Source organism: Ruditapes philippinarum, unplaced genomic scaffold, assembly GCF_026571515.1.
Source record: "Ruditapes philippinarum isolate M1 unplaced genomic scaffold, ASM2657151v2 ctg1412_1_1_1_1, whole genome shotgun sequence".
NCBI classification, from domain to species: domain Eukaryota; kingdom Metazoa; phylum Mollusca; class Bivalvia; order Venerida; family Veneridae; genus Ruditapes; species Ruditapes philippinarum.
This window is the reverse complement of record NW_026858329.1, coordinates 55,283-127,371: the sequence shown is the minus strand read 5'-3', so window position 1 is coordinate 127,371 and position 72,089 is coordinate 55,283. Positions and strand designations below refer to the sequence as shown.

The 72,089-nt window shown below is 31.7% G+C and overlaps 4 protein-coding genes and 1 long non-coding RNA gene across 5 annotated transcripts; 3 read left to right on the top strand and 2 right to left on the bottom strand.

Annotated features, from left to right (window-relative positions):
- Window positions 1-5,243: 5,243 nt before the first annotated feature.
- Window positions 5,244-12,307, bottom strand: LOC132752844 (uncharacterized). Its single transcript, XR_009628864.1, has 3 exons — window positions 12,185-12,307; window positions 11,878-11,951; window positions 5,244-5,844 (listed from the first exon to the last, which is right to left on the bottom strand). It is a non-coding gene; the product is annotated as an uncharacterized LOC132752844 (long non-coding RNA).
- A 15,913-nt stretch (window positions 12,308-28,220) lies between these two features.
- On the top strand, window positions 28,221-37,786 carry LOC132752838 (nephrin-like). The gene is made up of 5 exons (XM_060743226.1): window positions 28,221-28,318; window positions 30,588-30,923; window positions 34,866-35,195; window positions 37,069-37,356; window positions 37,644-37,786. Exons 1-5 carry the CDS (start codon window positions 28,246-28,248, stop codon window positions 37,784-37,786), a joined length of 1,170 nt encoding a protein of 389 aa, XP_060599209.1. The 5' UTR covers window positions 28,221-28,245.
- A 430-nt stretch (window positions 37,787-38,216) lies between these two features.
- Window positions 38,217-39,495, top strand: LOC132752843 (cell adhesion molecule 3-like). The gene is made up of 3 exons (XM_060743230.1): window positions 38,217-38,518; window positions 38,976-39,281; window positions 39,431-39,495. The coding sequence occupies exons 1-3, from the start codon at window positions 38,293-38,295 to the stop codon at window positions 39,487-39,489; spliced, it is 591 nt and encodes a 196-aa protein (XP_060599213.1). The 5' UTR covers window positions 38,217-38,292; the 3' UTR covers window positions 39,490-39,495.
- Window positions 39,496-40,229: 734 nt separating this feature from the next.
- On the top strand, window positions 40,230-45,111 carry LOC132752842 (nephrin-like). The gene is made up of 4 exons (XM_060743229.1): window positions 40,230-40,526; window positions 43,781-44,083; window positions 44,317-44,613; window positions 44,981-45,111. Exons 1-4 carry the CDS (start codon window positions 40,514-40,516, stop codon window positions 45,109-45,111), a joined length of 744 nt encoding a protein of 247 aa, XP_060599212.1. The 5' UTR covers window positions 40,230-40,513.
- A 14,166-nt stretch (window positions 45,112-59,277) lies between these two features.
- LOC132752837 (uncharacterized) lies at window positions 59,278-59,778 on the bottom strand. The gene has a single exon (XM_060743225.1). The coding sequence runs from the start codon at window positions 59,776-59,778 to the stop codon at window positions 59,278-59,280; it is 501 nt and encodes a 166-aa protein (XP_060599208.1).
- Between the last annotated feature and the right edge of the window lie 12,311 nt (window positions 59,779-72,089).

Genomic DNA, 72,089 nt, shown 5'->3' with positions numbered 1-72,089 from the left:
AATTGTTTTAAAATATTTTTAAATTTTCCCAATATATTTTTGAAAAAACTTTTACATTAAATTTTTAAAATTAAAAAAAGGAAAAAATGCCCTACAAAATGTAAATTCTAAAAAACCCTATCCCGGAAATTTTTTTTCTATAAACCCAAAAAAGGCCCCGAAGCGTGCTTTATTCAAACAACAATGAAACTCGCCGTTTTTTATTATCCCCCCTGTGTATTTTCACATTGTGGGCCCTTTTTTGTTTGAAAAATAGGAAAATAAAAATACTTTTTTTTAAAAATTTTTGTTTTTTGGAAAAACTTCTAGAATTTTTGGAAAAAAATTTTGGTCAAACAAAGGAAAATTTTAAAAATTTTTCGAACACCAAATATTTTTAATTCAGGTCGTTAACCCCTGTAAAGTTTAAAGTTTTTTAAGGGGACGTCCCCAATGTGGGGCCGCCAAAAAAGCACGTGCAAAAAATTTAAAAATAAAGGGAAAGCTATTATAAATGTTCGTAAACGATTTTAATTTAAATATATTTATTTTCATTTTTTAAATTTTAATTTTTGGGTTTTTGGGGCTTGAAAAATTAAGACGGGGAAATTTAAAAGATAAAACAAAAAGGGGTTTTATCAGCGGTTTTCCCCAAAATTTTTTTATTTAAATGTTTTTCAACCCCGGTTTAGTTTTAAACCCCGACAGTTTTTTTAAAAACCGGGAAAAAAGGGCCCCCCTTTAAAAGAATTTTTTTAAATTTGAAAACCCTTTAGTGCGAAAAAAAAATTTATACCCCAAAACTTAAAAGGCCCAATTTTATAAATTAAAAAATTAAAATTTTTTCTTGACGTTTTAAGAAGGGAAAATAGATATTAATTTTTCCCGGGCATTTAATTGTATAAAAAAAGGGCACGTTTTTTTTCTTTCAAATGTTTTGGGACATTAATAATGAGGCACTTCCCGGACCCTTTAAGTGATTATAATTAAATTAACGCTTTTAAACTCAAAAAGCATTATTCACAACAATGCACTCAGTTTGAAAAACCCCTTTTTTCCCTTTAATTTTTAAAGGGGATAAAATAGAAAACCCCGGATGCGGTTCGACTATTGTCAAGAACTTAATAATTGAATCAGAAAGATTCAATATTCTATAAAGTGCATCCAACTGATGCTTCTATTATTGGCTATGTTAATGAGTATAAAATATATTGACAATAGATCAATGAAATAATAAACTTATTTGAGCGGAGTTAGATAAACAGTGGGCATATTGTTCAGGGTAAAATAAATTAAAATTTTTTTATATGATTTTTTGTTAAAATAAATTTATTTTGCATGGAAACGGTCAAAGTATATACACTAATGTTATTATTCTGAATGGAATTGAATAAAAGTCGTTTATAATGTTACCGGGCGAAAATAATCAGAGTCGTCGTATACTATACTGAGCAGAATTGGTCAAAATTGTATATAATTTTTGGGTTCGGAAATAAACAGATTTAAAATATGATACCTTCGAAATTAATCATTGTTATATACACGTCTGGGTGAAATCTATCAAATTTATATGCAATTGAAAGTACTCGGGTAAAAATAAAACAAAACAAATAACATCAACAACAACAGCAGCAACAACAACATAACACTATTATTAAAATGATATTAATGGAATATTTATCTTGGTTTTATGTTATACATGTCCCAATACCTTTCAAAAACATATGTTCTCCAATATCGTGAATGAAGTTTATATCCCTTTAAAGACATACTTGACGGTTTATCTGTTGACTTTATACATTTCATTTTATCCTGGACAGAATAAAATGACGATTCACGATTTCCCACATTCTTTTGATTTTATAAGGAAGGAAAATCAATAAAACAGCATAACCAATAGAAAATATAAAACATCAACAGCCAAAGCAATAAAACAGTACAAAATAAGAGGCAATTGATTGCTTGTCTGTTTTTCGACACAGGGGTGACAAGTGTTGAATTTTAGTAGGATTGACACTGAAAGAAATGCTAGATGAACAGTTGTAAGTTTTGTTCCGATAACCTGTTGTCTGATTGTTTATTGGGGTAGAATTACGGTTTGTCCTTTACCTGAAACGAAATAATGCTTCTATCACTTCATTATGACGTGATTCTGTACAGATATGTAATTAATTTGTTCTAAAAGCTGGGTTTCCTTTACCATTTATCAATTATTTCGATAACTTTGAATAATGTAATCTTATCACCACACAAATGCTTATAACGGGTGTACATGTAAAACCAAAAATAAACAGTTACCACCCTGCTAATTTTAACCCTTATGGTCAATTTTCAATAAAGACTATACATCTGCATAATTCAAATGTAAATATTCTGAAAAAAACCGAAACATACTGATAGAATTCTTTCACCATATATACTTGAAAAACGTTAGCCTTTTAGAAAAATAAAGAAAGGAAAATAAAAAGATTTTATAGACACTCATCCAACTTTAAACCATGGCAATCCAGCAACTGATTCAATTATTACATTCAGGGATCTCAAGCTCTCTGAAAATGATCACCAAGGGTCATGATCTTTTAATTCGTAAAGTTTCATAACAATTTGTAGGAGGTGCAACCATAAAACAAAAGGAACAATACATATTTTTACAAAATCTGCTGTACTCATTAGAGTATTTAAACAAATAGTTTAACTTTAAAACTTGGTTCGTGCAACTACAGAATAAGGTTAATAATGAGACTGGAACAAGGGCATACCTGTAGTTTGCGCTTCACCAGAAACCAATTATTCAATGCCATTGCACTTAGATTGAGTATATTGCTTTACTTGAAGTTGTCTTTAACTCCAACTCTCACTTGCGTTATTTTTGAAGTACTAACACATAATTTATGTCATTTTTACGGTGGCAAAAAGGTGTGTGTTTAATTTATCTCGTGCGCAATAGGTACTAATGTGGTGCACACGAGCTACTAAGTCGTGGGCACAACGAGATAATTTATTTTTCTTCTCACCGAGTGAAACTATGAGGTGGCGAAAGAGATAAAAAATTTATGCTATGAATTTTTTTAAGTCTTAATTTAATTCCTTGTTTAAAAACTAATACAATACAACATTGTTTTTTTTTTTTTTGCAACTAGTCACAAAATTAGACATTATTTTTTGACTGAGTTATAGCCCTTTTTTTCTCCCTAAAAAATAGGTTCCCATCCTGTGATAGGGTTATTCAGTACGTACCTTCTAACGGCCCCTGAAAAAATATGCAGCTGGGAAGTATCTAAATAACTCGTTCGCTCAAACATTATGTATCCGTGGCGCACGACTAAATTATTATGGTTGTGGCGAACGACTTAGTAACCCATGTGCACGACAGAGTATACTTATTTCACACTCAACTTAATTATGTCGTGTGTACGACTTAGTAACTCGTGCGCGTGAGATAAATAAAAACACAGACACATGTCACCTCTGTGCCACCGTTAGCATTGTTCATTAATATGTGTTAGATTAAAATTTACTAAGTTGTTTTGCAGTTATTTTTTGTATCTGTTTGATTTCGAAACAGTTTGAATAAAAATAGAGTTTCGTACATGAACTGTTTTGGGTATAATAAAAAATGTATGCTATTTTAGAATGACCTATTGTTTTTTTGCCGTCAGTTTCTGTTCTTCAATGAGTTTGCAATATATCTTGCTGATGATAATTTTAATCAAGTATCTTTTTGCGTCATTTAAAAAAAGAAGCGACATCTGTATATAATGTGTCACAGAATCCATAATCTTGCATCAAAAAATTCCTATATTGTTTACGAAGGCTCATCACGTCGGTGGGGGCTTTTATTATTGGTCGAAAACTGTTTTTTGTTTGTTTATTCTAACTTTTTGTTACGGAGTACAACACTTGTAAGTATGATTCTATGTAATTGATTATTAAGTTGAAAGAGAATTTATTCTCGCGATTAAAAATAAATGGATTAAGTTGTCTGTATTTGACATTTGACATTAACTGTAAGGATTCACTTAAAGGTTGAGCTTCTTTAGGATGTTCTCAATAGGAATGTAAAAGCTGTGTAACACCCTATAATAAATTTATGAATATCTCAATTTAATGTAAGGAGCTCTTCTCAAAAATACTCATCAATTATTCTTTTTAAGATTCAATACGAATCTTTATGGAATTTAGATACCTGAGCTAGGCATGAGATATGTGATGCTATGTTTGTTCTATCTTCACCATACTAACCATTCATACCTTTTAAATTTGTTTTACTGTTTTACTGAATAACATATAATCATTAACATAGGATTATAAGGGGAAAATGTAAAATATATAATTTCATTGGTTATATTGATATTCAACTTAAGATTCAATGTAAAACAGCAATCAGTTGGAATGTTCATATTTCCATAGGTTATGCTTAACTTATATTCAATATACAGTTATTGTCAAATATCTGTTAATAAGGAAATTGTTAAATGCATGGCTCCAGCACTGAATAAAAAGTTTGACTTTTGCTAAACCAGATGTTAAATTAAATGAAAATTACTGAAATACCTACTTAGGCATCTATAAAAAATGAGAAAATCATGCATATGTATGGATTTAACAAACATGTTATGTTACTGGTAAATAACCTTACAGGAAAAGCATATTTGACTGATTACTAATTGCAAGTGTACTCAAGATATAAGTCATTATTAATGTCATTGAATTTAATTTTGATTATGTTTGTAGTGATTGATAGAAGTTGGGCTAGCATGGGCTAACAGTACGAATGCTAAAGACACCTGCTCAGTCTTTTTCTTTGACAATAATGAAAGTTTTGCATTAAAATCTATATTTTGCAATATGTTTATTTATAAGGAAAATCAATGAACCCCTTGGACGGGGCCAATTTTGACCATGGTGCTAAATCTTAACAAATTTAGTGGGTATACTCTAGATAATGATTCTTTTCAAAACCTTATTTGCGACTAGAAAGTGATCATTTCTTTACCAATACCATGCTATAATATAATGCAATAAAAATTTCAAGGTCAGCCATTAAACACGTGTTTAAACTTATTTTAGTTTAAGTACAACCTCAATCAAGTTGGATATTTATGTAATAGAAATTTAAATTTTTGCTTAAACAATATATTTGAGTTTAGTTTTGTTGAAATTTCAATCACCCCTACACTTTCAAAGGTCATATGGAGACTTTAAAGCTTAACTGGTGGAGGAGGACCTCATGTACCTCATCGTGTATTAGATACGATAAAGTCACTTCAGAAATATAGCAAAGATTAGAAATAGCCCTTTAAATAAATAGACAATCATGCTATTTTATTATTTGATCAAATAATAATAATATGTGTATGTTCCTGACACATTACATGCATTATGGTGAGAAAATATACACACATTTAGGAGCTTTAACTGTTAGCAAAACGCTTTTTTATTCAGCCTACATGTATCCTTTAAAGGTGTTCCTAGGTTATACACAATTTCCTTTTACGAATAAATGCAAGAAATTTATTTATTTTTTATCCATTAATAAAAGAAGAATACCTGTTGTCACATTGAAAGAAATTGTTTTTCTCACATTTCCATCGTCGCAAGCAAATAAAAGTTCAGCATGAGAAGAATCCACAGAATCTATAGTGAGTTTGAAAACCTCTGCAGTTTCATCAAAAGTGAAATCAAATGTATATGGTTTGTTTAAAGAAGAACCACAGTTCCCTAAAAAACAGCCAGCGTAGAGTTCATTGTCCACGTACCAAGTCATCTCATTATTATAGGGAGTAATTATGCAAACGAGCGTAACGTAAGAGCCTTTGAAATAAGTCGTCTCTACATCAAATGTGTGTAGCAAAACACTTGCCTCTGAAAAAAAAAATAGTGCATAAATGAAATATAAATGCAGTTTATCTGTTAAAAGTGACGCGATATGGTTTCAAGATATCATTCCAAGAAAGATAGGTTTTTACTCTGTTGTTTTAGTTTGTTTTAAAATATATCACAATTCAATGAAATATGCAACTGGGTGATATACTACTTACTAAACTAGTTTTCCACATAATAATCAGGCTAAATTAAGCTATTATCTGGTGGCAGTAATATGCCATCTTAAACATTCTAAACCCTTTCTGTTGCATATTTTTTAATGAATCTCATAAGTATGCATAAAATTGAAACAGATTCTCAAGCAGTACTCGTATATTAGAAAAAAATAATTATGTTAAATAAAATACAATATGAACATCATTTATTGGTATTCTGTCAACACTGAATCATAAAACAATACTATACTTGACAAAAAGTTGATCATATTCAGTGACTTAAAATTGACATCTCACTTTAAAGATTGTTTACTATTTTTGAGTAAGATGGAAGTATACATTTTACCTAACGGTTCTGTAAATAAGCTCACTTGAATTAATCACTTGAAGGTACACAATTTCACTTACAATTTAAATATCGGTTTAAAGTTTACTTTAACATTTTTTTACAAACGGAATAAAAATCGTTTAAAGAAGGCAAATTATATTGCGCACTTTTTATTTATTATGACCATTTCCTTCGAAGGCGCAATAAGTGATAGGTTTCATATAAACACTCACACTTAATATACACTTGGACACTTTGCTTTCAAATTGCGGCAGCTATTCATCAGATCACTAAAACGGACCAATCTGTGACACAGCAAGATAAACCTCAATGTCCGACACATATTGACGCTAAAGGATCGGTCAAATAATGACCATGAATCTGGAAAAAGATGCCAATGCCTGGATGCCTGGATGTCGAATTAAAAAAAATATTTGTCTGAAACAATAATGCAAAAAAAGTTTTGGTTGGAAAAATTATCGTCATACATGTATGTTATTCTTTTATTGTTCAAAATCATGGCCCAATTGGTATAAGGTGACCTAGATTTTAAGACCTAGTGACTTACTTTCTTGTTTTTGGAGCTACAGAAATTTGGATAACACACACAATGTGACATACCATGGCATTTCGATACCAGCTGACCTGTATTTTTTACTAGTGACCTTTTTGTATTTTGAATATGACTGTGTACAATTTCAGATGCAGAATAAACTTTAAGATCAGTTTACCCAGAATTTTACATAGTGACTTACTTTTCGTAATTATATGATTCAAGCTATCTATCTATCTATCTATCTCTGGATACTGCCAACCCCTCTTACGAGTGTTAAAGGCAGGAATTTAGTGCACGTCGGATTGTTAGTAAAAGGTGAAGAGAAAAGCTAAAAAGAAAAGTCCAAACATTGACATGCTTGGAAGGTGAGACTGAGAATGTATTCTAGTCATGGTTAAAATGTTAATAGCGAAACAAGATGATAAGAGATAAAATAGTTTAAAAACACTGGGAGTAAGACTAGTACTGCAAAACCCACCACTGCCTGTTTGAACTGACTCAGGTTGGGCAGGGTGGCAATGTTTCTAGGAAGTTTATTCCATAGTATAATGCTATGAGGGAAGAAAGAGTACTTATGGTAGTCGGAGGATACCTGTATTTGACGTAGGGATAAGGGATGCATATGTCTGGTTAATCTATGTGGGGTTTGAACATAAGTTGGGAGATTAATTGCAACTAGGTTATGGTATATCTTATAAAACATTATCAGTCTACAGTCCGGTCTGCGATGTTCAAGGGATTGCCAGCCCAGTTCTTCCTGCATGGCTGTGACACTAGAGTGAGGGGAGTAATCCCTTTTAACCCATCTTATTGCACGTCTCTGGATCATCTCAACTTTGTCAATATTGGTTTTAGTATAAGGAGACCAAATAGATGAGGCATATTCAACCTGTGGGCGGACCAGGGACTTGTATGCTAGTTCTTTTACTTTCTCATTTTTAGTGATGACATTTCTTTTAATAAAGCCAAGGGATCTGTTTGCATTGGAAGTTATTCGAGATATATGTGTATTAAATTTAAGGTCAGCAGATAGATCTAGTCCGAGATATTTAGCATTTGTAACAGACTCTAGGATTTGGCCATGGAGCATATATTTGTGTTTAATTTTGGTCTTATTTTTGGTGATATGGATGACTTGGCATTTTGAAGGGTTAAACTCCATGTCCCACTGCTTCTCCCACAGAACCATATTGTCTAGATCATGTTGGAGAGTTGGGGGGTCTGAGGAGGAATTGATGGTTAGGTATACAGCAGTGTCGTCTGCAAATAATCTGACTTGGGATTTGAGGACAGAAGATGGTAACTTGTTGATATATAGAAGGAAACAGAGGGGCCCTAGGACCGAGCCTTGGGGCACTCCAGAGGTAACTGGGACTTCAGATGAGCAGTCACTATCCACAACTACTGTCTGTCTACGGCCAATAAGGAATGACTGTATCCAGTTTAGAATTTGAGGACAAACACCATGTTCTTGCAGGGTATCTAAGAGTTTAAGATGGTTTACTTTATCGAAAGCTTTGGAGAAGTCAAGAAGTATGAAATCTGTTTGTTTGCCATTTGAAAGGTTGTTCACAAGGTAATCAGTAAGTTCAATGAGTTGTGTCTCACATGATCGTCTTTCTCTGAATCCATGCTGAAGATCAAAGAGTATGTTGTGGATGGTAAAGTGAGAGGATAGTTGAGAGGCAACTATATGTTCGAGTGTTTTACAGAGGATGCATGTAAGGGAAATTGGGCGATAGTTTGCTGGATCACTTGTATCACCTTTTTTGTAGACAGGGCATACGTTTGCACGGGTCCAGTCATTGGGAATATTACCGGTGGTCAGGGATTTTTGGAAAAGAACTGCAACGATGTCAGCAATCTCTTCTCTCAGCTCCTTCAGGACAATTGGTCTAATGTTGTCAGGGCCGGCAGCTTTGTTGGCATTGAGGTTGGCGAGGAGCTTTAGTACACCTGCCCTACCGATGATGATGTCATTCATTTGTGGGTACTGACAATACTTTCTGGGATCCATGAGTCTCAGTTTTTGTATACATTGATCTTTAAGTGTGAGTGGTATAATTGGTGAGAAAACTGATTGAAATTGTTTGTTAAGAATGTTTGCTTTTTCAGTATTATTAATTTTGAGAGAACCTGACTTTTGATCTTTTAATGGAGACACACTTTGTGAATCTTGTTTAGAGTTTTTTATAAGTGAGTATAGTTTTTTGGTACAAACTTTACTTTGTGTATTAGTTTCATCATCATCATCTGCAAGGTTCAGGATGTTTTCTAAGTAAGATTCATATGATTGTTTAATTCTAGCTTTTATTTGCGATTTCAAATTTTTAAATTTTAGCCATTGATCATGATCAGATTTTTTTTTATTTGTTTTTGGTTTTTTAATATTTTTATAGAGCTGATCTCTTTTATGAATTAATTTTTTAATGGATTTTTGTTATCCAGGGCAAAGATGGTTTAGCTGTAATTCTTTTAGTGGGTATGAATTTTTGATATGCCATCCTCAAGTGTGTGTTTGAACTGCGACCAAAGTTCTTCAACAGACAAAGATTCAGCTTTTTGAAGTATTTCAGATGTTGAGGTTTTAATGAAGGTTTTCAACTCAGTCCAATTTGCCTTTTTATACAAGGTGCAAGTACGAGGTTTTTGTTTGAGGAGGGTAGGCCTAGAAGATATTTCTGTGGATATGATGTCATGATCTGATATGCCAGGTATGACCTTGACATTGTTAACAAGAGTGTGGTTTGAAATGAGCAATAGATCAAGAATATTGTCATTTCGTGTACTTTCATTGACCATTTGTACGAGGTTATGATCATCAATGATGTTCAGGAATTTATCATACACAGGACTTGTGTTTAAGCCTTCTTTAAGATATGGTGTATGTTCAGAGTCCCAATTTAATTTTGGGAGGTTAAAATCGCCAAGGATTAACTTTGTACCTTTTAAGTTACGCACAAGTTCAAGGGATTTTTCAAATTCTAAAATACTATTCATATCAAGTTCGTGTGGTTTGTAATAAGATGCCAGAAAGAGTGACTTACTACCTTTGATTTCTATTTTTATCCATATTATTTCACAATCGGTGTTCAGTTTTGGTTGTTCACTTGGTAGGAGGTTGTTTTTAACAAGGATAAGCACTCCACCGCCCTTACCTTTGAGTCTGTCACGGCGAAAAACTGTGTAGCCGAGTTCAGGTGGGAAAATTTCACTGTTATAGTGTTCTTTATTTAGCCATGACTCTGTGGCTGTAACAATATCTGGGTTTTGATCTATTAATAAATTTTGAAATTCATGTTTTTTGTTGACTATTGACTGGCAGTTTATGCATAGAATTTTCAGTTTGGATACATAATCAATTTGTTTTTGTTTTGGATTTTTGGGATTTATAGAGCTAGGTGTATCTGTATTTTCATCTACTAGAGGTGAGAAGCTTCAACCAAAATGTTTGAACTCAATAATAAAGTTGATTGTCATTAAAATTTGATATTAGTTGACCTTAATTTTGTACCTATGACCTACTTTTCTTCTTTATCTACAATCTTATTTTTTATCCTATGCACAGTTTCAGAGGCAGCTTTGAAATTTGATACATTATACCGTGTGCCTGCTTTTTATTTATCATTATCACCGTTAATTATCTTTTTCAATAGTAACAGCATACCCATAAGACATTACCTGTTTAGCAGTTTGAAAAAATAAAAATGAGTTTAAAACTATTTCTACCAAAAGCATTAGCAACAAATTTAAATTAAAATTTAAATTTTAAAAAAATCGGGGTGTAATTTGTGTTTATAATTTCTAGAATTAAAATTTACTCCTTTTAACACCTTTTTTTACCATAACATCATAACTTACTTAATGTGCCCAGATAATTTATCTAAATTTTGTTTATGGTATAGTAATCATGTCTTAAATAAACATGCCTAAAAGCTAAAAGTTGAAAGTGTCATACGTTACAGGTGTGTTTAATTTTACGTGTCTTTCATTTTACTACTTCGTTGCTATGGCAAAATAACATGTTTAATATTGATGCACAAAATATCAAATCTTGCTTTCTTAAATATTTTTTTTAATTAAGATACATTCCAAAGTGCAATACAGCTACATGTTGACTATTCATAGTTTCAATTATTATAATATACCAGTTCACAAAATACTGAAACTTAATTTTCGTTTATCCCACCCACTTTAAGAATTATATCCGAATCTCCGTTCTTCACAATTACGATAAAAATAAGGGTACAGTTAGTAAAATGTTGTTAAAGTCTTTGTAATATATTATAAAAATATTCATGTTATCCGCTATGCCTGGACTGATAGTCAAAAATGTCAGCCCCATTTCGATTTTTGATTTTTTAAAGTGCTTTTTTGCAAAATTTATCTACAAAATCCAGACCATATGTATACATAATTGAAAAGGTCCCATCTTAAATTGTCCAAATGGGATGTAAAGTTCTAACATCAGTTATACTAATATAAATAATTTTATCAGATAAAATACTTATCAGCCATTTTTTCAATAATTTGGCGGCCATCTTGGTAGCCATCTTGGATTTCCCATAACTTATTATGATTTTACATGTATACCAAACATTTTTGAAGACTTCAAATATTTCGATTTACATTAAAATAACATTTATCCCTGAACCTTTTTTGCACAAAAAGGTCCCGAGGGACTGTACTAGAAAAGCTAGGAGAACCTAGGCGTCACCAGCCTGGTTAAGTGAAGAATGCATCGGGTATATATAGTTGTTCAGAATCAGCGTCAAATGTCTAGTAGATTACTCAGCACTCATCTCAAAATATTTAAAATGCAACAAAATTTTAAAAATAATAAAAGAAATATACAACAATAACTTCCAGTCTTATCATGTAGAATAATCGATGTTGCTCAACTAGATTATATCATATTTTTCTTAAACTGGATTGTTAGTGATTTCATTAATATTGACTTCTAATATGATTACCTGTGACTGAAAAGAACACTCCAAATATACAACTTTTGAGAAGGAACCATCGTATCACATACATCACGAAATATCTGAAGAACAAGAAAAATAAGATTGGAACAAAAAATGAAACTTTCTTTTGTTGAAACGTTTTCAGATTCGTTTTGCATTCAGGTTAAGAAATGTTTATCTTAAAGAATTTCTACCAGCTATATACATCCATAACCAAACTTTTTACATACTATTGAGTAAAATTAAACAAATACAAGTACATAACAGATAGGCCGTACAGAATTAAAGAAAAAATCTTAAACAGTTTACTTACTGTTCTATAACTAGATTATAATAGATATGTGCTTAAAAGTTTATTTTCATATAGTATCCAGTCATAACTTAATACAGTATCCAGTCATAACTTAATACAGACTGTGCACAAACACGATTGATAATCAATACACATTTTAAGTTAACTACCAAACTACCACCATACACCGTAATCTACCATATTTTACATACGCGTGATATAAGCGTGTTTCGACGCCCCCCCCCCCTTTTGAGGCCTCAAACAGTGAAGAAATGCCCTATTTAGGCCCCAAACACTGTTTTTCGTTGGAGAAATATTGTTAAACAAGAAAAATATTACAAACATTAGTATGTAATATAGGTACGATTGCATACCACTTTTTGTGAAGACTGTTTATGTTTGCTGCATTAAAGGTGTAATGTAAAATGAACAAACATGTCATGAGATATTTTATATCTTTAAACATTTTCATGGAATGTAATTAATGTATCATCATATTAAAGTTGCATGCCTTCAGATGAGAAAAATGATTTCAAGGAAATCATATATGAAAAGGAAATGCAAAAATGAGCGGTCAATTGACTGCTTTGAAGCATAATCACAGAATAAAACAAGTACAAATGTTGCTGCAATGCAGCAATTGAGAAGCTCCGCGCAAAAAAATGTGCACATTACAGATACCTTACCAAATTATTCCTACGTACAGGTCATGTTATATTCAGATTAAGTACTATTGTAGATTTTTTCCGAATGTTATGTAAACTATGTTTTGCATAATTATACTTATCTTATGCACTGTCCATAATTAAAAAGAGGGGAAAAATATTTAATATAAAAAATGCTTTCACTGATGCCTACCTGGTAAGGAAAGTAATTCCATTGAATACAAACAAGACTTACAAGACTTGTAAATGTTATGTGACATGACTGTACTGTGTTCTGTTTCAGTAACAGAAGATAGATGATAGAAATATCAAAGTCTGTAATAATTGTAACAAATATACAAATAGTAACAAAAGGGACTAATATTATAATATAGTAATATTACATGCATATTTGTTCATGTCAAATTTTAAAAAAAATGGTTTCTTTCAATACTGAAAGTAGAACACACTCTGGAATGAAAAAATGGGATGAATTTCCATGGTGATACAGTATTTATCAATATAATAGAAGACTGTTACCTGAATTTTAGGTAGGTATGAGGAAATTCACTGATATCATATTCGTGCGAGACAAAGATATGAAAGCTATTTGACATTGGTAATGTATAAAAAAATTATTGTTAATTAATTTTTAGGGAGATCAATATATATTTTTGTTGAATTGCTTAAAAACCATTCATAAAAAACATTACACTTCATGTTCAGACAGCAGATCAAAGTTTCTGTTGTTGTCATGATATCTATCTATAGCCTATGCTTAAGGTGATTCCGCTTTGTCAGCCATGTTTGTTTTAACTAAAGTATGTCCAAAGTGAAAGTAGGCCAAACTTCATATAACAACAAAGCTCTTATTGTAAAATGATGAACAATTTGAAAATACACTTCCAGGTTTATATTTTAAGGACAAATATAAACAAAAATAAAAATGATAACAATAAGAAAATTTACCTTGAATGTGCTACATTTCTGAAGACCAAAAACATTCTGTTGCAAAGTTTTATGCACATTTCATGAATGGCAAAATCCTTTTAAAAGTCTGTTTTAGTGCCAACAAAAGCTATTTTTTTGCAGCAAATACAAAAATCTTTCAAAACTTAACTCCAAATAAATCAGTATGTCATGTCCTTCTAAGCACATGGCCTCCATTATTTTTTGTAAAAAAAGTAGTGCAAGAAAACAATCGTCATTTATAGCCTTATGAACTACAATTAAAATGAAAACACGATCAAACTTTAAAATCTAACCTTTTTATGTGTAACAGTGAAGTGTGTCTGTTTGTCATGTACACAAGAAATAGGTAAATGATGTTTATTTTCATGGTACTACTTTTTTACACATGTCAAGGAGGCCATGTTTTTTCAAAGTCAGATAAACTACTTTTTATGTTTTTAAAGTTTTTTGTATTTTCTGCAAAAAATAGCATTTGTTTGCACTAAAATAGACTTTAAAATGGATTTTGCCATTCATGAAATGTGCATAAAGATTTGCAACAGAATGTTTTTGGTCTTCAGAAATGTAGCCCATTCAAGGTAAATTTCTTATTATTATCATTTTTATTTAAAATAGTCTTTAAATCATAGAATTGGAAGTGTACTTGCAAATGGCTCATCATATAACAATGTGAGCTTTATTGTCCTACTTTCACTTTGCACAGACTTTATGAAAACAAACTTGGCTGACAATGCGGAATCACCTTAATGAGGGTCCATCCGCTAGTAAAGCTATAAAATGCAGCTTTCGCCGTCGAGTACGGACCCTCGAACATGTCACCAGTCATACCATTATCACAAAGTGGTATGCTGTACCAGTGACGTTAATGAAATGTAACATTATATACTGAAGTTTAATTATTTCAAAACAACCAATATATCAACATGTTATTATTAAACATTTAATTTCATAAATATAAATTAAAAATGATTATCAAAAGCAAAATTGTTAAAATCTTTTGTCTGAAATCTTCTTTATATTGACAAATTCAATCACTAATAGTAAACTTGATATGCTGTGTGTAAATGTATTTCAAAAGGTTACAAATTATAATTGCATGTACTACTAAAAAGGGAAATAACCAATTTACAAGAAAAGCATTGATGCAAAGCATCAAAGGGCGTCCAAGCAAGAAATGCAGAAAGTGAAGATGAACTAGTAGACATATGATGTCAAGATATTCTTATAAACTTTTCAATGGTTAATTGGTTTTTACCAGAATGAACGGACGAAAGACATTGTTCATTATGAACTTTGATTGGCAAGCTAGACTGATTAGAATATTACTTGTTATTTCTTTATGATCGTGATTATTAATAGCAACGGATATTTGTGTGTATTTGCGTTTATTTATACTCGCCACCGGTTGCCCATATGGGCGAGTCCCCCAGAAGAGTATTAGTCATTTTAGATTTTTGGAGGATAGTGCAATTACAGATACAGAAAGATGCCCCAATTCCAGAAGCTTCTCCTGGTTCTTTCGTGTGCCAAGTGTTTAAGCACCCATACACGGGACCTCGATTTAAAGTCTCATCCGAAAGACTGATTAGTAATTTTAGTTGGCCAGCCCGGGAATCGAACCCACAATGTCGAGATTACAAGTCTCGCGCTCTAACCGATTGAGCTATGCGGGCTGGCTATAGCAACGGATATACATGTATACAATCATTTATAATCCATATGTGTAACGCATGATCAACACCACACTTGTGGAATTGTCCCTTATTAGCTCGACTTTTCTATGAAAAGGGGAGCTATCCTACTCGCCCCGGCGTCGGCGTCGGCGTCGGCGTCGGCGTTGGCGTCACACCTTGGTTAAGTTTTTCGTACCACCCCACTTTATTTCAGAAGTATTACAAGTATGGCTTTGAAACTTACCATACTTGTTCACCATCATAACCTCCATCTACAGACAAGAGTACATAACTCTGTCAAGGTTTTTGACAGAATTATGGCCCTTTTTTGACTTAGAAAGTGTATTGAGCTTGGTTAAGTTTTTTGTACCACCTCACTTTATTTCAAAACCATTGGAGGTATTGCTTTGAAACTGACCATACTTGTTTACCATCACGACCTTCATCAACAGACAAGAGGACATAACTCTGTCAAGGTTTTTGACAGAATTATGCCCCTTTTTGACTTAGAAAATACATTGAATATGGGTAAAATCCACTTATTGCCTTAACCCTTTGAGATATTGCTTTGAAACTTTTAATGCTATTTCACATCATTACCCCCATCTGTACGCAAGAGAAGGTAACTCTGTCAAGGATTTGTTTTAAAAAATTAAGGCCTTTTATCGACTTAGAATCTTGGTTAAGTTTTTAGTACCAGTCCACTTTTTGACTGAACTGTTTGAGATATTAATTTGAAAGTTGGAATACTTGTTTACAATCATGATTCCCAAAACATGTCCAGGAGAAGGTAATTCTGTCAAAGATTTTATTTGAATTATGGCCCTTAACTGTCAATGTTTTGTATTATAGGCAAGCACTAAAAAACTTAAAAAATCTAAAAAAATTCATTCCTATCCACTTGTTCACTTTACCATAAATTATGTCATATAAACATTGCTGTAATATTCAAGGGTATCAAACAACTAGTTCACTTTAAAAATACAGAGATTCTTGTATTGCCTTTTACTGCAAAAACTTTTTTTATTGGCAAGCAATAAAAAAGTCGAGCGCGCTGTCTTACGGACAGCTCTTGTTATGTAATCGCTATTAGCGAAGACCCCCTCTTAAGGTATCTGTTCACACTTAGTAAAAATATGACACTGGTTATATTACCATGTCATGTTGAGCATTATTGTTTATTATACAATAATTGTAATATCTATTTTAATAACAAAAATACAGATTTTATTAATATTGTTTTCCTCTCTTTTTGTGTTTTTATGTGCTATTTTAATACTGAGTTTTTTACGTTTACTACTCTTTTTTTTTAATTAAAATTGTAAAATAAATTTTAAGAATTCAATTGTCATATTGACCGACGATTATAAGTCAAAACTTAACTGGAAAAAGTCAGTAAATTATGGTTAATCTTTCAATATATAATATTGTTTATTCTTAAACCATGTACATGTACATTTGTATTTTTCTTTATCATTTTTTAAATTATCAATCAATTAAATAATTAATAAAATCTAATTTGTAACTTTGAATAATTCCTCGGCAACTTTACTAAACACGAATAACAAATTAAATAAAATGTTTCAAAGTTGATAGTGCCATATTAAAACCATAAAAATATACCTTTTTCACAATTATTGTACATATTTATTGTTTTTATCTCATATAGATAAAATGAAACATGCTATTGTTGTTGTTGGTTTTGTTCCGAATTGTATGTTTATGTATAATAATAATCAATAAATTTGAGAGTTGATCTATGTTTATCAATTATTGTAACCAAACTAAGTGACAAACATTCATTTTGGAAAAAAGCTGTTTTATCTGTAAAATATTTGTTCTGTTCTGTAACGATATCAAACATCTACTCCAAAACCGGGAGAGACCGGACAATAAACGTGTGATACTATTCGCCGGTCACTAGTATCCCGGTCAAAATAGACCGGGAGAGACCGGCATTACCGATAGGAGTACATCCCTCTATAAATAGATTTTCGGAATATTTAGGTCATCAACTCATCATTCTATTTTAACATACCATGATAACCCACTGTGTACTACAAAATGATAAATAAAAAAAAACGAAGAGACGGAAAAGATTATTGCATTTGAAAATGTTTGCATTGCGAAATCCTCCAGTTCGCTATTCATTGTACATATCGCGACATTTCATTTTTAATTAATAATAATCAAGCACCCTCATACCGATCGGAATGATCGGCTTTTATTATGACCGACTAAAAGGCTCGAGAAGTTGCTGTCGCCCTTTCACAAAATCTGATTTCATTCCATAAAGGGGCGCCGCGCTTCGGCGCGGACGCCAATAAACCTAAGATTTATAGCTATTTATAGGTTTCGAATTTATGTAACAGCAGAACTGCTTTCCGGTTCTCATTCATTAATATGACATGCTGCGAATCACCGACGGGGAAACCAATATAGAAATCGAAAGGAGTTCTTGAATGCAGATTTACTTTTAGCTGTTAATCGAAAGGATTTATTGCTCAAATCCGGGCCCATGGACAAAAAAATAGTAAACACAAATAGCTCCGCGCCTGTGGGCGCGGATCAATTACAGGAAATTGAAAACCTTTTTAATACACTAAAGGTAGAATTTCATTATTAGTCATAGTCACAGATTTGAGATATGATTATTAATTCATATAAACATCATTATTGGTTATATATTGATAAAAAAAACTCCGAAAGACACAGTTTGTAAATAATTATTTCAATAAAATGAGAAAGGTATTTTCCATCCTATGCGACGCGCCGAGGTTAGCTATATTTATAATTCCCGCGCCAAGTCGCGGTGGTGCTTGGGATAATCAACGGCAGCCATTTTACGGCTGCATCATACGAAAATGCATGGCCCTCCTCGGACAGTTTATCCTGCCGAAAAGATATGAACAAATACTTGCAATTCAAAGTTTGTTTGCTACATTTACTCTTTGCCTGATTGTAATAATATTGATGTGTTTTCATTGGCTTAAACCACCACGTTATCAATACACATAAAGGTGTGAACTAATTTCGTGTTCATTAAAATTAACCCGTTAATCGGCATATAACAATCTTATTTACAAATGCATTGATAACACAACAATCCCAGAAGCATTTAAGATAATAACAATCATTGGAAAAAAATAAATGCATATAAATTGTAAATTTGTGTATGACAACTCCCCCCTTAACAAAACATAATAGACTCAACCAAAACAAGCGTCTGCTTTTTACCTAACTATGTAGTTGCTTGACCATGATCAGCAATCGCGAACCAAATCTAAGAGCTAAAGCTATTGTAAAAATAATACTATGACCACAGCAGATTTCGTACAGAAAAGTGACCACTTTTTTGGCGCGGTGCCCCATCAAAATGATACATCAGGGGGTTGCCAGAAGGGGGATGTGCCCCCTTGTGTTTGGGGGTTGAAGGGGGCGGTAGTCCCCCTCATCTCCAAGAAAATTTTGGACATTTCGCAGGCTATAAATGGCCTTAGGTCGATGTTAAGGTGGCATGTAACCAATGCTGAAAAGCCTTTTCCTCTATCTCATTGCATTGAGAAGTTGCAGCACTTTGAAATCAGTTTTGATGGAAAAAACAATGCAAAATAGTGATTTTTCGCAATTTTGAGACGTCCCCCCGTTGCCATGGGAACTGGAAATTTACAATTGAGCATATTGTTACAGAGGCTATGGTCTAGTCAACATTTGTGCCAAGTTTCATCTGTATTGAAGCATTTTCATAGTTTTTTAGCAGTTGGAACTTGTAACAGGAGGCTTTTCAATGAAAACGGCCATTTTTCACAATATGCTCATGGGGTAAAAGGTTTAAAGGTGATGTATCAACAATTGTCAACTTCGGCATATTTAAGTTCAATAAATTAAAACATTCACACGACTTTTTACAAGACATATAACCTACGAAGATATACATTTGTATTTTCTAACAAAGGACTTACCCATGAGATTATTGCACTCATGGTCCGTAGTACGCTAATAAAATTCAACTAGGTTAATTGTTTTTGTTCCAAGGAATCTCAATATTTTGGATACATGTTTTCTTTATATGTCTACATTTTGAGAAAGGTATTATTTGTTTGAGAAGTCTACGCATTTAGTTTCGATTACACTTATTTGGGATCATCTTTTGTTTTTGACCAATTGTGTGATTAAGTGACTAGCTAAGAAGGTCTTACATAAAAATCTAAGGTACTTGTAAATATTTCTATTAGCAAAAACTGGAACTTACAAGTATTGAACCAGCAATATTGAGATCAAAATTATCTTTATTTTTATTCCATGAGAATACAATGTGAATTTGTGTGCACAATTATATCACTCTACCTAACGGAAAACTGATGAAATTGTAAATAAAATATAATGGTGATTGTGGACCAAAATCACAAAGTGATACCGCGTATGGCCACCTTGAGCATGGTGTTTTGATATTTACCTGTTAAATGTTGGGTTTTTTTTCCACTACAGTATTGAGGCCTGTGGTAGTTCATTGATGTTCGGAGGTGAAATAGGGTGACATCTAACATGCTTGCCAATTATTAAACGGATGTTAAAGGGATTCTGCTATTTGGGAAAGATAAGTTTTATCGTTGAAAAATTGCTGATTGGTATTTTTAAACATGTTTAAAGTTCTCGATCGGTAAAAATATTTTACAAGTAACCGACAACAACATATAACACGAGATATGCTAGCTCTTAATCATCGATATCGCCGATCGGACAAAGATAACTAAATATGTGTCAACGGTCATATCTTACGGAAAGCGTTTAACCACTGATGATTAGCTATCTAACACCGATTAATCAACGTTACGCCCCATTACGCAACGCAATAACCCGTATAAGACCGTGCTAATCCCTGTCTCTCCGTAGTACTATATACCATCATGGCTTTCCTTGACAATGCCGTATAAATTCGTATTGAAACCGCAGCTTATACGTATGGTAACCATACAAATACGCAGTTCACCGTATCAAACTGTGGAAATCCTTGTCAAGTTGGGGCCTACGAATTAGTTTGGTTTTCATACGGACCAGTACGTATCAGTACGGTTAAATACAGACTTGTAGGGATATGCTACGTTGTTTTTATCGTAGCAAATTTTTGTGCATATATAAACACCACATATATATGATCTTCACACTATCATCATCATTTATTATTATTATTATTATTATTATTATTATTATTATTAATATTATTATTATTATTATTATTATTATAAAGAAGATATGAAACAGAACATAAAGAAATTGGAGAACAAAATTCAAAAATGCAAAATGATATATTGTATTGATATAATACGCAGAACTCTTTCTTACATATCAACCAGTAACAAAACTGATGTTTTGACATTTGAAAAAATTTGACATCGTCTACCAATTTGACCTTTTTTATAATAAGTAACCTGAGCATTCGAGTACCAAAAATGTTACAATCAGTGTTTTATTATTACTTTTAGCAATTGAGATACATGAAATAAGTAGATTTTTATTACATTATCAATAAGTTCATGACTTCGATCTTTGATGTTACAATTAGTACCACAGATAATTACGATTTAATAAATAAACATGACATAATGTTGACCTTACAAAAGATAGAGAAACTTTTAACAGACACACAAAATTAAAACAAAACTGCTTTCTTAAATACACACTTTAGTGGATTCCGGTGTTTTATTTAGATGATTACGGTGGTATTTGCTGATAAACTCGGTGCACATAATGTTGGGTGTAACAGTATACCTCACTGTTTATTGGATTTATTTAGACACAGGTACTGTTCATTTTTAGAGTTAATTGCAAAAATATATATGCTATGGTGAAAACAAGTATTTAAAGTAACCATGATACAATCTTACGTAAATAGGTAGTTTTTATAAAATAAATTCTTCTTTTGAAATTCAGTTCATGTTATACTTGAATTCCATTTAAGGTAATACCATAGGAACTCTGGAACAGGACCGCATATTGCGGCGCATAAATCAGAATCCGTACCAGCTTTACATATTGTTTGTCCGACCGTTGAATATCTTTTTATATTATAAAAGCGGATGGTCTTTAATTATCTTATCTTAATTTAATATAATCTGCTAATTTAAAAATCAGTCAAGTTTACGGTATATTGAAAAAAGAAAAGGAGTGACATCCGCCATTTCCCGCAACGTTCGGCGTAAGTTATCCCCCTTGATATGCTTGATTTTTGTTTTAATTTTTCTAGTAATGAATACGAGATGAGTGCCTAAAATATTTATCTATGGATCATGTTTTAATATTCCTTTTTTCAGTTAGGCCAAATCAGTTGGACCATATTACTAAAGTGTCTGTTTTCTCCATTTAAACAAATCAATACACGAATACGCCCGTTATAATGCCGCCTATACATATCAACACGTGTAAACAATAAACCGTTAACGTTATATACGGACGATATCTGATAGTTGACAAAAATAACGGGAACAAAATTCTGAAAAAATAGTAATCAATTGTAGCCAAAGGGGAAAAACTCATGCCGAAAACGTTGCGGCAAATGGCGGATGTCACTCCTTGTCTTTTTTTTTATAATACCGTAAAATTTGACCAGTTTTAAAAGTTACAGATTGGGTTCAAGTGATGATATATTGTTTGAGGCCATATGCTCGGATAATACTTAAAGATATTTAGCTGTAGCAGAAACGTTCTTAAAAACCGTTACACGATCGAAAATATGCGCCGCAATCTGCGGTCCCGTTCTCGAGTTCCTATGGGTAATACGTTGTGTTCTTATATAAACATGCCTATAGGCAGTCATTGATATATTTTTACGCCTGACTTATTTTTGTAGACATTGTTGTTGATAAAAGAATGCCAACGTTATTAATATAATCACAATATTATTGGAATTATATATAAAAGGAACTTACTTATGTTACTTAGATTAAAAAAATATTTTCGCAATTAAATGACCTTTGGGCCGACTAGTAACATACTGAAAACTGTTAACAGGTTAAGGTGATTCCGCTTTGTCAGCCATGTCAAAATTTGGAAGTAAAATTTCGAGACTTTCTGGTACAGAAATTGAAGATCGCAAAATCAATAGTAGATCCTATCAAATTAGAACGCATACATCGTATGGGGGCTCCCAGTGCCGACACGAACCGACGGGGGCGAAATATAGTTGTGAAATTTGCGTTTTTTTCTGACAGAGAGTTGGTTCGTCGACAAAAGCATTTATTAAGAGGGTCAGACTACTATTTGTATGAACAATTTCCGCCAGAAATAGCAGCTCGTCGCCGGAAGTTAGTGTCTAGACTCCATGACGCAATTAAGGCAAACAAAAAATCTTGGTTGGTATATGATACCTTGTACATTGAAGGTAATCCTTTTAAATGCGACTAGGAACTGTCAGATGGTGGAATAAGTGTTCTGGTGTGGAATTGTAATGGCCTAACAGACAGTAAATTAACAGACTCTGATTTTGTTTCTCTTTTATGTAATAATGATTTGATCATTTTGAGTGAATCATGGACAAATAGTGACTCCATTATTGACATTGATAATTATACTACATACAATTTTTTCCGTAAATTTAAAGATAAGAAAGCTAAGCGAAATAGTGGTGGAATTACTATCTATGTAAAAAATACTTGTAATGAAGGCGTATCTGTCGTAAAAACCATTTCGATACGATTATTTGGTTAAAGTTAAATGCTGCTTTTTTCAATGTTGATGCAGGTATATATTTATGCGGTCTATATTTATGGTCAGACGAATCTCCTGCCTCTCGGGTTATAAATGTAAATCTGTTTGAATTACTTATTCAAGATTTTTATCAATTTGACCAGTTAGGACGCGCTTTTTTGGCGGGGGATTGGAATTGTAGAGTAGGAGTTAGGCCCGATTATATAATGTGTGACTCGACGGTAAATTTCACCGATGATATTAGTTATATACCTGACGAGACCCTTCCCAGAACCTCATGTGATAACATATGTAATAGCCGTGGATTACAATTGTTAGACCTGTGTAAAGCGACAGGTTTACGAATTGCTAACGGGCGATATGTAAACACAGACGCGTACACATTTTTTAACCGTAATGCATGTAGCGTTATCGACTTTCTTTTGTTAAAAAATACAGACTTTCATACTATAAATTCGTTTGAAATTTTGCCATTTAACGCTTTCAGTGACCACGCACCTTTAGCATTTAGTATAAACGGAAACAAGCCGCAATACTTACAAAACAATAAAACGCAATCAGAAAATCATACGTATTATAAATGGGATGATGAAAAAAGGGAATCATTTAGAAATGGTATAATTGGAAAGCTTAATGTATTTAATGATACTATTTTTAATGATTCTTTGGATATAGACTCTGCAATTTTTCAATTTTCAACAGCAATAATAGAAACGGCAGACCCATTATTTAAGAAGGAGTTTCGAGAAAATGTTCACAACAAATTGTCTAAATCACGTGATAATTGTACTCAATGGTTTGACTCAGAATGCTTACATCTTAAAAATGAGTATAAATCGGCGCTAAGGGTTTTCAATAATTGTTAATCTGATATTAATAGGAATTTACTTTGTGACGTAAAAAATCGTTTTAAATGTACTATCCGTAAAAAGAAACGGGCTTATAAAATTAAGAAATCACGAGAATTAATTGAATTAAAAAACAAGAAGCCTCGTGACTTCTGGAAACATTTCAAGACTAAGTGTAACAATGAAAATGGTAATATTCCGGCGGATGAATTTAAGACGTATTTTTCGAATATATATAGTGATATTAGCACAACGGTAATTGACGACGTGGAACGTTTTATCGAAAGCCACGATTTTAATATCAATAACCCTACATTTCATGAATTAAACGTTCCAATATCTTTACAAGAAGTTACTAACGCAGTTAAGGGTCTTAAGCGGAACAAATCTCCTTGTCCTAGTGATCAGTTAATAAACGAGTATTTTATAGAAACAATTGATATTATAGGTAGCCATATCACAGATTTATTTAACAAAGTTTTTAATTCGGGACATTTCCCTGAGTCTTGGTCACAAGGATTTATAGTACCCATTCATAAAAAGGGGGACAAAAACTTGACAAATAATTATCGCGGGATTACCTTGATAAGTAATTTAGGTAAACTTTTTACCAGTATACTTACATCTCGAGTAGAAAATTGGTTCGAGAAAAACAACTTTATTTCGGACGCCCAATTTGGTTTTAGAAAGGGTAGAAGTACTGTAGACGCAGCATTTGTATTACATAGTATTATAGAACATGTTTTATCACAAAATTTAAGACTGCCCTGCGCATTTATTGACCTTCAAAAAGCCTTTGATTCTGTATATCGTAATGCATTATGGTTTAAACTTTTTAACATGGGTCTTGATGGCAAAATATTACAAATGTTTAAGGCTATGTACGCAATTGTTAAATCGTGCGTTAAGAGTTGTAATAAGTGTTCTGAATTTTTCGAAATATCCATTGGTCTCAGGCAGGGCCTCAATAATTCTCCGGCATTGTTTGCTCTCTTCTTAGAAGATCTAGAACTTTTTTTACAAGACACAAATACATCAGGTTTATCATTTTATGACGTTTGTGTAATTATATTAATGTTTGCCGATGATATGGTTTTAATTGGCAACTCTACGCAAGACTTACAGAATAGTTTGAATAAATTATACGAGTACTGTAGTTACTGGGGTCTCAAAGTTAATATAGATAAAACTAAAGTTGTAGTATTTCGTAAAAGGGGTCCGGTTAAACAGGAAGAACGATGGTATATTAACAATCAACCTTTAGATATAGTGAATGACTTTAATTATTTGGGCATTGTATTTAATTATACTGGTTCATTTGTTTTACATAACCAATACGTTATTGGTAAAGCATTGAAAGCGAAACACGTACTGTTAGGTAACATTAATAGATTCGATCTAAGTCCAACGTTATCATTGAAACTATTTGATGCATTCGTTGGTTCTATTTTAAATTATGCCTGTCCGATATGGGGATTTTCAAAAACGAAGGAAATAGAGCGTATACATTTAAGTTTTTGCAAAGCAATTTTAGGAGTTAAACAAAGCACTAGTAATGCAGCAGTTTATGGGGAATTAGCACGGTACCCTTTGTATATAACAAGATATTTTCAAATTATAAAATTTTGGCTACATCTTTTAAATACGGATAACATAATAATTAGATACGTATATAACGAATCGTTGAAGAAATGTTTAAACGGTAACATGAGCAATTGGGCTAGTAAGTTAAACTGTTACTTGCACAATACGGGTTTTCTGATGTCTGGGATTTTCAAGATAGCGTATTAATTGCTCATTTTCTCCCTGTATTCAAACAGCGGCTTATAGACTGTTACGTACAACAATGGCGAGCGGGTCTGCGTGATAACAACATTTTAAATAATTCATATGTTTACATTAAGGATGAGTTCGTCATTAAAGATTACTTAAATAAAATTCAAACGAAAAATTTACGTCAATCATTGACACGAATTCGTGTGTCAGCTCACACGTTACGTATAGAAACCGGCAGACATGGTAGAAATCGTATTGAAAGAACACAACGAACTTGTCTTATATGTGGAACATCCGACATTGAGGATGAGTACCATTTTATTCTTAAATGTAACGCTTATCGAACTTTGCGTCTACAGTATATCAACCCTTATTTTTATAGGCGTCCTAGCATGTACAAATTTACACAGCTACTTAATTCGAAAAATAATGTCACTTTAAAAAACCTTTCTAAATACATTTACCTTGCTGGTCGAACTCGTATCGGACTTATAAATACATTGCTATAAGAATTTTTTTTCCCATTCTCCAAGCATGTGTCTTAAATAGTACAGGTTAATCAATAGTGATATAAAGAACTACAATAAATTAAGCTATTTAGTATTTTCAGTTAATTTAAGTAATAAAGTCAAATATACTTTGGATCTTTGTTAGGAGCGTTGATAAATTCAAATATTTGTTAAAAGTACATTAATGATTGTTAAAATTATTTGTACAGCGTATGCATAATGCATTCTATACATTTGCACACTTTGTTATTTTCTATGTTGAATTAGCTGACATATGCTCCTTATCATTGTGACATTGTTAATTTCATAATATTTTATATGTACTTGAAACAACGAGGTACTCTATTTGTACAAGTTGGAAATAAACTTTTCTTCTTCTTCTTCTTCTTCATGTTTGTTTTCACTAAAGTCTGTCCAAAGTGAAAGTAGGCCAAAATTCATATAAAAACAAAGCTCACATTGTTATATATATGATGAGCCATTTGCAAGTAAACTTCATGTTTTGGATGCAAAAAAAACTTAATTATGAGCTCATTAGTAAAAGTATATTCAGAATATCAGAAGTATGCATTATTAACGCTATGTAACTGTTACGCACTTCCTTTGTGCATTATCTTGTAATGAGTCTGCCATACATTAAATTATCATTTTAAACATTGACGGTTCTTCTGCAGTTATATGTGTATAATGGATTTTTTTATAACGGACACTTTGATATAGTGAAATCATTAAATGTTTGGATAAATTACAAAGATATATCAAAGAAACTAGGCGCAGAAACATAAAGGAACATAAAGAAAAAATAATAGAGAAGAACTGAAATCAGAGTTATAGGACTTGTACAAAGTGCCAGCCTTTATAAATATGTAAGATAAACTGCCTTTAGATTGTGTTAATTTGTTTTTCAATTTATTTATTGTAAAAGCAAATTATAAGTAAAAACCGAAATAAAGAGAAAATAATATTACAACTTAATGCACTGCCTTACTGTCTTTAATCACTATTCATAGTTTCTTTAAACTTCCCTTCATTATCTTAAAGTGATTGTCCGAAAAAAAACACAATACGGACAGACAAATTTCTGCCTGACGACCCTGCTGTTTATTCACATAGGAAATCATGAAATATAACATTCACTGCAAAGTCTTAATGTGTTTGTAATAAACAGGTTACATAAGCTTAATAAAAAACATTATATGCAGAGTCTAATCGAGGATTTGCAAAAGAAGGAATCTCTTAAATAAGTGTAAGACATTTCACATTATTTATAATTATTAAATTTATTAAGTTTTTTTTCCATAAAAATGTTTTGTTTACATGCACAATCTGTAAACTATATAATCAGCTGCAGTTTTCGTTTATATGAAGTTTTGTTACAGTTTATGAATGTTTGAACGTCCTTCTTTCTGTCTGTCTTTCATTATGTAGTAGATGTGTTCCCTTTTATATGCTATGATTATCCAAAGTTTTGTACAAAAGAGAAACTTGTGAAATGAAATCATCAAAAGTTGAAGCAAAAACTTGTGGTTGACGACCTCGTTTTGAGCTACCTGTACTTGAATTTAAAATTTTCATTAGTCTCAGGGCAGATTATTCTTTACCAATAAAACAATACATTTTCTGTCTGTATTTTATGAATCCGTTTTTCCATTGAAGATTTTGTGCAAAATTCAAGAATAAATGATTAGAAATTTGTTTAATTATTCTTATGGTAATTGATAACAGACATATGCAAACACAGCTAAGCAGTGGCATTCTTCTATAGTTATTATTTGCCAGATGTCTATTCTTTGGTGATATAAACCGTGATTGATGATTGATAAATGATTAACAAATTTGGAAGCACTTCTTGCAAGCTTAAAATCAAATGAAAGAGTATTATGCCTAGATGTATCCATGTAAAACTGTATATAAATACAGAATGCATTTGTTTCAGGCAACAACACATCTCCATGAATGATATGCTTTATTTTGAAAATGCAGAAATTGAAATTCCATTTAAATATCCTTGCTCTCTGTTTCATTAAGGGTAAGTACAATATGTCATTCATTGTCTTTTTATACGTACAATTAGTAATTAACATTTTTTTTTCGTTAGCATCCATTTTTAAAAGACCTGCATTGAACAAATCTCTCAGGAATAATATGTAATATCGTTATTTGTTATCATCTTTGAATTCGTAATTCACAAATTTCCTAAGCAAAATGTGTTTTGCTATAATAGTGAAATTGCAATTGGATTTTTTGCATGCTAGGCTAATAATATCTGTCATATATGTTTCTGTTTCTGTCAGCAACAAGGCTTGCCGAGTTACCGCCCATTGGGACGGATGTTCCGATCCGAACCGCAAATATATGTCGATATTTTTTCTTGCATATTCTGCCATATTATTTCATATTTGAAATGGTCTACCTCAATATGATATATGTTCATGGAAATTAAAGTCATTTCATCCATAACTTTTTTCTTACAATTGCTTATGAACTTACAACTTAAATAACAACGGCGTAATGACGTCATCCGAAGCACACAACAAAGTCATTTTAACGCGGTTCATTCATAAAGTGCGCTAAAATGACTTTGCTGTTTGGGACGAGACCCATTTGGCACCCCCTTGCCAGATAAAATTGTCGGCTTGTGTAAAACTCACGGAAACGCCAGTCTGCTATGAAAGAAAAGTGTGTGAATCTTTATGTCTGTCATAACAACGACCGTTATTTAAAGCTGTATGGTTTTCTTTAAACCCATTTCGAAATACATGTATTTATTTTATGCTTTCCAGTGTTTTACTGTAATATATCAGATGATTATATTCTGATAAACCACTAGTGAAATTTATAAAATATAATTTTCACTGTAGCCGAACTATATCTGAATGCGGATGAACAGAAAATCATAACTAAATAGAATAAAAGGCAGAAAAAAATGCCGGCATGCGTAAATTTTGCTTTTTAGGAAAAGAAAGTCCATGTCACCATACATTATGTTAACAATGTAACAAAATTAGAGAAATTTAACAGAACTATTTTTCAAAATTGATGATGTGACGTCATGATGTGATGACGTCAAAAAGGAGAATGCGCGACGTTACGCGCCAAAATCAGTAAAAAATACTTAAAATCACTTTAAAAGCATGAAATAAAAAGAAAATTTATTTGTTTTACATATAAGATTGAAATATATTTCATTCGTGAACACCAGCTATTACATTTTCACTCGTGGCTACGCCACTCGTGAAAATATTGCATCTGGTGTTCACTCAGTGAAATTATATTTCAATCTTACATGCAAAACAAACAAATATCCTCTCTTTATCACATAAACGGCGGCGCAGGAGTGTAATAAAGCCATTTATTACATGCTTTTCGGTGGTTTATAGAAATATATCAGTGATATAAAACTGGTAATTTCACTGTTTGAAACAGTGAAATTACCACTTTGATAATTTCACTGTTATGAATTTAAGCCCCTTACCTTGTTTCAGTGAAATACCAGCGTGCACAGTACTGGGAACCAACTTGATGACGCGACGTCGTAAATGACGTCACGTTGTATTATCATTTGGCGCGCTTTTCATTCATTATTAGGTTTAATGTCTTTTTAAAACGTTTTTTTTTTGCATATAATAAAAAGAAAATGTGTTTAGTTTAGTGTAATATCGAAATATATTTCACCTTGTGAACACCAAAAGTTCATATTTCACTCGTGGCTGCGCCACTCGTGAAATATACCCTTTGGTGCTCACTTGGTGAAATATATTCCGATCTTACACTGAACTAAACAAATATCCTCTATTTAATAAAAACGATATTACACTACTGTAATAACACTTTGACGTGACGTCATTTGCGCTATATATAAACATAGCGTTTAAGCGCGCCAATGTTAGCGTTACACTATAGACGCGTCGTTGAAAAATTACTTATTTTAACAGTTTACTGTTCTTATTTTATATATGTGATAAAAAGAATATTATATTCGTGTAGATTCAATACTAAATTTATTGAACTCGTTGAATAAATTTAGTATTAAACAACACTCATTCAATATCCTCTATATATTCATTTTCTGTCATGAAAAAATTTGTTTGATACGTTACAGTAAAAATAATGCTTTTTGTACACAAATGTATAAAATAAAGCATTTTTTTTTAAATAAAGCAGTCAAAATATCAGGATCTTTTTGTTTGTTATAAAAATGCAGTAGGCATGAAGTTATTCTACGAATATAAAGAATAAGAAGAATTAAATATAAGCAGACGGAAACTTAACTGATTATATTTCATTTATTATTAAAGGTGTATCATGTCAAAGCATAGTTCTAACTCCGACCAAAGCTTACGCCTATATAAACGAGTCCCTCACGTTAACCTGCACCTATGTTGGTTACACCAATGTCGCAGGGACGAAGTGGAATATAAATAACCAGTATACACCAACAACAATAAGACATCAAGATAATACTTGTAGTGGTGGTGGAATATTCGCTTATGACAACATTTACAGAGTTGGTTGTCCATCTGATACATCTTTTACCGTAACTATATTGCGTGTACAACAAGAAGATCTGAACATAACATATGAATGTTTGGACCGTAACAGAAAAAGTAATACGGTTAAAATATTATTAAAAGGTAAGATATCTACTTAAACGTTTTTACAATAATAAATTTAGCTATATGATTTACGATATTGATTTTAATAACTTGCACCGTCACAATAAGCGTATTTTTATGAACGTCTACTTCATTTCTATTGTGTGAAGTGTTCATTTGGCCCTAAGCAGGTGGCGCATGTGCGGGAAAAACCGTACAGACTCGTACTTCACTGCATATAAACTGCTATTGGAAAGAGAACAAAATATGACGTTTCTGTGTTATCTAGATAATTCCATACGTGAGCTTGACTCCAAAAAACATGGCTTTACTATATTGTTGACCGTAGACGTTTTTCAAAATAAGCGCTATTTGGAAATTTGTTCCTTTATACAAAAAGTGCAATTTCCCATATCCAAATATCTTTCCGAATGTTTTTTTTTATAGTTTTTACATGCGTTAAAAAACTGCTTATTAAATTAATGTAGAAGTTTCGCGAAATAAGGGCAGTTTTATACAATAAAGTGCAATTTCTCATATCCAAATATCTTTTCGGATACTTTGTAATAGTTTTTTTTGCATGCGTTAAAACTACTAATAAAATAAATCGTCAATATTACGGAGGGCCAGTTTTTGTTTAAAACAGATTGTAGATCTTTTTTTATATTATAGCAGCATTCATTGTAGCACGAATCAAATTCAGCAGTTTGCATATTTGTAAGTATTTTTGCAAATGATTAGACACAAAAATAAGATAATTAAGGCTTTCAATATTACATTTACCTTACAGTGAACACTCCAGTGTCCGCTATAACTTCCGTTTGCTAACGGATTATACACGACAAAACGCGGAGTTAGACTGAAATATAAATACAAAAACAGATAAGCTAAGATCGAGCAGTGAAAACTTTTTTTTTTATTTTTATGGGCGAGTCTTACATGAAACATATTTTCAAGGTATGTTTTCTTTATGGCAAAGCCTATATTTTTTCAAACAATGCGATTTTTCATTTCGATTTCTTGAAAATTTCTTTTTTTTGTCGTCTATTATCAACAATTTCGAAGATTTGCATCTAATATTCCAGCAAACCCTCTTGACTCTTAAAAGAATAACTATCTAGGTAACAGTCAATGAGGGGATATTTGAAAAGAACACCTTCGATAAGGAAATATTGACACTGAAATGGTCACCATTGAGGTTTGCTCACTGTACGGTTGCTTGCAAAAATTTGAAGGAAAAAAAATCCAAGTCGTCTGGTTGCTTGCGAGGTCACTCCGGTTGCTTGAAATATTGTTTGCATTTCTGATAAATAGACGACTTGTTTGAAAGACAATTTCAAACAATTATCATTAATAATAATAATAATAATAATAATAATAATAATAATGATAATAATAATAATAATAATAATATAATTATTATTATTATTAAAATTATTATTGATATTACTATTATTTTTATTATTATTATTAAGTAGATAGTGTGCCCAATTAAAGATATTTTTCAGCAACACTTGAAGCTGTTTTGTAATATTTGATATTCTGGTCAGCGTGTGTCATATATTTTAAGGAACCTGTAAAAAATGTACATGTTTAAATTATAGCAACAAATTTTTCTCATAAGCATTCGGAAAAGATCCTCTGAATCAGTGTAAAACAGTTTGCAACATTTAGTAATTGTAAACATGTAAGTTTATTCAGAATGGATGGTAGGGTCTTCTAGCAGGACTATGTAAAGCAGGGGCTTGATGTTCTTGAGTTGACCTTAACTACTCAAAGTACTTATTTAACATTGAATTATTCTTACTATGTTAGTCTAAAATAAAATGCTTTATTTAATATACTTTTAATCGGTTTTGCTACATGTACATTCTTATTTTTAACTCGTTGTTTTCGTTTATTTGAGCCTTCTTTCGTAGTATTGAATTTCAGTGTTGAAGAAAGTACCTCATATTTTAATGATGTCATGTTGATAAATGATGTATGTGTGCAGTTTGATTTTATATGTAACCAAGTCATTAATGTGATTTAGAGGGGCATTATTTCATCGTATATACAGTATATATGTCATCCACTGTTACGTTAATTGTATACATTGATGAGACATAACTCAATCAATAATTTTCTTTACAAAATAGTTTACTGAAATTGTGATAACATTTAATTAAAAAGAATGTACCGATTCGTTCTGTTACATTTACAACTCCGCAGAAGTTATTATAGTTACTATTACTATTCTCAGCCATAGTTACTATTAAACTCACTCATACATGTTTAATAAAAAAAAGCACACAAAAAAACTGTTCTCAATATTCAACATTTTTGTTGGTACATATAATACAAGTATTTTTAAGTTCTGACAGTATCTTAAATGTATACTGTGTTTCACTTTCTAGCACATGGTTTACTGAATTTTCCCAGAATAAATCAAAATGTTTGTAACAGAAAGTTTAATGCTTAAAATCCTTAACCCTGAATCTTGAATGCTCAATACTGACTCTAGAATCCCCTTAGAAAATCTTGCACCGATTTTTATAAGAAATACCTTATCTCTCCATATTTGGTGGCTGACAGAGATAAGCATTTTATGTTTGTGACGACAAGTGTTGTTAAAATTACCATAACATAATCAAACAGACTGATTCCTCACATGTACAAATGTATATGATGGTAACCGACGATTGAGTTACATGAACTTAACCTTAATAATTGCAGGCATTGTGTCCCAAATTTATGAAGGTAACCGCTTACATGTTACCGTACTACAATCTAACAGACTGATACACAATCTATGTCCAACAGAAATATTAATATAAATAATGACAACAAATTAGGTCTGTATTCTCACACAAATTAATTGTTAAATCAAACCTTCAAAAGGTGCATTGCTAAAACTGCAACAGTTCAAAACAAATTTTATCGTCAGTTCTGACCATTTAACTACTGGACTCATGCACCAGCGACGTTTTACAAAGCATGTTATGAAAACCTTGTCAACAAAACGAACAAACAAACAAACAAACAAAAATAGACCATCACTCAAGTTATGCAAATAAGACATTCCATAAGCAAATGTGAACAATTGTTCAATGTAAATCATTTCGTCTATTAGATCTACAATGTTGGTGTTATTGCCCATTTCCAAAACATTGACAAGTAATCCGCCGTTTATATGTAAATTTAGATGGTTACTTCATTAGCAATAGCTAAAACAAATAAAATATCAAGTAAATATAGATAAGCTGACTCTCAAGCAACCGTACACAGTTTAAATTTATTATCCAAAGCAACCGTACAATGAGTTAGCAAGCAACACAACACCAATGATCACTCATATGTCACCGTTTCCTAAACCTCTGTATGCACACCTGTCATTGCTGAATTTTCTTAAGTTCACATGATTATTCTTCAAAGTGTCCGGAGGATTTGCTCATATATTATAAGTAAAGCTTGAAGTCGGTGTCAACAATAGTGACATCTTTTTTTAGGAATCGGTGTCAGAAATCGTATTTTGTCGGAAAATCTAGGTTTAACCGTAGGGCTTAGAACAGGAATGATCTCTTTTATATAACTCCTATTGAGAAGATTAACAATTCTTTCATGGTTGGTCTTTATTTTGTCTATTACCAATTTTCAGTTCAAAATTAGCGATTTTTCTCGTTTTTGTCGCTCGCAAGCGGAAGTTTAAGCGGACAAGGAGTGTACACTGTGTTACTAGATAAATGAATCCGATAAATGTAAAGTACTTGGCACAGACTAAAAGTTTTGCTATTTATCTTTTTTTTCGTTAATGAACTTTATGCTGTAGACAGCAGATAAACGGATGTTTGTTCTTACGCATAAAATTGTTTCTATTGATTTCTTAAATTTGTTTTTTCCAATCTCTGAAGGATCTCTAAAATAGTTTCTTTGTTAATATCTGCAAAAAAATATGCAGATGTAAAGTTAGTTAATTACATTTTTCATATTGATATATTTCAGTTTCTGTTGCAAATGTTGCACTTTCCGGACCAAGTTCTAGTTTTATGAAAGAGCATTCCCGACAAACAATCAAGTGTACGACATCACCTAGTCGACCACAACCAAGAGTAAGTTGGTATCTCTATGAATCTGATTACAGCGTTAAACATAAGATAACTGTAAATTCGTCAATACAGATACACAATAGTGAAGATGAACTGGTAGCTGTCGAAAGCACCTTACAATTTTACCCAAATAGATCGATAAACAACTGGATGCTTAATTGTGAAGCGTTGACAGACGGCGAAACCAGTGCAATTCATAGCAAAATACTGGCTTTAAATGTTGCTTGTAAGTCTTTGTTTTAAAGAATCGGTAAATATGTTTATTAATGAAGTAATCAAAATATGGATATTTTTTCTAAAGGATAGCATAAACAGTTGCTTAGAAACAGTCTTCATTACAAGCTGTTTTTTAGTTCTGGCTCCCAAAACTTTATAAGCCGCTTTTTTACATTTTGTTTTTAATCTGATGCGGCATTAAAGTTTTGGATTAGACCCGTTACGAAACATTACCAGAATAACATAAGTTGATTTAACCTTATTTTTCACTTGCAAATACACTTTACCCAATCAATTCTTGTGCATTTTACGATAAAATAATTATTTTAATATCGTTCTATACCAATTAAAGTATCAAAATATTAATACCGTTATTAAAATTGCCTATTTAACCGGCTACAGTCGGCCATGACATTTAGGTGCCACGCGAGATCTTGTATGACGACATTCGCCGGAACCGATTAGAATAGAGTCGTGTACTATATTTAGAACATCTTTGTTGACATGATTTCGATATTTTTTATTCAAGATAATGTTTTTATTTATTTTCATTTATTTTTTAGTACATAAATAAGATTTTATTGAATACAAAAGTCAGTAAATCACCTGTTTCAAAATCTTTAAAAAACGTAATTTACAAAAATATTGGAAGCACATGGGTTCGTAAAGGTCAATCTCGTAATCACGTGGTCAAACATTTTGGCAATATGGCGGCCAAGTGCCGAAATTTTTACCTGTCGGAAACTATTTGGTAATTTATGTTCGTTATAAGATTTTAATTTGTCCACCCTTGGCTTAATATATAGTTTTATCAAGGTATGCTTCACTTTACTTCATGGCATGTTCGATGAATGAATACGAGCGTGTCAGACTCCTGGCACGATTATTGGTGGACTTTCCCTACGGGGTTGTCTTCATCGTTCACGTCATATCATAGTATATAAACGGGTACGCTGAAGACCTTAAGCTAGCTGGTTTTTTAAATGTTTTGTTTGTAATGGTTAGAACATTCCATTTATTTTCTACATTACTAATTTCCTATATTTCGACATTTGCCCTTTTCATTATAATGAATTTTGATTAAAATATAACGCTCACATATGCTTATAAGTAAAATCGAAAATTTAAGTTAATATTCTGATAAATTTATAGAAAGTACAATCGATAACTGTGAAGTCGGGAATAAAGCGTACATAACTGGAAATTAATTCATATTTTCTGGATATTGATTGGTCCTCAGTCTGAAAATTATGAACTCCTTCAAGTACAAACGATCAAAAACTAAGAATGTGCTTACATTTAGCAATCAAGACCAAAACATTTTTCTTTTCTATTGTTATAGACAAATTGAATCTTCTAAAGTTATGAAAGATTATTGCATTAGCACTTTCCAAGTTTTTCGACCATAAACATTCTCTATACATGCAACCACTCAACTTTGTTTAAAGAAAAATATCCATTTCCAGGCTCAACGACTGTGCACAGTATGTAAAACGTAAAACATTAGTGATATGAGTATGTTCTTAGCATGACATACATATTATTTGTTTAGGGAGGTTGTTGTTTTTTTTTAATTGTAAGAACTGATTTAGCGCAGAAAGATACCTAAGCTTGTTCCGAAACTTTAAGATGTTGCCATTGTATTTTATTTAGACAAACGTTTATTCAAATTGTTTGTTCAATCAAGTTGAAACAGCGATACAACTAAAAAAGGAATGTATGAAAATGCCTGTAGTATAAACGTTTGCTAAAATGTGCAGTAGAGAAGTAGTGAAGTATTTGCTAAGTAAAGTTAAAAGACATGACATTAATGACGCTTTTATAGCTATTGTGTATTTTGATTATTTGATATTTTATTGAAAAAAATTATGAAATATTTCAAGATCCTCCACAGAAACCTGTTATCATTGGATTCACAGACGGTGAAAAGTATTCACTAATAGAATCTGAGTTTGGCAACTTATCTTGTTCGTCAAATGGCGGGAATCCACTAGCTAATTTAACATGGAATTGCTATAACAGTAAACCAACATCTATTACCATTGAAGACAAAACAGTTTCAAGCACTGTTACATGGTCTGCGTTTCGTGGTCAGTCATCTTGTCTTTGTATTTCACATCATTCGTGGTCTGGAACTACGCAAATTACAACTGTAATGATTGATGTTCTTTGTAAGTTCTAAATTTTATATATAATCAGATAAATAACATAGTGTATTTGTTTGTTTTATATTAAGACGTTCGTCAGTAACAAAACGTTTAAAATCCTGAAGATGATTACGTATACTGCTTTAAAGTGATAATATTGTTAGTATTTATTTATTTTTCCAAACGTGCGTGATAATATTGTTAGTATTTATTTATTTTTACAAACGTGCTTTAATTTATTATTACTATGCAATATCTTGATAAATACTTTCAATAATCGATATAAAGTATTTTGACATACATGTTTTAAGACCATCCAAACAAACCAACAATGACCATCAGCAATAAAACCGTCTCAAATGTAATTAACGTTATTTTGAGCAAAAACGTGCAAGTAAAATGCGAAAAAGTAAAAGCAACCCACACTCAAACTACACTGGGACAGGCCCACTGATTGAGCAAAACGAAACAAATAACTAGATTTAACAATTTAACAAACACGAAGAGACAAAGATGTTTAAATGCATTGCAACAAACGAAGGTTAGACAGGGAAGTACACATTAATGGACATAATAACTGCTGTTACAAATAAAGGTGTTGTGTATGTATCACTTGTTACAAACCTCACTTTCTTAGATACTGTCAGATAATTCAACTTAATAAAGCATCAAATAACTTTATACAAATCTAAATAAAATTATTCTCAAATTAATACATTTTATTAGAATTAGACTTTCATTGCCTCAAGAAATATCAATTTTGGCCAAACAATGATTGAAACAAAATAAAGGAAATTTTTCACAGATATTTCACATTATTGTCCTATCCAGTTGTAAAGTAAAAGCGTACACGCAGGAAAATGAATGTCAATAATATTAAATCGTGTTTTATCAGATCCACCTGGGAATCCTTATTTCAAATATGAATATAGCAATGGAACAAAGGTCAGTACTCAAAATATGATAGACGTTGTAGCAGGAGACTCGTTTTTAATACATTGCAATGCTGCAGGAAATCCAATACCGACATACAAATGGGACAGTAATGAAGGCAACGGTATTTTAAAGATAACTTCAGTTACTTCCGATATAAATAAAACATGCCATGCAAAGAACATAATGGAGGAAACAGTCGGTGAAAGTCGAACAGTATCGACATCTGCCTCATTTTTTATTAGGGTTCTTCGTATGTATAATTATAATACATGTATTATATAAACTTGTATTTAAGAACTGATTCAAACACAATTTTACTCTTTAACTTTAATGGTGAAAATAAGTTTTTTTCAGACAAGTGATATTTTAAATCAGTCATATCAACAAAATGCAATTTTCAACTAAAAGGTTTATTTTAAGCTAGGCCTGCATTAATTTTAGTTTCGCTGTCTTTCTTTAAAAACGTTTTCTTAGAAACCTTAAAATTTACCATGTTTATAAAAGTGTTCCATTTATTAAAACATTTATGCGTGAGTTAAAACTTTCTTTCTTTTATTTATACCATTACGACTTATTTTAAAGACACAAAGAACATTGCTTATTTTAGTTTTTTTCTGATTTGCTCATAATGATAGTATTTAAGTAGTTAATAGTGCGCCAGTACATAATAAAAATATTTCTGTGAATGCTCATTATTACATTCATAGATGCGCCATACATTCCTACGATCACGATTTCGAACGGAACGAGGCAATTAAACATTACAGCAGCGACTATCCAATTAAGAGAAACAGACAACATCAATATGACCTGTTTTTCTGAAGGAAAACCTCTCCCAAAATACACCTGGGATAGCCACAATGATCAAATACAAGGACGTAAACGTCAATTTACAAATATTAACCGAAAGGATGCCGGGAATTACACGTGTTATGCGAGTAACTTGATGAAACGCACTTTTGGTGACACTGAACAAGGGATGAACGTTTCCAGCTTGTTTCTCGACATAATGTGTATGTATGAAATAAATATATATTTTCTTCGTAGATAATTCAAATATATTCAAAGTTGTGGAATGCAATTGTTCAAAACATAAATGTGTCAACCTGCATGCGTTCATAATTTTAATATCATTTCAAATTCTTTTAAAACACGGTTGCAGATCCATCAACTCTTTTATCACAAGACGACATAAGTATTCTCGAAGGATCAGACCTTTAATTTTTAAATTTTCTTTTAGAAGGGAAAGGTGTAGGGATGAATCGTGATGAAAAAATTGGAGAAAAATAAAACTGATTATAACTAATGTTTCTAGAGCAGATGATACAAAATATACTTGCACTCTAAACGAAGTACAATCATTCCAACAATTGTGACGAAACATTGGCCATAAGAAGCAAAAAAAATACATCTTAATGTTTTTTGTAAAGTATACTTTGTTATTAAATAATCAAAATCACTTTTATACCAATCACTTAATGTTATTAATGTTTATTGGAAAGGGCGTGAAATAACGCAAGCTTACATTGTATTATGTGAACTATTTGAGGTTCCTATTTTTATTGATTACACAGAGTAATTGTCAGTTACTATCACTATTATCTATTTTATTAAAAATATAACTACGAAGAGAGTACAACGTTCACAGAGAAAGTAAGTGTTTTATTGAAATCACATTTGAAACTGTGTAACCCGTAAGAATACTTGAATTTTCCATTCATCAGAAAAGGTAATATGTATTTTATCCTTTTTATCAATGCTAAATCTAAAAACTAAATAGTTTATATTTCATTTAATATATTAAAGAATACTTTTTATGAGAAGCAAAGGATTTTACGTTTACAACTTTCGTTTTTTCTACCGTGGTGTGTAGTTTGTCAACTAATAAGCGAAAATGTATTAAAACATTGTAGGGGGCAATACATGATTTTTTTATCTTGATTTATAATAATAATATGTTTCAGTTTCTTCAGAAATCAAACATTTTACTGTTGTAAAAAACAAGTCAAGTGGAACTTTTATTGTAAACCAAACAGATGAAGTTTCATTAGAATGTAGAGCAGAAGCTAACCCAGTCTCGGATTTATCTATATACAATACACGTGGCAAGAGGATATGGACAGTAAAAAACAGAAATTTGCTGCTTTACAGCATAACAAATGCTTCGTACGAAAACGCAGGCAAATATAAATGTGAAGGCAGAAACAACTACACAAAGGATAAACCATCAGTATCAGAACTGACAATGATTGTCAAATGTAAGTTTAACCGGCTTTGCATAGGACTTTCTTTCATTTTAGTCTTTCTTTGTACATTTACTATTGGCTTAAACGATAAAAATACTTGTTTCTTTTAAAGCTTGTTCAACGAATGAGCTAATAATATAATATTTGGCTTTTTATTGTAAAATTCGCGTTACGCGGCATCACAAAAATACTGCAACTTAACTTTCCTTTGATTGTATACCTGCAAGTATAAGGATGTGTAATGTATCTGTTACACATTTAACATTTCCTATCGTCCTGTCTAACCTTACACTTTCGTTCATAGATGCATCTGTAAATTTTGTATTCTTTAATGTATTTGAGCAATCGCCTTTTAACGTCAAATTGTTTTGATCTGTTCTGCATTGATTTATATCAAATCAGCTAGTGTCGAGGGTTTGAAGGGAGCCAGAAAAACATATCTTTTTCTGCTTTCTGTAAACTGTTTATATATAAGATTTTCATGTTTTATCTGATACTAGATCACTCTATTGAAGAATGTACAAGTTTTTTTTATAAAACATAATTATATTACGCGCTTAATAGTACTATTTTTTAATTATTAAATTTATTTATTTTTAAAACGAATATTCACTTCAGTTATTATCTTTTATGCTATGAATTATTTTCTACAGTCGAATAAATGAGGACTATTTTATCAGATGATGATATAAAGCCCCAAAACAATGGGGTAACAAAAACATCGTGACGCGTTTTCTTTTAACTCTAACCCGCTTTGTAACATTCCTCTGTTAAACAGATACTTTAGGGCATTATATACACGTCATAAAAAGGGGTTAAAAAAAATTATTGGGGAATATTTTGTTTTCCCCTTATGGGTTTCAGATTTTTTTTTCATTGTTTTTTTTCTATTTTGATTAAACGAAAAAAGATATTATAATTTTCTTTCCATTTTCCCGTAAAAAAAAATACAATTTTCTTGTAAATTTTCATTCAACCTACCGATCAATTGGGGACTACCGAACAAAAATCATTAAACGTCAACACATTCGAGTTTTAAACCAACCGAAACGTCAGTTTAACAGGGCTATAGTTCCCCTTTTTAAAAAAAAAGCCGTGTTGATGGTTTAAAGCTTAAATATCGAAGTTTTTGGGCCCCAAACGATTTTTCTGAAAGGGGCATCTGTGACCCTCAAAATTAGTGATCCAAAAAATTAGCACGACACGTTGTCTTAATATAGTGATAATTTCTGTGAAATAATTGCAAAATCTGACTTCAAATAAGGAAGTTATGGGCCGGACACGATTTTGCTGCAAGGTCATGCTGTGACCTTGACCTTCAAGATAGCGACCCAAATGTTGCGCGCGACTCGTCGTCTCAATATGGTGATAATTTTTGTGAAATAGTTGTAAAATCCGACTTCAAATAACGAAGTTATGGGCCAGACAAGATTTTGCTGCAAGATCATACTGTGACCTTGACCTTCAAGGTAGCAATCCAAAATTGCGCACGACACGTTGTCTTAATATGGTGATCATTTCTGTGAAATAGTTGTAAAATCCGACTTCAAATAAGGAAGTTATGGGCCGGACACGAATTCGGGACGTACGTACGGACGATTTTTCAGCAAGCATGAAAAGAGCACAACATGAACTGTTAATGCTCGTCTGTAAAATGCATATCCACAATCAATTACACATTTTTTATAAATAGCATAACTTTCTTAAGAGGCATAATGTCTTGACTTCAGTATATAGTACCTTGTCATGACAATAAAGTATTACACGTTTCAAATTTTGAAATTAGCGTACTGATAATTAGAAGTTGTGACAAAAACGCTAAATTGAAAAGGGGCATAACTACAGAAATATTGCTTACGCAATAATGATATGCATGACATGCCCATTGTATTTCAACAGTTCCTTGCAAGCAATGACAATCCTTTAAGCAATTTTGTAAAAATAAATATCAAGAGACAACACTCTTTAAAGTTTGATTTTAGGTGAATGCCCCTTGTTTTACAATTTCGCCTACTCACAGTTAAGCGTATCCGCTTAATGAAAAGTCAAGCATTTACAAGTTAAAATGGTGGGGGCGCTGATCGAAAGCATCCTAGTTAGTAGGGGCGCGGGGTAACGTTTTATTTATTCAACTTTGCTCCTCGCCCCCGCGTAGGAGCGTGTTTTCGCTCCGCGCCCCCGCCGCTTTATTTCTTAAATACCGCTACTGATCACGCGGAGTTACATGTTATCTATTTAATCACATGTTATCTATTTAATCCCGCCCGCGCCTCTGCTAATAAGCGTGTTTTCGCTTCGCGACCTTGCCATTTTTTATCTTATTATTTCTCCTTTTTTCGCTTGGCGGGATCACGGGTTGAGGTTTAATGAATGTACAAAACGGCAGAGCCGCAGAGTAAAAATACGCTTATTAGCGGTGGTGCGCGTCGACGTTTTATTTATTAAACATCGCCCCGCCCCCGGCTAAAGAGCGTGTTTTCCCTTCGCGCCCCCGTCATGCTAGCTTCGCGCCCCCGCGGGGTAACGTTTTATTTTTTGAATCTCGCACCGCGCCCCACTTATAAGCGGGTTTTCGCTCCGCGACCTTGCCATTTGCACTTGTTATTTTTCGATGTTTTGCATGGCGGGGTCGCGGGGCGAAAACTTTTGGCACATTTCAGCCACCATACCTTTGCCTTTTAAATTGTTAAGATTAACAAGTCTTCAGAATGTCATGGTGATGTCCTATACTGTTTTGAATAAATTCTAGTATGTAAATATTAAGTATTTTGACAAAAAAATCAAACGGGCATTGCTCGAAAACATAGCTTTAAGAATAATACTTCATGCCTTACAATTGGTCTTGTCATGATAAACAAGTATTCCAAGTTTCATATTGATACCTTTTATATTGATTGGGTCCTGGGCTACACTAATGTTTTGACGACAACGACGCCGCCACAGCGCTCAATATTGTTCGATGTTTTCTTCAAAACAGACCAGCTTATGTATAGTTTTCTTTTTTCTTATACATCCTTGTACATTCATTATTTGCTGAAAATGACTCTGTATTTTAGTAGGTATATATCTCGGATGGTCCAATAATTTTGAGGATCCTTTAACTGTGGATTTAGAAGTGATAACTGATAAAATGATGTTGTTTTACACTTTAACTCGTTTGATGTTTCTTGTGTACATTCTTTTTCGTTATATTCTTCCAGCTTTGATATGGATAGAAGGAACATGTTGTGAACTTTTTCTATTAAAATATATTGTATAAATTCCAGGTTCACCACGACCGTCACTTGATAGCATATTCCCCAATAAGATCGCAGCTGCTCAATATACAAACAAGACTTTGAACTTTGTTGCTTATGAATACTTGGATGAAGAAAATAAAACAGAATTTATGTGGTTCCACAAAAATGTTGCAATCGAAAGAAATGATGAAAAAATTGAAATATTCACAATTGGATTAAATTCTAGTCTTTCTGTTAGAAATATTACACAAATAGATTTTGGAGAATATAGTGTCAAAGTGTCAAACACATTAGGAGAGTATGTTCATCATTTTATGTTGCAAGCAGAAGGTAAACTATATTTATGAATTCGTATATTTTTTTTTTCAAATTGAAACTGTTATTGAATATTATGTATGGATCATGTCCTTTGGAAATAATATATCCATGGTATTGTTAAATAAAAAAGTGACTGTACATGTATTATGATTAATAGTGATTAACTTATTAAAAAATGTCGTATTTGCGTTTATTATTTCTTAACAATTTATAATAATTATATATAAATTTAATATCTTTTACAGATAAGCCAGATGTGCCTATAAATTTAACGTACGATACGGGTTCAATCACTGAATCATCAGTAACATTGGTTTGGACTCCAGGTTTTGATGGTGGCTTTCCACAGACTTTCATTTTGTTATATCAGTACAGTCAGGAGAAGAAGTGGCATAGTGTTCAAGTTCAGGATACAAATGAACAAGCAATACACTATACGTTAACTGGGTTGTTGAGTTCTAAAGTGTATAATATAAAAATGTTTTCAATGAATAAAAAGGGGAACTCTTCCTTTACCCAGAATCTTCAGATCACAACTAAAAGTAAGTCGATGATATACATTTGCTACTTTCATAAAACAAATACTTAAGATTAAAATACTTTTACAAAATGATGACATTCCTGCATTTATAATTGTTCATTTGTTTTGATCGGCTTTGACGTTGATTTTTATACACTTTATGTATTAAACAATAAGACATGAAATAAAAAGGTTAAGCAAAACAAAGCTCAATCGATAAGTGTTTATTTGTAGACAAACAAACAGTATATATAACAAAGTTAAAAATCAAAACGCTGTTGCTTACATTCAATGCAACAATTAAAAAGCTAGGTAATTGGTAAAAAATTGTATGATTTGTACGCAATGTTACCTATGTGTTCCTTGGTTTATTTATGTATATTTTTCAGTGAACGTTAAAACAGCAGACTCACAATCATCAGATAATGCCGGCATTATAGGTGGTAGTATTTCAGGTGTTGCTGTTGTTATGATTGTGAGCATCCTTGTAGCTGTATTTTTCTTTAAAAGAAGGAAATGAAAATTGATTTAGTCTTATATGTTGCTCTGTATTTATTATTTCGCTAAAAGTGTTAAGATTGGACTATGGTGTATTACCTTTATGGCATACTAGTGTTAATTTTATCTTATTTACTTTATAATATTATGTATTCTACAATTTTCCCATTTGCTTTATTGCTTCATTATGAGTCATAAAAGCTCTTTTATTTATATGTTATAATTTTCAGTGATTAGGTACTTTGCATGATTAAAAACAGTCCCATTTTGAAATATTATAGGAGGGAGATAATCTTGTTTGTTTATGCCATAGCGATGCATTCTTAATACAAAATACGGTAGACAACATTTAAAAACTTAAGCGCATAAAGAAATGACAAACAAATTTACATGTATATTGAATATTTCCATGACTTACATTCAAGCATATACACAGATAAACATTCAGATTTATATATATAGACAATGTATATATATTATGAAACTTTAATCATACATTTCATAAATGCAATTTGCAATGACTTAAACAAAAAGAAATATACATGTATTAATCTCAAACGCAATGGAACTCAAGAAGAACGTTTGAGTAAATTCAGTGATAAAATGTCCGAATAATTCAAACAAAATGCGATCATTGAAGCGTTAGGGGATATAAAGAGGTATTTTATAAAAACGATAGGGAAACATATTGTAAATGCTTAATTTGAATCAGCATTATGAAAAAACAGAATTTGCAGATTTATATGTTTGTCTTATTTCGTTTAAACACGTTCATTTTAAGCAAGATTGCAAAGCATGTTCTGGAAACAAAATATGTTGCTTTTTTGATTATCCATCATGTACAGAATCAATCAAACTGAATCTGCACTTTCCATTTTCTAGTTTTGTTGTGATTAATACTGCAGGGGAATCACCCTTCTCAAGACTCATACATCACAACAGCAGCTGTCAAGCGCCATACGGCAGATTTAAACATTTGCCCCTTATTGCTTACCAGTATCGTTATATTTTGGGGTCCTTTTGGGATCATTCACTCCAGCAGTTTTACGTGTTGAAAATTGAATTCCTCTCGTTGTTAGCCGGAGTGAGGGATGTTGCACATTTTCATTGTCTCCCAAGTACAGACTCCATCAAACAAAACCTGCAATTGTCATGAAATTTTGTTGTGATGTATGCTTTTGAGGGATCACCCTTTCTATAAATTAATTTTGATTCCGCTCCCTGTGCCTAACCAGGACTAGAATTGTATTAAGAGACATGATAGGGAGCTATTAAAGGCTCAACCTATGATTCGTTGGTTTGGTGGCATTGATTTTGTTTTGTTTGTTTGTTAGTTCAACAGTTAAAAAACAACTATAATAACAGGATTCAAAGAAACATAATATTCCGTATCTTATAACAATGTGATGTATATATAGTTAAATTCTGTTCACTGTTGCTATTGTTATTTGGCTAATAGCGCTTGACAAAAATGTGTGTTTTCAGAAATATAAGATCTTCACAGCGTGAAAGTCCCAAACCAGGTAATAAACATTAATTTTTTTAAAGTAAACGCTTTGTTTCCTGCCTGCATGCTTACCTTTTTCCTACTGTTATGTGTCTAAGTTGTAACAATTTGTGTATATAAATGCATTAACTAAGTTATATAACTTGCTAAGGTATAGAGTTCATAATAATACACGTTTGTAATTTCCATTGGATAATCGTGACGTTTATATAGTTTTATATGCTGTCAATTTATGACTAAATCGCCTTTTTTCTCTAAAATGGAAGTTTGCAGTTTTATAAATTCTTTATAAATATTCCTTAAAGGTTAAATGGACGAATATGGACGGATATAAACAGTTATTTGCAATAAAGAGTTTTTTATATTTATTTTGTTTATTTTTAAGGCACACAGGGTTTTCTGCCTTTAAACGTTACAAATTTATACAATATATACATACTCAAACATAAAAAACATAGTTGATTTGCGATACCTTTAATATATTACTCGTTAATTTAGGTGTTACTGCCGTTAGCCATGTCTCATCCACGTACACAGATTTGGATGTAAGCAGGAGAGAAATAAATAATTATGATGACTTCAATATTACATATGAACGTCTGAACGCTTCAACCCGGGAGCCAAATACATACATGGAGTTGAAAAATACAAATGTACATAATACTGACACTTCCGACTACGTTAATATAGGAATATAAACTATCAATTTAAATTCTTTCATGAAATGTTACTAAATATTTAATGTTGTTAATGGAAGAGTACAGAAAAAACTGATACTTAAACAAAAAATGTTATATTGCGAATCATATATTATTATAGATCTGACTGAATAAAGAATGGTTGCAGTTTTAATTTGTAGCTCTAATTATCTAATTTATGTTTGTTTGAGGTACATGTATATATTATATTGATAACAGTGTTGCTTATAATGGCAAAAAAGGTTCACACATTAATTGTTATGGAATTTGAACTAATAAAAATTATGATTTGTATATATTATTTGTTACATTGTTATAATTGGTAAGTGATATACATGAATTACGAACTATATACGTATACATGCTCAACTTGGAGAAAATTGAAGGAAAGTCGACCCTTTTGACTACAAAAAAAAGATTTTACACAAGACGTTAAATAGGTTATAAATATATATACTTTTTTACGTATGACATCAATGCAATTTAGGTGATAATAGATTAATGATACATATACTGAAGTATGGCTGCAACGATTAAACTATGCTGTATACCTTTTATTATTTTATCGAAACATAAAACAAAATGAAAATACGATAAATTTGCCATGTGTCATTTATTTCACGAAATACGTCACAATTATAGTCTCGTGGTTATCTTATGTGTAGGGAAAAAGTGTTGATCGGATTTTGTCATATGTTTTATTGAAATTTCAACGACTTATACTTAAAGGTTGGCAGATTGACATTATAAGCTATAAACATTATAAATTCAGATTCAAATTGAACAATGAGGTAAATTCTTTTTCCTATATTCTTCCATCTACTTCTAAACCTTTATTCGAAATGATACATATATACATAAAATATTCGAAATAATACATATATACATAAAATATTCGAAATAATACATATATACATAAAATATTCAAAATGATACATATATACATAAAAAAGCTTTTCAAGTATTTAGATTTCGATCATTTAAGGCACTATTTGTTTCAGATTATTAACTATTAGATGTAAATGTAAATAAATAATGCTTTTGTTTGAAAGGGGTGGGGTACGGGTGGTAGTGGGAGGCCTCTTTGATAACAAAAATGGCATTGTCTGTTAGCGCATATTATTATTATTATTATTATTATTATTATTATTATTATTATTATTATTATTATTCCAGGTCAGAAATAAAAACTTTCGGTTTTAATTTTAATTTGTCTAAAGAATAAACTGTTTCATAGAAATTATTCACTGCAACGAACTTGGATGTTGATGTTCGAACCGATTATATGAGTACCTTGATAATCAAAATCAGCAAGGCATCAAACACAACACTGCCGTTTTCTGTAACATGTTTGTACGCTTCTATGAGATATTTTGCTGATCGCCAATTCTTGCCGTTTTTGTCATCACAGTTTAGATAAAATTGTAATTTTATCACGGCCTCTATTAAAATCATTTTAAACTATAATTAATAAATGTATTAGTATTTCTCTGTCAATATACAGCAAATTGAATCTGTATCAACATATGTCTTTCATTCCTCGTATCAGACCCAATGTTAAAGGTACAAAATCAACTAGATAAATATCTTTATTGGTAAATTTCATCTAAAGTCTAAGTAATTTAAATAAATATAGCCAAATATGTTTCCAAAAACATTGTAAGAAATGTTGCACGAAGGAGTGTTTTGATGATATTTTACTTTTACTATTTAGAAACAATGGTTATTATATTCTTACGTAAGATGTTTATCGATTACATAGTATTGTAATTTTGATTATGTTGTAAAGTATGTGTGACAGTTGAAAAGGTGGATTTTGCCATTTTTCTTCTTCTTTTTTTTTAAATTGCATTTACTGTGCTAAATTTAACTATTGAATCGAGAAAGGTGCTAAGAATGCAACATTTCAAGCAAACGTACCAAACTTAGGTTCGTATCTCTTTTACCTTTGTGTCACAGGGTGAGAAAAGTATGCTGCCAGACCAAGACTGACTCGAAAACTTGTCCTACGGAATAATGTTCTACGGCTCTGCCGAGTGAGCTATCAAGTAGCTTATATATCTTCTCCCCCTAAATAGTGAACAGTTCCGAACCATGACATTTGCATTTCACATGGCATCTTTATTTAGAAAATGTTTATATTTTATGCCGTGTTAATTAACAGAAATATCCCACATCGCGTTTTGGAAAACGTTTATCTACTCATTTGCACCTATCTTTACAGCTACATGTATTTTATCTACTTTCTTTTCTTCTTTTTTCTTTGAAAAAAATGGTCAGGTGTATTGGCAAAGAAATATCTCACATTGAGTGTTTCGGAAACATTTTCCTACAAATTTGTACCTGCCTTTGCAGCTAGGTTACGTCATATTTTTTCTGTTTTCTTTCTTTTTTCTTTGAAATGAACAACAGAAATTGTCAGGTATATTGGTAATGTGGGTTTGTATTTTGTTATATAACGTATGTTATATTAGCTAACAAGCGAACAATATATCCACATCCAAAGATAACAACAAGTCCTAAAGCCCCTGAAGATGACTTGATATACATTCTGTCTGGAAAAAATAATAGGACTGACACAATCTTTCAGATATAACAAGGTGCTACCTTGAAATATATTCTTTAAATATGGACACAAAAAATTGACACACTAAAAATGTCATGTATTTGTAATTAGACATTAAACCTTATTGACGTAAGAATAGCTTTGCTATTTGTTATTATAACAAAATAATGTGTTTATCTGTCACAAAAATCATACAAATCACTTTTCGAAACATTTTGTATACGTTCATATACCCACATTTATACAGGCTTATAAGTATGAAAAATTACGATGTTTTGAATACATATTTTGTATTGATTATGATCATTAGTTTTACAAGAATTTAGCAAATACAACGACCTCCCGTATTTTCGCCGCAACAGAAAATTGCAAAGAAATTTCATATTTTCAGTGCAACTGAGCTTTTAGGATAAGACTTCTTTCTTGTCATGATCTCACTGTTTTTCTGGTGTTAAAGAAATAAAACATATAAAAAGGCAAATGATATCCGTTTCTTGTATTCGTCATCGTCTCACTTTGGCATAAATACACACGCTTTATTTGGTGACCTAACGTGACACAAAATTCTCTTACCTGACAACTATATTTGTTCTACGTGATATGGCTTTTTATTATTTAAGAATAATATTTAATATGAAACACTTCTATATAAAACACATATTTAAGTTACAATTGAAAATAAACCAATAACTGATATAAAAGAATATGCGTTATTTTTCATCTAAACATCCGGTGTATTACTGTCGTACAAAACTAGATAGATTAACACATACTACCGTTGTCGGGTTATACTACGATTAAAAAGTATTCGCACGAACCCCGTTATAGATAGAAAGTCCCACACCACAACAAGAAAAACTATTGAAATGTAAAAAACAATAATAAAATAAATGATGCATAAATAGTTATATTAAACTTAATAATGGAGATATATAATCAAGAAATACAGTTATGAAAAGTTAAATAAGATAACATGCACAATCAAAGCACAGAAGACGCTGAATTTGTTTGGGTCTCAGAATGTCAGAAAGGTGAAGGTTGTGAGATTATAAACCAATTTGTTTTTGTATAGTGCCACCAATGCTTTCCAGTGTTTTAACTGAAGTATATTGGCTATAAGACTTATTGCAACACTGATAGTCAATTCAATGTTTATTTGACTTAAAAAATAAAAAAATGTGTTGCCTCAAATGGGATTTGAACTCCAGACCTCTCGATTCATAAGTGAGCGTGCAAACCCTTCGGCCACGGTGAAGTTATATGTTAACGGCCTGAAGAAAACTATATTATTCTAAATTAAGATTTGTTACTCTTATTATTTCGACGCTAAACTTGTTGGAAATAAAAAATGAATTAATAAAATTGAGAAATAGAAGTGATTATAAATTGTTGAATTATTATTGGATACTATTTTTGTTGACTGTAAGTTGTTTCAAATTACTATGAAATATAATGAGTGAAACTCGTTCAAATTTAGAGAAAAAAAGAGCAAGAGAATCTCGGGGTGGGATAAGTCCCCTATACAAACAATCAAAAATGGCTGATAGTGAAGATTGCAGTGAAAATGAACGTTTTGATAAAATCATGGAAGTACTTGCTGTTTTAAAAAAGGGGCAAGAGAGTCTGCAGAAGACATTTGATAGCAAAATTGATAAATTGAGGAAGGACGTATTAGCAACAATTGATGATAAAATAAAAGCAGTGAAAGTTGATTTTGACCTACAATTTGCCTGTTGGGACAAAAGATTTGCTGACTTAGAAGCTGAGCTGAATTCACTGAAATCTGTTTCTGGCTTGAAGCAAGATAAAACGGTCAATAACTGTGAGCTCACGGTTATTGCTACTAATTTATCGTTGCGCCCAGGAAAACAACCGTTAGACGACACGAAAGATTTGATCTCTGCTCTCGGTAGTGATATATCAAGCAAAGTGAAAATTACCGATGCGAGTCGATGCTCAGACAGGAATACCGGTAAACCTCCGTTATTGAAAATTGCTTTTGACAATCTCGAGCAAAAGATCGAGGTACTCCGTTCAAAGAAGATATTAATGTCGAAGCCGGAATATAAGCGTGTGTATGTATACGGTAGTAAAACTCACACCGAACGTATACTTGAGCTGAATGCAAAAACTTTACTGTCGGAATTTCCAAATGGTAATCAATTTCGAGTAACTGGAAATGGACGCATCGTTAAGAAAACGCCTGCTTCTGCCGGTGGCGTTCCGATATCAAGAGGACCCGCTACACCGGTATAAGCCAACGCCCGGCTTATCGAACATTCCATATCTGTATCTCATTTAAATGTTGCTGGTTGGACTGAATCAAATCATGAACTTTGATCACAAATCTTATTGCATATGAAATCTGACATAATTTGTGTAAATGAAGCTCATTTAAAAGCCACACAAACTATTGCTCTTGAAGGCTACCGATTTTATTCACATAACAGAATGTTAACTCATGTTAATGCACCCAAAGGTTCAGGGGGTGTCGGAATTTTCGTGAAAAACTGTTTGTTTGATAATTTTCGTGTTGATGTTATTGACAAATCATATGATGGAATATTGGGACTCTCGTTCACAGCAAAATCTACAAATTATAAAATTATCGTCTATTCTGTATACTTACCACCGGAAAACTCACCATGGGGACGTAACGCAACAAACTTTTACGCTCATTTGCTCGGACAAATTTATCTTTTATCTGATTGTGTGTGGGGATAATAATTCAAGGATCGGCGAACTTCAGGACATAATTTCGGTCATAGACGGTATACCATTGAGAAAGTGTATTGACAAGAGTGTTAATCAGCATGGACAGACGTTTGTAGATTTTCTGATTGACTCAAAGATGTGTGTTTTAAATGGCCGGTTTAATGAAGATAGAAACACTTTTACGTCAGGTTCAGTTCGCGGAAAATCTGTTGTTGACTACGTTTGTGTTCCACATGACTGCTTTAATGCTTGTAATAATTTTGAAGTTATTTCCCCTGCATCGATTCTTGATAAGCATAATCTTAAGAGTCTAATCGGAGAGCGTAGTAAATTACCGGATCACTACATTTTACGATTTACATATAATTATAGTACCGCTATAACAGACGAGACTAACAATCCCGTGAATCAGCAGTCACGACCACCATTTAATACACGGATATACAAGTTAAAACGAATTCCAAATGACTTTTTGTCTTCAAATTTGGCCAAAACAGCATTTCGCAATTTGATACGTAATATTGAAATATGTAGGGAAAATCAACACAATATTGGTTTGATTTATGATCAGTTTTGTAATACTTTAATAAAAGAAATGAATGAACATATACCGTCATTTGACTGTTCGAAGAAAACCCGTAAACGCTACAAATCGTTTAAGCCTTACTGGGACGACGATATTGAGCAACTATGGCAGGCCGTATGCATCTCAGAGCGGAATTTCATGCGTTTCCATGGTGATCGACGCACGCGACTACGATTGACAAGACATCTATTCGATAAACAGTTATGACGCGCTGAACGAGCCTACAAGAGAAATCTTTCGATCGACATTGAGAGTACTTGCACAAATGACCCTAGAGCATTCTGGGATCATATTAAAAATCTTGGTCCGAAACGGAAACCTTCGACACCTCTTGAAGTTTATGATGATAACGGAGATATCATTCACTATAGTGAATTTGTGTTTAAAAAATGATCTTGGGATTTTAAAGATCTATATAATGTAAATGAAAATTGTGATCATTTTGATAACCCGTTTTATGAGGAAATTCTCAGAGAAAAACGTTTTATGGAAAATCAGATGCTCGAACATAACGATATCTATGGCGATAGGACTAGTGTCCCTTCCAAAGATTAGTTTTTGTGAAAGTCAGGCATATTTGTTTTTTTTTCCGGACTACTTCTCTTAAACTAGTAACGCAATTTAAGATAAACTTAATATGATTGATCAGTACCTTTAGTACTTGTGCGCATTTAACGGATTTTCTAGTAGAATGATTTGGCCAAAATATAACCCTTGAATAAATAATTGTTCTGACATTTTGGTGATTATTGTTTCTCTTGCTACAAATAAGCTGCAGAATTTTCTATCATTAGGCGACACCTGTGATCACTGATTTTTTTTTCAATGTACACAAATAAAATTTTTCTCAACTTGAACTTGAATCAATATGTCTTAAATCAACCACATCTGCAGCATTATATGCATCAAATTGAAAATAATATCGGACATTTTTATGAATGAAGCTATGATGGGCAAAGTGTATATCAAAAGATGTTGTTTTCTTTACATATTATTATATATTTGTAAGTCTTGTTCATATCGTTATAAAGTGAGCGCCTGTTTAATCAAGTATCAAAATCTTTTGCAATTTTTTATATTTTAACAACGGACACACTTATTTGTACACGAACAAATCTTAATATTACGAGAATGAAAAGGTTTTTATTTCTCCTATGTTCTACTTCTTTAATAAATGCAATTGATCACAATATACACGATACATGATATTTAAAATTCCACGCATTGGTTGGAGAAAAGTCCATGATCTGGTTAATTCATTTTCATTTTCATTTTACGTACTCTATTTACCAAAGAGTAGTCTCTGTTAGATTCAAACAATGGCATAGACACCAGATAAACTGTTAGTTTTTAATTTGTATTGTCCAGGAAGACAGACACACGCAACCTTTATTGTCATTTTATATTCTGTATCTTACATAGTATCTAGATCATGTTTAAATATACCCGGTATTAATGAATTTCAAAGTGCTTTTAGTAGGTTTTTTGGAGACATTCGTAATTTATTAAACCTATCTCTTCAATAGTTGTATGGACAAATTCCATTCAGTTGACACCAGCTCAGGTAACAGCCGCAGAAAATTCCAGTTCTACGCTTAAATGTTTAAAGACAAATGAAATTCTGATAGAATCACTTTGGTTTAACTCTCAGATAAATTTTGCCGCAAATTTATATTACTTAAATGATCAATGTATTACATCACGGTTTCTAAACAACAATGCTTTATTTACCAGTGTGTATAATGGTAATGGGACTTATTCTGTGATTCTTAACAAAATTGACCGTTCACAACATGGAGCTGAATGGATATGTTCAGAGACTATATTCAAATCAAATACAGTCCATATAAAAGTTTTATGTAATGCAATATTTACATATAAATGCTATATTGCTATAATGCACCAATAATTGCCAATCACTGATCTAGTTTCTTAAATTTTCATATATTGTATAGACTTTGTAACAACTTTTTTAGGAAATTGTCTCTAAACATTTTTGTTGCCGGAAATATTTCCAAATCATCCGAATGCATTTGATCTTACTGACAAGTAGCTTTTTCAAATACAGTTTTATTGGGTACTCATTCCATAGTCTGTATAATATTAGGCAGTTATAATGATTCATAGTTTATTAAATTGCCGTGCACATTTTCTTTTAATACTTTGAATTAGTAACTGAATCGCAGAATTGTCTATTTTTTCATACTTTAAAAACCTATCAATTTCTGTATTTATTGAATAACGAAGGACCAAAATGTAAAAAAAAATACTATTTTAGCACAACGTTTATCGACAACGTTTCATAATTAGTTGATAAGATATGTGGATAAAGTTTTCATATGTGACATAAACTTATGAATATACATGCATTTCTTATAAACTCCATACTTTTCTTGTTGAAACATTTTAACAGTTCCGGCTACAAGCGTGAAAGTGATTCAACATGATGGGCACTACATGAAAGAAAATCAGGAAACAAATATCTCCTGCAGCACATCAGCATGTCGACCAGACCCAAGAGTAGAATTAATACTGGACAGATTGTATATAATCTAACACAGTTTTAATCAACAAATAGGTCAATGGTCAAAATAGTCTAAAAGCCGTTGAGAGTGTTTAGAATTTAGTCCAAATAGGACGATTAATAACTTTCTTCTGTATTGTAAAGGGTGGACTCGATCTGATAAAGCTGACAAAACAAGCAGAGAAACCATTTTAATGTTACATGTAAGGCATTTTCTTTCGTTCTTAATTGATAATCTAAAATAAAAATTATGCTCAGCAATGTTAACTGACATAGCTGAAATAACTCAGGATTATATCTGTAACTACATTTTTATATTTTTTTATGTTGACGTGTTGCTTTTGGATAAATCTTTCTAGTGCCGGTACACATATTTTGATATCCTGTTATCAAGAACCACTGTATTCTTGGTATACAGGCAAAGGACATATTTAATGAAAAATGTTTTTATTGGAACCCTGCTATTTATATTCATCTGTCTCGCGTCCATGATAGAACTTAAAAATTGGTGTGGATTCAGTAAAAGATGCACCTTATGCACGCCGTCCGAAAACTGCAACTTTGCCAAAACATGGTTTAAAAAGTAAATGAATTGATTGCTACTGATGCAAGGTTTACAACTAGGTATATAGCTAAATGCGTTGGTATCTTTGTAGAAGCCGCTCATACGTGATTGAAATATTAGAAGGATAAGTGCCAGATGGAAACCCCATCTCCTTACACAAGAGCAAAAACCTGCCCGAGTAGGAATCTCGAGTAGGAATCTCTAAACAATTGTTGAACCAGTTCTCGAAATACAACAAGAAACGGTTGAACCGGCTGATGCTTCCCATTATTCAGTCCGAATGAAATTAAGATTTATATTGTTTTATACAGTGGTTGAAGTATAATTATAAAATAATATGTTTACTAATATTCTCACTGATTTTCTTTTATAACCTTCGTCATTATCAGAGAAAAAAAAGGATATTTAAATAGCGTTTTTAATCCGACCGTGCATCTATGAGGTTCCCTATCTACAAAAACATGTATTGCCAACAAACTGCGTAAATGATCATTATATTCACCCAAAGGCAATATGTGAAATTCTATTTAATGGCTCTTAATCTCTAAAAAAGCATGTGCTAAGAAAAACTATTTGTACAGAGCAACATTCGAATTTCACTTATTTCTCACGTTTCAGCAAAAAAACAACATGAGTGTGCATTATTGCAAGAAACTGATACGCATTAACTGCAATTTATGATAACCTTTTTCACTAATAATTCACGGCCTTTAACGGCCGAGATTTTATAATAAAAAAACCATAGTTCTATCCCTCTAAAGAGGAACTGTTTTCATTTGATGAATCAGGTGGTGAAGTGTTCTGTTCCTTTCTTTAATTTGTACCTTTCGAAACTTAAAAAAATGTTTATTTTGAAAAAGTATTTTTTTTAAATGTATAGAATAGTTTGACAACTGGTAGACTGAGAATTTCTTTTAACATGGAACCCGAATTAACCCAACTTTGTCTTTTTATTTCAAATCCCCCAGACAATTCACCTTTGATACAAGGAGTTGAATATAACGGTGATATATGGGTCATTGTGTCTGATAAAGGCACGTTTGTTTGTTCAATTACCGGAGGAAACCCACTTGTATCATTGGAATGGAACTGTTTCGACAGTCAGGACATAACAATGAGTACCCAAGAAAGCACCGTAACAAGCGCAGTTAAATGGACGGCATGGCGCAATTATATCACATGTTCCTGTACTTAGGTAACTGAAAAAAAACTTACAGTGAATGTGCAATGTAAGTTTAAGTATTAATTTTCCTTGAGTGCGTCATGAGATTTTGCAAAAAGGCGCATATCTTATCTAATGAATGCAATAAATTTACTGTTTACAAAAACAGACAAATGACATTTGATAAACATGATTATAAAGGTAAAGGTATATTATTGTTCCTGAAATATTAGATTTACTCCTTAAAATCCTTATTTTGTTTTTGTGTTTTCAATTCATTTAAAATTTAATTTGTACTTTCCCGATTTTTGTTTAAATTATTTATAGATACAGTGGAACATGTCTAATCCGAACTCGTCCGGACCAGAAGAAAAGTTTGGATTAGAACCTGAATCAGTAACTAATATTAATGTATAATTTCTGCTTATTGATGAATGCGTGTCCATCTTCGTAATGAGATATTAAACACGGATTTTCGATTTCTTCATGCATGTCGAATATCATCATTTTCACAACACATAATCTCGAATTATTCAGGTTGATAATCATACCTGCGAATTTGGACCATGTATGTACTAAAGCTATGACTATAATAAATATTAAAAAAAAATATTAATATAATATAAATGTCATATTTGTGCTTAATAAACTCCATATACTTCAATGTTTTCTTGATTCAATTTAGTGTTCATATGAGAAAAGCAGTTACCTTCCCCATGAATGATGCAAATATAAACTTTCAAGGAAATGTGTGGCTGCTTTTACAGACACACCTCAAGAAGTATACAATATCATTGATTTTACTTTAACTACATTAACTGAAATATCGTAATCAATATAAATAGATTTTATCATAGTTAGTAAATGTCTTCGACCTTCAGATGCCATTTGATCTTTGGCATTTTACTTCTTTGTTCTAGTTTATTAATATCGTACAACGTATATTTATTGCTCTAGTGCCCGTTTCCTTTAACTAACCATTACCAGTGTTATATTTATAAAAACCTGACAAAGGCTCGAACCCATGATCAATGGGTTGAAATGCAGTGATTCCTTTCTGGTGTTAGTTCAACAGTTAAAAAAACATCACATGTGTTTCATAGAAATATAATATTATATATTTTGTAAATATATATAATTTTATGATTAAATTGTCTTCATTATTATTATTGTTATTTGGATAAATGGCACTAAACACAAACTTGTATTTCCAGGAATATAAGATCTTTAGGTCGTGAAAGTCCAAAACCAGGTAACAAACATAGAACAATTAAAGTGAATATTTTGTTTTCGGGCTGTATTTGAAACCATGATTTTCTGCTATTATATGTATGAGTTATAAAAATGTGTGTATATAAATGAATCAACTTAGTGATATAATTTTCTAACATAAATTGTTAATATTGTATACTTATATGTTGTGTGTATGATTATCGGTTTACCTTGTCTTTCATTTTTCGTTATGTTAAGAAAATAATGAGCCTTTTTATTTAATTTATAAAATAAATTTTCTTACATTATGTTTTCTTTCATTTCATTCAGCCAAACATAAATAATTTATCATTTAACTCCATAATTAATATCCTACAAGGATATAATATAAATAAGAAAGACAATGTAGGAGTGGCTACTACAGGTTCACTTTAATTTTATCGACAGAAAAAGAGCGGGATACGTTTCATAAGTCGATGAATAATTGATCTAAATGACACACTTATTTAAAGACACACTTCGTTTAATTTTGTCTAATGTATAAAATTTTAGATGTCTCAGACTGCCATCTACCATGTTTTTGCAACAATCTTTCACAAACTCCTTGATTACTAGCCGAAGTAGCACCTTCTGATGAATGCAAACCAAAATTTCTAGTATTCTAGTATAGATAAGAATTTCTCTAGCACGCGTATAACATATTCACCTTTTTTCTTGCAAAAACTGACTTTCCTAAATAAGTATTCCCCCGAATCTATATTAATTTTCCCCATTTTTAAATACTTCTCCAAGGCAGTAACAGGACAGGTAAACTTATTAGTTCTTGCTATAACTACTGTAGCTCCCTTCCTTAATTGATCTGTTTTAGAAGATCCTAACATTATTTTGACCTGACTATCATCAATTTCTAAATCAGATCGTTTTAATTGTATTACTTCCGCAAACCGTAAGAATCCAGAAAAACTAAGAAGAGACATTGTAATAAATCTCATATCCATTAAGTTTACATTTGAATTAAAATGTAAAACTAATTTAGCTAAATCTTCGGCCAAAAGAGGCTCTTTAGGCTTAGACGGCTTACCACACTCCCTTAAAATGCCACATTTAATATTTTTCACAAATTCAGAAGAACACGGATCTTCTAACCCGGCCATTTTATGAGCACAAGAGATTGAATACAAAATACTGTTTATTTTTGACTCTGACGAACCATAGGTGAAAACTGATGACAAATATAAAGCTACATGTACATCAAGCGCAGGTAAAGAGCTGAAATTGTATTTCTTACACCATAAACAAAACAACTTAAAATAGCATTTATATTTCTTTAACGTATTTTCCGCTTTAGATTTTAATGTGAACTTTTTAAGCTTTACATATTCTTCATGTAATTGTTGTGGTAATCTTAACTGGTCCAGCTTTCGCCATACTCCAACTTTTAACACGTCTGTGAAATGTATAAAATAAACTTCTATTTAAAGCAACATAACAATAATAACAACCCAGCCCACTTTACGGCAATCTCAAACAACAAATCATGCAGACCGAGACTTCTGCTACATAAATAGATATAAATACAGACATGTACAGAATTTGTGTACATCAACATCATTCTTATCGATCGGATCGATACTTCGTCTGCATAGGATGCTAGACGGACATGTACAGAATTTATGTACATAAACCTCTCGATACCTCGTCTACATAGGATGCTAGACGGACATGTACAGAATTTGTGTACATCAACATCATTCTTATCGATCGGATCGATACTTCGTCTGCATAGGATGCTAGACGGACATGTACAGAATTTATGTACACCAATGTACACCAGTATATATGCATGTATTAAAGGAGGGGGACATGATGATAAGTAAACGAGAAAAAATGTAATGCTGTTAATCTGAAATACTTATTACAAAAATAAAACTTCGTTCAAAATAGATTTATTCAGTTTAACTTGCAAATAGATCAACAACTAACAAAACTTCGTGTTTTCTTATTCTAAGCGAATAGCTAAAACTTTACTATTAAATCTTCTTGAATCAAAAATACAGTTAATGCAATTTTTGTTCATGAAAATATTTTGACCTGCTTTAAACTCTAGAATATCTTTGATAAAATCTTGCTTGACGCCATTGTTTTTAAACAAAATTGGCCAAAATGACGAACTGGGCCATTTAGGAACTATCAGAGTGCCTTTCCCTTTACATGCTAAAAGGTGAAATATAGTTCTAGAAACAAGATATATAGGTGGCACAAGCCAGTTATTGCAGTCTGACCAAGACTGTGTAAAAGCATCGATTGCCTCAGACTTATATTCATAAAACAAAGAGTTAAACCGATTTAATTTGCGATTTTTGAAGCTGGCAAACCTATCTACTTCATGAGGACCCCACATTTGATCAATAAAATTGAAAAATTCGGTAGTAACCTCCCACTCATCTGAACTATATATTTTACTTATGTCGTCTGCTATCTGATTATGCTCACGTGGTACCCACTGAATGCTTAAATCTATGTTCCATTTTAAACATAATTTAAAGATATTAAGCGACTCAAGTTGCAAATCTAATTTCGTGCTACCCGACTGAACAATTTTCACACATGACTGAGAATCAGAAAACCACTTTACTTTAGAATTTTCTAACAAACTTTCATAAGCTCGTAAAGCAAGATAAACTGCTCTTAATTCTCTAAAAGTTGAACTCTTAGCCTGTTCTTCATTATTCCAAACGCTATGGAACACACTGTTTTTGCAGTCAACGATATAAGAACCACATGACAGATGACTTGCATCAGAATATATCAAAGTCTGTACCTGATTGTACGCCGACAATTTTCTGACATTTAACTTCTCTAAATTTTCAACCCAAAAATTTACTTCAGTAAGGCAAGGATGATTTAATGGCAATTTATAACAAAAATCCCACGACTTACTAGTCTCTATCTCTTTATACAAATACCTAGTCATCAGTCTTGCTATATTCCCAATAACGGGCATCATAGAAATGACTTTTCCTGTAAATTTCGCTAAATGTCTAGCAGAGACATAAGGGAGAGAACCCAACAATAACTTGAGAGTTATGTTAAAATCATTAATTCTTCTTTGAGGAATGGATATACAAAATTTTTCACTGTTCCAGAAAATACCAATCCACTCCAATTCTTGAACTGGGAACCATATTGATTTTTCTTGATTAATTAAAAAACCTGCCATCTCAAGACTGTTCTTAACAAAATAAGAATCGGCTTTAGTCTGTTCAAAAGTTTTGTTGCTACCCCAACCATCATCTAAAAACATTACAATTTTTATTCCGTTCAATCTCCAGTATTTAACCATTTCCCTCAACACTTTTGTAAAAATGTAAGGGGCGCTACTGATGCCAAAAGGTAAAACAGTAAAACAGTAGTTTTTCCCCTTTACTGAAAAACCTAAAAACGTTTGATGGCTTGGAAAAATGTCTAAATGATGGTAGCCCTTACTTAAATCGAACTTAAACATATACCCATCATGTGTAAAATACTCAAGTCCAACTTTCCAGTCCTCAAAAGATATTTTTTCTTTCCAAATATGTTCATTAACTTTTCTCAAATCTAAAATCAATCTCTTTTTTCCTAAATTGTTGATGGAAACAGTCAATGGATTGATAATATGTGGTGTAAATGGAACCTCAACAACACAATGATTCTTTAAAAGTTCTGAAACAGCTTTTTCTACAAAATCCATATTATCTAATGCAGACTTGTTATTTTTAGAAATTGACCTTTGAGGTACAGAAAATAAAGGTAATTTGTATCCATTTCTCAATGTATCTAAAATATATTCATTAGCTCCAATTTTTTCCCAAAATGATACATTTTTCTTGAGACGACCCTTTACATTTCCATTTAAAACCTTGCTTTTTTCAAAATCTAATTCCTGCATCTCAAAAAATTCTTTTGAACATAGATACATATCTAAATACTTATCATTAACTGGTGGCTGTACTTGTACTGGTTCCGGTTGTCTTACGTATGTCGATTCCGTCGGTACCCTGTTTTCCAGACAAGAAACGGTTGCATTGACGCCGGAAGTGCCCTCTGTACCCACATGCGTAGCAGACGTCATTTGGTGTTGCTCGTCTTTGGCCACGAAAAAGCTGATTGAAGTTGGGACGTGGTGGTAACCAATATCTTGAATCATCTGCCCTTGGTGTGGTTGATTTGTAACCCATGAAAGAAAGAGAATCACTCTTATAAGGATGAAAACGAGCTTGTTTTGAAGAAGTTGTCTTAACCTTTTTAATGGCTCTAGATTCGGCCTGCTTGAGTTTCCGTTCATCATCGCTATCGCTAGCGAGAGAAGGCTTCTCATATTCTCGGACTGTAGACCAGCCCCCGGGGGAACTATCTGCTATTTGTATCAATTTATTCCTGTGTTTAATCTTACTTATCAAACCTTTAACATCAGCCTTCAAATCTGATTTAGACAACTCCTTCAAAATCGACTCCAAACCGTCAAGAATTTCAAGGTTAAATTCGTGTTGAATTCTATGCGACTCTTTATTCAAAGTTACTTTTTTAACTTTAGACTTCAAACTTTGAGAAGTTATATCACTCTTCAAGTCAGACAAACGAGAATCAAAATAACTTCTAAATAAATCAAAGGCTTGAAAAACTTCGTTCCCTTCCCCCGGGGACTTACCTCGTCTATCTCTGGAACGCTCCTGTCCTTCTCGACTATCTCTCGATGGAAACTCACTTTGCCTGCTTGGCGAGTTTCTTCTAACTTCTGGTGAAATACTTCGTCTGCTTCTTGAAGTTCTCGAAGGCGAATACTGTTCTCTGTCCCGAGTTAAACTTTCTCTGGATCTAAATTCAACGTGTTCATTGCCACGTTGCTCATTATCTTCCATTACTATCGTGTAATTACGTCTGTGTGTAGTGAACCTATAGTACCTCGAATGGTCAAATACCCGTGTGCATACACCTTATATATTGACCAGTCTTACGCATCGATACGCTTGGTGGACAGCTGAAATACAGCTGCGCTGTCCACAGTGACCGAAAAATCATATTATATTAAAGACCAATGATAAATAAATTTCTCAAACATAGTTGATTTGCGATTTCTTCAATATGTTGATTTAGGTGTTACTGCCGGAAGCTATAACTCATCCACTTACACAAATTTGGATGTAAGCAGGAGAAAAATTAATAATTAAGATGACTTCAATGTACAATATGAACATCTGAACACTTCAAGCCGGGAGCCAAATACATACATGAAGTTGAAAAATACAAATATACCTAATGCTGACACCTCCGACTACGTTAATATAAAAATATGAACAATCAATTTAAATTGATTGATGAAATACTACTAAATAACTCATTTTGTTAAACATAACAGTCATAAAATATTGGCATAAACCGTTAAAACAAAATTAAAACAATCATATCATTATATAATACTGTTTATATTGTATCTAATTCATGTTAAATGTATGACAAATTCACTGTTGAAGAACACATTTAATTAAGTCTTATATGGTATAATTATTGTTTTTCTATCGCAAGAGTACAGAGAAACTGATAGTAGAACAAATATTACATTTCAAATAATTTATTATAGCAGTTATCAAATGACTTGTAGTTCTTATTTATAGTTCTTATTAATATGTTTGTATCAGTATATATTATATTGATAAAAATGTTGCTTTAAATGGCAAAAGCAGGGTTCACACATAAATTGTTATAGAATTAGAACTGATAAAATTATTATTTGTATAAACTATTTGTTATCATGTTATAATTGGTTTTCTTTGTGCCATACTCTCGAAATCCTACGGTGAAAACTGCTAAAGAATGTGCAGATGCCTACTTCTGTTATGGGCAAGCTTTGTTAGACTAAGCTTGAATGGAGAATGGTGTGCTGGGAAACACCTTTCAAAAATATTAAAGGTTAATGTCTATTTTTGTATATCGAGAATTTATAAATATGATTATCATAATGCATATAAATTTCTCGAATTCTGAATACTGTCCCTTATACCGTGAAGAACCGTAACACGCACACATACGCCGTGTCGTAGGAGTACATTGGTTGCTTAAATTCATCATATATACCTTTATAGTTGTGATATTTAACTGTTTAAATATATGTTTTATTCATTCGTATTAGTTTAACAAAATTTATCTAAGAATTATTGATATGTTGGGTAGACCAAATCCAAAATGCAGATTAAATAAATAAAAACAATTAATGATTTTATTAATTCTAATCGTGAAACATAGACACGATATTAATATATTAAATTTTGAATGGAGTATTACAATATTTTATCTGATTGAGCTGATTCCATACAGCAATATTGTTTTACAAATGTATGCGATATTTTCCTCTAGCATATAGTACATCCAATGCTATAATGAGGTGGTAAACTTTATATAAATATTATCAACAAACAACTAAAAGCCTATAAATACAGATGTTAATTTATTTTCTTTAAATTAATGTGGCAATGGAAGTAACCTGCCTTTTAAATACATTATTGAGGTTGCACTTGTTACCTCTCAAACAAATGTAATGTGTGTACCGCATTCCAAGTAATACCAATTAAGGAAATGCTATTGATAGTAAGTTGGCATCTTTTATTTCGTTATAACCATACTTTAAGTAGCATAATATAGCATAATATTGATTTTGTATAAGCATACAAATAAACATCAAAATACTTAGATTTGGACTTACAAACAGACTTTGTCTGGAAACAACACATCGACAAGATAAACAAAAAAGCTAACAACGTATCAGGCTTCCTGAAACATAAGCTGTGAAAGTAAAACCAACGCCTACATATCTCTTGTTCAATCTTACATAGAATACTGCTACACTGTTTGGTACTCTATCACAAAAAAACTTATGTATAAAAAAGAAATGATACAGCGAAGAGCAACACGCTTCATTACAAATAGCTACCATAACACCAACTGCGTCTTTAATATGCTACATCATCTAATTTGGGAAACACTGGAAACACGACGTCAAAAGTTCAACTCAGTATGCTAAACAAAATCATTCATAACTTGTAGAGATAAATCCCGGCCAACTAAACCCAGACAAATGTCGCCACACAGTACCCGATTCCTGCAGTATTCAACGTCCACTTGAAGTTCAGCTTCTTTTCTCGTTATATTCCTCTGTGGAACAAACTGCCAGCATTTTTTGCAGATGTTCATTCTTTAAGAATGGGCTATCTAAACAAATCTTCTTAATGAAACTTTCATGCACAGTTACGAAGTACCGCCAATTTAAGGGCGTGAGCTATGCCAGCATTCCTTGGCACGCAAGGTGGATTGGTATTGCCTAGATGGCTGAAAAGTAACTGTGTATAAATGTTTACTACTAATTCATTTCATATTTCCTTTTACTAGCAAAACATGTGTCCGTGTTTTTATTCTATCTGTGCTATTTTATTTCTCTTTCGTCTTTTTTCTTGTGCACCGTTTGAGAAATGTCAAGTTTGACAGTTAAACATATTTGATACCAACTTACATTTCAGTCACAAGGTTTGTCAAGTTGGAAGGGTATTATCAGTATAATAAAATCGAATGTTTAGTTCATTTGGCTATCTAAAACAGCTAATGTACTACACTATTAAAGATTTAGTGTTCTCAAGTACTCAGTACTACATAGTAATGATGTGAAATTATTGACACCGGTTAATTTTTCATTATTGTGATAAAACTGTTTGTACCTTCATTTTTTAAAAGTGTTTTTTTTTAGTATTCTAATGAAAAATGTTATATCTTTTTAAAAGCATAATATCCGAAATGTCTAAGTAATGCGAATATCACTTAAATTAAATCACTTTCCATGATAAAAAATATTTTTCACTGTCAATAAACGAATCATATAAATTATGTCAATTAACGTAAAACAGCAACAACAATAAGTAATTGAAAAAATAGTGTTTCTGTCTGACATATATATATTTCTGGGAAAAAGTATAACATATTGATAGTTTCGGAACACCTGATTAAATAAAAAATAATATGAAAAAGTTAACCGTATTAAAAAAAAAAGAGAATTACCATCAATACTGAAAAAGACAGAAACACAATAGAATGAGAAAACCATACATGTTGTGATTTAAATAAATTTCAAAACAAATGTACCAATACAATAATAAGAAACAATGTATTAAATATTTTAAAAGTAACTTGTGAGGGAGTTTGGGACCTAAATAATGACTTACGGGGTTTTGAAATATATATGTTTCCTCCTCACTAAAATATTATAACAGCAATGTTTCTTTTAAATTTGTGAGTTTATTAACTACATAATATGTATACAAAACATAGAAACAATATAAATGAAGAATATTAGTTAGATTCTGGTGAACAAGTTTTAACACAGAATGTTTGATCCATTATTTAGGATAAAATATTAAATAATAATACCTTGACAAACTGTTTAACAATTTAGTAATTTTAATGTATGTATTTAACTTTTATATGTAAGATACTTTCTTCAAAAAGTCATTTTGTGATCAGAAGTCATCAGTAATATATATATATATGTGTGTGTGTGTGCGCGTGTGTTCATATCGTTATAAAGTGAGCGCCTGCTTAATCAAGTATCAAAATCTTTTGCAATTTTTTATATTTTAACAACGGACACACTTATTTGTACACGAACAAATCTTAATATTACGAGAATGAAAAGGTTTTTATTTCTCCTATGTTTTACTTCTATAATAAATGCAATTGATCACAATATACACTATACATGATATTTAAAATTCCACGCATTGGTTGGAGAAAAGTCCATGATCTGGTTAATTCATTTTCATTTTCATTTTACGTACTCTATTTACCAAAGAGTAGTCTCTGTTAGATTCAAACAATGGCATAGACACCAGATAAACTGTTAGTTTTTAATTTGTATTGTCCAGGAAGACAGACACACGCAACCTTTATTGTCATTTTATATTCTGTATCTTACATAGTATCTAGATCATGTTTAAATATACCCGGTATTAATGAATTTCAAAGTGCTTTTAGTAGGTTTTTTGGAGACATTCGTAATTTATTAAACCTATCTCTTCAATAGTTGTATGGACAAATTCCATTCAGTTGACACCAGCTCAGGTAACAGCCGCAGAAAATTCCAGTTCTACGCTTAAATGTTTAAAGACAAATGAAATTCTGATAGAATCACTTTGGTTTAACTCTCAGATAAATTTTGCCGCAAATTTATATTACTTAAATGGTCAATGTATTACATCACGGTTTCTAAACAACAATGCTTTATTTACCAGTGTGTACAATGGTAATGGGACTTATTCTGTGATTCTTAACAAAATTGACCGTTCACAACATGGAGCTGAATGGATATGTTCAGAGACTATATTCAAATCAAATACAGTCCATATAAAAGTTTTATGTAATGCAATATTTACATATAAATGCTATATTGCTATAATGCACCAATAATTGCCAATCACTGATCTAGTTTCTTAAATTTTCATATATTGTATAGACTTTGTAACAACTTTTTTAGGAAATTGTCTCTAAACATTTTTGTTGCCGGAAATATTTCCAAATCATCCGAATGCATTTGATCTTACTGACAAAGTAGCTTTTTCAAATACAGTTTTATTGGGTACTCATTCCATAGTCTGTATAATATTAGGCAGTTATAATGATTCATAGTTTATTAAATTGCCGTGCACATTTTCTTTTAATACTTTGAATAAGTAACTGAATCGCAGAATTGTCTATTTTTTCATACTTTAAAAACCTAACAATTTCTGTATTTATTGAATAACGAAGGACCAAAATGTAAAAAAAATACTATTTTAGCACAACGTTTATCGACAACGTTTCATAATTAGTTGATAAGATATGTGGATAAAGTTTTCATATGTGACATAAACTTATGAATATACATGCATTTCTTATAAACTCCATACTTTTCTTGTTGAAACATTTTAACAGTTCCGGCTACAAGCGTGAAAGTGATTCAACATGATGGGCACTACATGAAAGAAAATCAGGAAACAAATATCTCCTGCAGCACATCAGCATGTCGACCAGACCCAAGAGTAGAATTAATACTGGACATATTGTATATAATCTAACACAGTTTTAATCAACAAATAGGTCAATGGTCAAAATAGTCTAAAAGCCGTTGAGAGTGTTTAGAATTTAGTCCAAAAAGGACGATTAATAACTTTCTTCTGTATTGTGAAGGGTGGACTCGATCTGATAAAGCTGACAAAACAAGCAGAGAAACCATTTTAATGTTACATGTAAGGCATTTTCTTTCGTTCTTAATTGATAATCTACTGATGCAAGGTTTACAACTAGGTATATAGCTAAATGCGTTGGTATCTTTGTAGAAGCCGCTCATACGTGATTGAAATATTAGAAGGATAAGTGCCAGATGGAAACCCCATCTCCTTACACAAGAGCAAAAACCTGCCCGAGTAGGAATCTCGAGTAGGAATCTCTAAACAATTGTTGAACCAGTTCTCGAAATACAACAAGAAACGGTTGAACCGGCTGATGCTTCCCATTATTCAGTCCGAATGAAATTAAGATTTATATTGTTTTATACAGTGGTTGAAGTATAATTATAAAATAATATGTTTACTAATATTCTCACTGATTTTCTTTTATAACCTTCGTCATTATCAGAGAAAAAAAAGGATATTTAAATAGCGTTTTTAATCCGACCGTGCATCTATGAGGTTCCCTATCTACAAAAACATGTATTGCCAACAAACTGCGTAAATGATCATTATATTCACCCAAAGGCAATATGTGAAATTCTATTTAATGGCTCTTAATCTCTAAAAAAGCATGTGCTAAGAAAAACTATTTGTACAGAGCAACATTCGGAATTTCACTTATTTCTCACGTTTCAGCAAAAAACAACATGAGTGTGCATTATTGCAAGAAACTGATACGCATTAACTGCAATTTATGATAACCTTTTTCACTAATAATTCACGGCCTTTAACGGCCGAGATTTTATAATAAAAAAACCATAGTTCTATCCCTCTAAAGAGGAACTGTTTTCATTTGATGAATCAGGTGGTGAAGTGTTCTGTTCCTTTCTTTAATTTGTACCTTTCGAAACTTAAAAAAATGTTTATTTTGAAAAAGTATTTTTTTTAAATGTATAGAATAGTTTGACAACTGGTAGACTGAGAATTTCTTTTAACATGGAACCCGAATTAACCCAACTTTGTCTTTTTATTTCAAATCCCCCAGACAATTCACCTTTGATACAAGGAGTTGAATATAACGGTGATATATGGGTCATTGTGTCTGATAAAGGCACGTTTGTTTGTTAAATTACCGGAGGAAACCCACTTGTATCATTGGAATGGAACTGTTTCGACAGTCAGGACATAACAATGAGTACCCAAGAAAGCACCGTAACATGCGCAGTTAAATGGACGGCATGGCGCAATTATATCACATGTTCCTGTACTTAGGTAACTGAAAAAAAACTTACAGTGAATGTACAATGTAAGTTTAAGTATTAATTTTCCTTGAGTGCGTCATGAGATTTTGCAAAAAGGCGCATATCTTATCTAATGAATGCAATACATTTACTGTTTACAAAAACAGACAAATGACATTTGATAAACATGATTATAAAGGTAAAGGTATATTATTGTTCCTGAAATATTAGATTTACTCCTTAAAATCCTTAATTTGTTTTTGTGTTTTCAATTCATTTAAAATTTAATTTGTACTTTCCCGATTTTTGTTAAAATTATTTATAGATACAGTGGAACATGTCTAATCCGAACTCGTCCGGACCAGAAGAAAAGTTTGGATTAGAACCTGAATCAGTGACTAATATTAATGTATAATTTCTGCTTATTGATGAATGCGTGTCCATCTTCGTAATGAGATATTAAACACGGATTTTCGGTTTCTTCATGCATGTCGAATATCATCATTTTCACAACACATAATCTCGAATTATTCAGGTTGATAATCATACCTGCGAATTTGGACCATGTATGTACTAAAGCTATGACTATAATAAATATTTAAAAAAATATTAATATAATATAAATGTCATATTTGTGCTTAATAAACTCCATATACTTCAATGTTTTCTTGATTCAATTTAGTGTTCATATGAGAAAAGCAGTTACCTTCCCCATGAATGATGCAAATATAAACTTTCAAGGAAATGTGTGGCTGCTTTTACAGACACACCTCAAGAAGTATACAATATCATTGATTTTACTTTAACTACATTAACTGAAATATCGTAATCAATATAAATAGATTTTATCATAGTTAGTAAATGTCTTCGACCTTCAGATGCCATTTGATCTTTGGCATTTTACTTCTTTGTTCTAGTTTATTAATATCGTACAACGTATATTTATTGCTCTAGTGCCCGTTTCCTTTAACTAACCATTACCAGTGTTATATTTATAAAAACCTGACAAAGGCTCGAACCCATGATCAATGGGTTGAAATGCAGTGATTCCTTTCTGGTGTTAGTTCTACAGTTAAAAAAACATCACATGTGTTTCATAGAAATATAATATTATATATTTTGTAAATATATATAATTTTATGATTAAATTGTCTTCATTATTATTATTGTTATTTGGATAAATGGCACTAAACACAAACTTGTATTTCCAGGAATATAAGATCTTTAGGTCGTGAAAGTCCAAAACCAGGTAACAAACATAGAACAATTAAAGTGAATATTTTGTTTTTGGGCTGTATTTGAAACCATGATTTTCTGCTATTATATGTATGAGTTATAAAAATGTGTGTATATAAATTTATCAACTTAGTGATATAATTTTCTAACATAAATTGTTAATATTGTATACTTATATGTTGTGTGTATGATTATCGGTTTACCTTGACTTTCATTTTTCGTTATGTTAAGAAAATAATGAGCCTTTTTATTTAATTTATAAAATAAATTTTCTTACATTCTCAAACATAGTTGATTTGCGATTTCTTCAATATGTTGATTTAGGTGTTACTGCCGGAAGCTATAACTCATCCACTTACACAAATTTGGATGCAAGCAGGAGAAAAATTAATAATTAAGATGACTTCAATGTACAATATGAACATCTGAACACTTCAAGCCGGGAGCCAATTATATACATGAAGTTGAAAAATACAAATATACCTAATGCTGACACCTCCGACTACGTTAATATAAAAATATGAACAATCAATTTAAATTGATTGATGAAATATTACTAAATAACTCATTTTGGTAAACATAACAGTCATTAAATATTGGCATAAACCGTTAAAACAAAATTAAAACAATCATATCATTATATAATACTGTTTATATTGTATCTAATTCATGTTAAATGTATGACAAATTCACTGTTGAAGAACACATTTAATTAAGTCTTATATGGTATAATTATTGTTTTTCTATCGCAAGAGTACAGAGAAA

Bases quoted from the DNA above. Each gene is read 5' to 3' on its own strand.
- LOC132752843 (XM_060743230.1), top strand. From the start codon at position 38,293: ATGATAGACGTTGTAGCAGGAGACTCGTTTTTAATACATTGCAATGCT. The intron at 38,519-38,975 runs GTATGTATAATT...TTACATTCATAG, and splicing joins ATTTTTTATTAGGGTTCTTC to ATGCGCCATACATTCCTACG. The intron at 39,282-39,430 runs GTATGTATGAAA...ACACGGTTGCAG, and splicing joins CTTGTTTCTCGACATAATGT to ATCCATCAACTCTTTTATCA.
- LOC132752842 (XM_060743229.1), top strand. The intron at 44,084-44,316 runs GTAAACTATATT...TATCTTTTACAG, and splicing joins TTTTATGTTGCAAGCAGAAG to ATAAGCCAGATGTGCCTATA. The intron at 44,614-44,980 runs GTAAGTCGATGA...TATATTTTTCAG, and splicing joins TCTTCAGATCACAACTAAAA to TGAACGTTAAAACAGCAGAC.
- LOC132752838 (XM_060743226.1), top strand. From the start codon at position 28,246: ATGATATGCTTTATTTTGAAAATGCAGAAATTGAAATTCCATTTAAAT. The intron at 30,924-34,865 runs GTAAGATATCTA...GATATATTTCAG, and splicing joins GGTTAAAATATTATTAAAAG to TTTCTGTTGCAAATGTTGCA. The intron at 37,357-37,643 runs GTAAGTTCTAAA...ACATGTTTTAAG, and splicing joins TGTAATGATTGATGTTCTTT to ACCATCCAAACAAACCAACA.
- LOC132752837 (XM_060743225.1), bottom strand. From the start codon at position 59,778: ATGGCCGGGTTAGAAGATCCGTGTTCTTCTGAATTTGTGAAAAATATT.